Genomic DNA, 72,089 nt, shown 5'->3' with positions numbered 1-72,089 from the left:
TTTCTTCCAGGTGTCACCTAAAAACATCTGGGACACCAGGTGGCATTACTCCCCCTCCTAAAAAAACGAAAGCACAGACTGGGCGCGAGCGATGGGCGATGCAAGTCAGTACAGAAAACGAATATAAAACAGAGGCGGTGCCCTACACAACTAAACGAGTGCATAGTACACCGCACATTACTGCGTGAAATACGGTTTCATGCGGACAACGTGCACCACCTCGGAGCGTGGTTGTCGACGCGAGGTCTGCACAGTACCCGCTGGGAGGACTTCGTATGTCACTTCTGTGACACGGCGCAGAACCTTGTAAGGTCCAAAGTATCGCGACATCAGTTTTTCAGACAAGCCGGGCCGGCGCACCGGTGTCCACACCCAAACTTGCTCTCCTGGTTGGTATGTGACGTGTCGATGACGGAGGTTGTAGCGACGCGTATCCTTTCCCTGCTGTTGCTGAATGTGGATGCGGGCAAGTTGACGTGCTTCCTCGGCGCGCTGAGCAAACTGCTCAGCGTCTGGGATGAGAGGGTTATCCGTGCAGCACGGAAGCATGGCATCTAACATCGTCTGAACGTCGCGTCCATAGAGCAGGCGAAATGGCGTAAAACGCGTAGTCTCTTGGATGGCAGTGTTGTAGGCATACGTGACGTACGGGAGAATCTCGTCCCAGGTCTTGTGCTGGGAGTCTATGTACATTGCAATCATGTCGGCGATCGTTTTATTGAGTCTCTCCGTGAGGCCATTCGTCTGTGGGTGATAAGCAGTGGTTTTGCGATGGCTCGTGTGACTCAGCTCAAATACGTCGTGCATAAGTTGTGCCGTAAACGCCGTGCCTCGATCGGTGATTACTTGGGACGGTGCGCCATGGCACAACACGATCTGCTGCATAAAAAACTGGGCGATCTCAGATGACGTGCCACGCTTTACCGCCTTGGTTTCCGCATACCGTGTGAGATAGTCGGTCGCAACTATAATCCATTTGTTACCGACCGATGTCAGCGGAAATGGGCCCAGAAGGTCGATGCCGATTTGGTCAAACGGTGTTCGGGGAGGCGCAATAGGTTGGAGCAAACCCGCTGGCTTGAGAGGTGGCGCCTTTCGACGTTGGCACTCACGACAGCCTCTGACGTAGCGATGAACGGCGTCAGCGAGTTTAGGCCAATAATAGGCTTGACGAACTCGGGCGAGTGTGCGTGTAAAGCCCAAGTGGCCGGAGGTGGGCTCATCATGGCAGGCAAAAAGGATATCGGCACGGAGGTCGGCTGGCACTACGAGGAGGAACGCTCGGTCAACAGTGCTGGAGTTCTGTTTGTATAGAACGCCATTCCGGACACAGAAAGCAGACAGGTTTCGAGCAAATTGCCGAGGGATATCAGCAGCGCGACCCTGCAGGTGGTCAATGACAGGTCGAAGGTCCGGGTCAGCTCGCTGTCGGGTCATTATGTCTGAAGCGCTCACCAGTCCAAGAAAACCGCTCTCATCGTCCGTGCTCTCATCGACTAAACCGACGGGTGCGCGCGACAGCGCGTCAGCATCTTCGTGCTTCTGGCCAGATTTATACACAATGGTGTACTCAAATTCTTGGAGGCGAAGACTCCATCGTGCTAGGCGCCCCGATGGGTCGCGGAGGTTAGCCAGCCAGCACAAGGAATGATGATCGGTGACAACTTTAAACTGGCGGCCGTAGAGGTAAGGCCTAAATTTCATGGTTGCCCACACAACCGCAAGGCATTCCTTTTCTGTAGTGGAGTAGTTTGTCTCGGCGCGGGAGAGCGTGCGGCTGGCATACGCTATTACCTTTTCGACGCCAGCTTGGTGTTGAACGAGTACAGCGCCAAGGCCGATATTGCTGGCGTCGGTGTGGACTTCAGTGTCAGCGTCTTCATGAAAGTGCGCAAGAACAGGGCTTGTTTGCAGTCGGCTGCGAGCTCCGCAAAAGCCTCTTGTTGCTCGGCGCCCCACACGAACTGTGTATCATCGCGCGTGAGGCGAGTCAGGGGGGCGGCAACTTTGGAAAAATCGGCGATGAAGCGGCGGTAGTACGTGCAGAGACCCAGGAAGCGTTTCAAACTTCTCTTGTTTGCAGGAACGGGAAATTTGGCGACAGCAGCAGTCTTGTCGGGGTCTGGCCTAACGCCTGCGGCACTCACAAGGTGACCAAGAAACTTCAACTCTTTGTAGCCAAAGTGGCACTTCTCGGGCTTGAGCGTCAAGTCAGCTGACCGGAGGGCATCTAATACTGCGCGCAGGCGTTCGAGGTGTTCTTCAAAGGTTTCAGAGAATACGACAACGTCGTCGAGATAGACTAAGCAGATTTGCCATTTGAGGCCGGCGAGGACGGTGTCCATCATGCGCTGAAAAGTTGCCGGCGCTGAACATAGGCCAAAAGGCAGCACTTTGAACTCGTACAGTCCATCTGGGGTGTCAAAAGCTGTTTTTTTCGCGGTCCCGCTCATCAACCTCAATCTGCCAGTACCCACTCTTCAAGTCAATGGAGGAGAAGTACTGGGCGCGACGAAGCTTGTCGAGCGAATCGTCGATACGGGGCAGCGGGTAGACGTCATTTTTTAGTGATGGCATTCAGCTTTCGATAATCGACACAGAAGCGAAGGGTCCCATCTTTTTTCTTTACCAGCACGACAGGGGATGACCACGGGCTGTTGGATGGTTGTACGACACCATCACAAAGCATCTCCTGAACTTGTGTCTGAATCGCTTCACGTTCCGTCGTTGAGATACGGTACGGCTGCTGGCGGATAGGGCGGGCGTCGTCAGGAGTAATGATGCGGTGCTTCACGAGAGGCGTTTGCCGTACTTTCGATGAGGACGCAAAGCAAGAGCTGAACTCTAGTAGGAGGGCACGTAGCTCACGATTCTGTGTGTCCGAGAGATCCGGACTAATATTAAGACGGTCAAGTGGGGGCTGCACAGTGCTAACAGCCCCAAACGTAAAACATTCAGAAACATCCGCTAAGGAGTCAGCAAACGCGATGGCAGTAGCACGAAAAAGATTCCGGGGTTCGTTGGTGAAGTTAGTCACCAGGAGATCAGACCGGCCGTCGCGGAGATGGATGAGGCTGCGCGCTGTACAGATGCCGTGGGTGAGCAAAAGTGACTGGTTGCCTTCCGCGACCGCATGCCCGTCACGCAGTTCGTCGCAAGTAACAGTCACAAAAACACTGGCGCGTGGCGGAATCGAAACGCTCTCGGCGGAAATTCGAAGGGCGGCGCGGCGTTGGCGATTCTTGACGTCAGTATCAGCAGCTTTCTCGGTTGAAAATGTCACTGTGCGCTTTCGGAGATCGATAATAGCTCCATACTCCCGGAGAAAATCAACCCCAAGGATAACGTCACGGGAGCAGTCAGGTATAACGAGGCAGCTTACAATAAACGTGGAGCTGCGAATTTGAACTCATGCCGTGCACAGGCCACTAGGAGTTACGACATGTCCGCCAGCGGTGCGAATCTGCGTGCCCGACCATGGTGTCATGACTTTTTTTAGAAGCGCTGCTAGCTTCCCGCTTATAATCGAAAAATCCGCGCCAGTGTCCACCAATGCGCTAACCTTATGGCCGTCGAGAAGCATGGGTATGTCCAGCGAGAGTCGATTTTCATGCGTAGGAACTGTCGTCGGTGCCGTAAAATCCAGATCGCTCACAGGTCTCTTTGTCAGGGGGTCTTCGTCACGTCGATTGCAAGCGGCCTCGCCCCCGGAGGTCGCTGTCTTTAGTTTTCCCGGTGGGGACTTGGCGAGCGTCGCTGCGCCGTCCAGGATGGCCCGCGCTGCGGCGATGGTCGTCGTGGGGACGTGGATCGTGACTGCCGCTGAGAAGTTGGCGCCATGCGCTGCTGCGCTAAGTAGTCTTCAATCTCCCGGGGTCTTTGGCCTATTGGAGGGCGACGCATGTCGATAGGAAATCCGTGAAGTCCAAGGTGTCGATAGGGGCACTGGCGATAGAGATGACCTGGCTCCCCGCAATGGAAGCACAGGCGCTGGCGATTTGGGGCGCGCCACAGGTCCGCCTTCCGCTGGGGTGGTCGTCGGTTGTCGACGAACGGCTCAGTGTGTGCGGAATACAGTGAGCCTTGATCGGGTGGCGGTAATGGCGCCGAAGCAGTGGCAGGGCGTCGCGCCATATCTGCATAAGTTGGACGCAGGTACTCCGTGGGGGAAGGTTGTGGATCAGCGGACGCTACCGAGGGCTTCAATGCTTGAAGCTCTTCGCGGACAATGCTAGCTACAGAGCCGACCGTCGGCTGTGGAGCACCGAAGAGCTTCTGGATCTCTTCGCGTACAACTGAACGGATGATGTCGCGCAGGTTCGGGGTAGCCCCGAAGGCCGAAAACGGCTCCACAACCGAAGCGGCGACCACCGGCCTGTCGTAAGTGGTAGACCGCTGCTGGAGCATCCTCTCTATTGTGACAGCTTCCGAAAGAAACTCGGCAACCGTCCTTGGTGGATTACGCACGAGGCCAGCGAACAGTTGCTCTTTAATACCGTGCATAAGGTGGCGCACCTTTTTGTCTTCGGTCATGGCCGGGTCAGAACGTCGGAAGAGCCGGGTCATGTCCTCCACATACTTGGTCACAGTCTCATTTGGCATCTGTATACGAGACTGTAGAGCCCTTTCTGCGCGTTCTCGCCGATCCGCGCTGGTGTAGGTCTCACGAATTCGTCGGCAGAACTCACGCCATGATGTTAGGGCGTCTTCTCGGTTCTCGTACCAAGTACGAGCGCCATCTTCCAGGCTGAAGAAGACATTTCGAAGCTTGGCGGCGTCGTCCCACTGATTAAACGAGGCGACCCGTTCAAATTGGATAAGCCAGTCTTCGACGTCTTCGCTCTGACTGCCGTGGAAGGGCTGAGGCAGTCGTGGATTTTGCAGGGTGTAGTAAGTTGGAGCTCCTTGCATAGCCGGTCGAGGGGCGCCTGCGGTGTTGAACTCCAACGGCCCGTGCTCAGGTGGTAGGCCTAGGTTCCTCCGGCTAGCGCGGTGAACAGGAGTGTCGATTGGTACAGGACCTGAATCCTGGGTATGCGGGGGAGTTCGGGCCATATACTGGGATCGATACCCAGCACCTCCACCAAAATATGTCACGGACAAGAGGGCTAGATGTGACTAAGACGACGGGACGAAGCTCAACCAGCAGGCAAAGTTCCGCGCACAGCACGCGAAACCACTTCGGCGTCCTTTTCTTCCAGGTGTCACCTAAAAACATCTGGGACACCAGGTGGCAATATGTTAGTTTTATGAAGTGTTTAGCCTTTGTGACTAGCCTCCTGACGCGGGCTAGGCGGTAGTCGTGGCGTGCAGCAGTTCTGCGGCACCCGGCCGGCCTTAGTTGTTGAGTGCAATGCCTCCGAGAAAAGACGTGCCAGATAGGGCCGCCGCTTCGGACGCCAGTGCGTCCGGAAGTGAGGTGAGGGACGCGGTAGAGTCTGCGCAGGTTACCGATGCGGCCGCCCTGATGAGGCAGATGAACGAAGTGTTGTCGGTGTTCACCCGTCAGCTCGGTTCGGTGGCTAGCGCCAACCAATCCACAGCTGCGGCGACAGTCTCGCGTCCGCGGATAAATGTAGAGGTTCCCTCCTTTTCCGGCTACACGGACGTGAAGTCAGTCCACGAGTTCTTGCAAGAACTCGAGGATTATCAGATGGCACTTGGTTCCCCAGACGACGTGGTGCTAGCGCAGGTAATCCCCGTGGCACTTGTTGAGAGCGCGGCGCGGTGGAGACGCTGCCAGCCGGCCTTCCAGTCGATGGCAGACTTCACAGATCGCTTCCGCGCCGAGTTCTTGCCGTCCGATTACGAACGCCAGATGCTTGAGGAGCTAGCGTTGCGCACACAGCACCCAGAGGAGAGTCTCCTCGAGTATGTACGCGCAATGCAGGAGGTCTACAAGAGGGCAGATCCCACGGCAACCGATCTAGAACAGGTCACGCGCGTGATGAGGCAATGCCATCCGCGCTTCAAGCCGTATTTGCGGGGACGTGGTTTTGCAAACCTCGAGGCCCTAGCACAGGAAGCGAAGGTAGTACAGGCGGATTTACTCGCTGAATTGCGCTACCAGCCACCCCACAGGCCAGCCGAATCGCTAGAGCCGCGATTCGCCTGGGCCGGAGGCCAAGACTCCGCGCCGCGCACCAGTGGCGCTGACGTAATGACGGTAGGGCAGGAAAGGCCAGCGGAAGGCTCCGCGATTCCTCGCACTCTTGACCCGTACGCGTTCGAGCAGTGGCGTCGAGCTGGGCTAGCCAGCGACGTCCGTATAGGCGCGGAGAGAGAGGAAAGACGTCCCCAACTGCTTCGTGGAACGTGGCATCCCCCGACCGCGCGGCAGGTGAACGATCGGCTTTGCTGGAATTGCAACCAGCCGGGCCACGTGGCACGAGAGTGTCAAGCAAGGCGTATGCAGGGAAACGCGGACCGCCGGCGGCCATAATTGGTAACACCAGCCTGTCGCCGTCGGCGGGAGAATTTCGTGGTAGCCACGGCGGAAAATGAGAAATGTACTCCCACGCCGCGTCACCGGGCGACAACCCCGGGGGCGCAGAGGCTTTTGTCCCCCTCGCCTGTAGAGCGCAAGGAATGTTGTCGCGCTCGAGCCCTTTCATGCTAGTGCGGTTAGCTGGTCAAAGCTACTCGGCACTCATTGACACGGGCTCAACTCTGTCACTGGTCGGTGATGATGTGTTCGAGGCCTGCCGTAGATGTAACATCCGTGTCAGGCCAGCAGAAACCCCTTTGAGCTTAGCAGCAGGGACGACAAAAGCGGAAGGAGCGGTGCGTCTGGTCCTGCGTTTTGACGGCAGGTAGCGGAGGCATCACTTCGTCTATCTGGCCGGCTTAGCCATACCAGTTATTCTGGGAAGAGATTTTCTTTCGAGCGAAGGCATTGTGCTTGACATGGGGGAGAACGGCTATCGCTACAGCCCCTTCACCCCCTCATTCCCTTTGTTAGCGCACCCAAACAGGAATGCGTCGCTCAGCGGGCGAGCGTTCACGCTTTTGTGGCAGACAGCTCCCCCGCGACACTGAAAGATAGCCCATTAGAAGCAATTATCGCGTCCTTCTCAAGAACCGGTAGTCAGCGCCGAAGGCTTGTGGAAACTTTACTCCCGTTTTCGGATTGCTTCACAGAGAAACCAGGCAGAACCGACTTGCTTCAGCACGAGGTCGAAACGGGTGATGCGCGTCCTTTCAGATGTAACCCGCGGCCGTTAAGCGCACATAAGGGACAGCTTCTCGACAGCGCCCTTGACGAGATGATAGATACTGGCGCGGTGAGACCCTCACAAAGTCCCTGGGCGTCCCCAGTGGTTCTAGCGCCAAAGAAAGATGGTTCGGTCAGGCTGTGTGTTGATTATCGAAAGCTCAACTCACTGACGCCTACGGTTGCGTACCCTTTCCAGTCGATCGAGGCTGTGATGTACGCGTTAGGGAACGCAAGGTTTTTCACAGTCCTGGATGCAAGCAGAGGGTACCTGCAGATTGAGGTGGCGGAAGGTGACATTCAGAAAACCGCATTCACCTGTCACCGCGGGCTCTTCGAATTTACTCGACTCCCGTTTGGTTTGTCTAATGCACCGAGCACGTTCATGCGATTGATGGACATCGTGCTGGGCGATGCAAGGTTCAACTACGCGATGGCGTACCTCGACGACGTCGTGATATTCTCACAGTCGTTCGAAGAGCATCTCATTCACCTGAATTCCATTCTTGAAAGAATGAGACGTGCGGGTATAACGATCAACCCAAAGAAAGTGCAGTTGGCATCAAAGAGAGTGAACCTCTTGGGATTTGTGGTTGATGATGACACTTTGAGACCGAACGATGACAAACTGCAGGCAATTCTGAACTACCCCTGCCCGACGGACGTGAAAAGCTTGCAGAGGTTTTTGGGAATGGTTGCCTCCTACAGACAATTCATCCCTAGTTGTTCAGAGCTCGCTAGGCCGTTGAACCAACTGTTGCGGAAAGGCTTGAAGTGGGTCTGGGGCAAGGAACAGAACAACGCTTTTGTTGCCTTGGCTCGCGCGATAGCGAACACCGCTAGTTTGCGCCTCCCCGACCTGAACAAGCCGTTTGTCTTGCAGACAGATGCTAGTGATGCCGGTGTAGGAACTGTTTTGTTGCAGGAACACGAGGGCAAGCTGCGGCCTGTCGCGTTCGCTAGCCGCACGCTCACATCGGTGGAGCGGAATTACTCCGTGACCGAAAAGGAATGCCTGGCGATAATGTTCGCATTGTCAAAGTTCGACATGTACCTAGACGGAGCGGTTTTCACCGTGCAGACAGATCACCAGGCACTTTCGTGGTTAAAGAGGCTGAAAAACCCCGCAGGCAGACTCACGAGATGGGCGCTGACGTTGCAACGTTACGCGTACGCCATTGAGTACCGCCGGGGCAGCATGAATAAGGTGGCCGATGCGTTATCGCGCGCACCGTTGAAGGCTGGCAGAAGCGCAGAAGAGGCGCAGACCAGCTTTGCTGAAAGCGGCGTCGCCGCTAGTGGAGAGGAGGAGAGGGCGGACGTGAGTGTCGCGCCCTGCGTAGTTAAAGAGAGAAAGGAGACGGGTAGAGTTGCCGCGCGGGGCTGCGAGAGAGAGAAGGCGCAGCAGCTGGTGGCGGCGACTACTCGCCTGCCAAGAAGCGAGGCAGAGAGAAATCTGTCATGGGGAGTAGCGGTCAGTAGGGAAGAGCTAATTGAGGCCCAGAAAGCAGACGGTCTATGCCAGCGAGTGCTGACAGAGCTTGCGAGTAGTGCAGCTTGCACCGGGAACGCTGACGGCAAGTACGACGCGTATCTGCTGGGCGATGACGGCTTACTGCTCCGCTACATCCCCCAACTTGATGAGGAAGAGGCGATTGCATCCCCCTTCCGAGTCGTGGTCCCGAGGAAGTTGATGAAACGATTCCTCCAGTACTTCCATGACTCAGCGCTGGCAGGCCATGGCAGCGGCAGTAAGACTTACGATAAGTTATGCCGTGTCGCGACCTGGCCAGGTGTGAGAAAGGATGTGCTGGGTTACGCCCGTACATGTCCTGTTTGCCAGGTAGCCAAGCCCCGGGCGGGGAAACCCGCTGGCATGATGAAGCCGGTAGTCAGCAACTATCCGTGGCAAGTGGTCGCGTGCGATATCATGGGACCCCTCCCTCGCTCCGCGCGCGGAATCCAATATATCCTGGTAATAACGGACCACTATTCCAAGTGGGTTGAGGTTTTCTCCCCTAGGAAGCTTGTGTCAGAACGGATTTGGGAGAAACTGTTGGAGACATTCACTCGTTTCGGTTTCCCTTCCGACCTGATTACAGACAATGCCTCGTATTTCACAAGCAAAGTCTTTGTTGATTCCTGTCGGGCGCTTCAAATCCGCCACAGGAAAACGAGTCCCTACCACGCTCAGAGCAACATAACCGAGAGAGTGAATCGGAATATTAAGAGTATGCTGGTCGCGACGACCGAGCAGCACAGAGATTGGGACGCACGGCTGTCCGAACTGGCTTTCGCCACTAGAAAAACCGTGAACAGGTCGGTGGGTATGACACCTGCTTACTTGAATTTTGGGAAAGAGATAGGTTTTCCGCTAGAGAACGCCCTACTTGACGCGGCGGGACCCGCGCCCCCTCCGCTTACACAGTACGCGGCAAAGCTCCGCGAGCGCCTTGAGGCAGCACAGCGCGCGGCTCGTGAAAACCTCGATGTCGCGCGCATGGAGCAAGCGGATCAGTACAACAAAGGTCGTCGTCACGTCGTTTTCAACACGGGCGACTTGGTACTGAAAAGAACGCACCCGCTTAGTAACGCAGCGCGTGGTTTCGCCGCGTCGCTAGCGCACAAGTGGGTTGGACCGTTCGAAGTTACGGCACGGACTACGCCACTCACCTACCAGCTGCGGTTGTTGGCGAGCGGTGAAACCGCTGGTCCGGTGCACGTCGCAGACTTGAAAGCTTACCACCTTCGCAAGGACGATAACTGCGAAGCGGGGGAAGCTCAAAGCGATGCAGCGATCTCTCCCAAAGTAAGGCGTACAGGTAGCAACCCGGTTCGCAACCGACGCTATAACCTAAGGCCAAGGTAGTGCACTACTTTGTCTAACGTCTTTGCTTCTTTCAGAATGCATTCTGATAAGATTTTGCAGCAGCCAGATGAACCACCGTCGCTGGGGCGGGAAACCGCACCCAGCGCATGGTTCCAGGAGGGGCCACATAAACAGGGGGTACCCCCCTAGTTCGTAGTGGTTTGTGGCCCGTCATTGTGACCAGCGCGGCCATGCTGGCCGTCTTCAACGAGTTGGATTGGAGCCCGCTGCCCAGGCCTGGAGTACGGGCCTCAGGAAGCCAGGTGTGCCCGCGGCGGAAATGCCTGCTGCAATGTGCATCCAGCACGGCGCCACGTGGAAAGGGGTCAACGATGTAGAGCAGCAGCTCAGGGCCGCTGCCAGTCGTATCCGTGGCTGAGCCCAGCTGCGCTGTGACCCCGTGGATGTGGCCGCTGCCGGAGAGGGACCAGCCGGAACAGTCCCGCCATGCCTGCTGCTTCTCCCGTCCCACGGACCAGCTGAGATGGCATCCTGCCAGAGCCAGGCGACAAGCCTTCATATTTTACGCCGACCCGGGCTCGAACATGGACATGGACCGGCTGTTGGCGGAGCCCGGGTCGGACGCTGAGGGGAGGGCGCGCCGCGTATTCGAAGGCCGCGCCACTTCCCAATGCTCCCTGCGCGGCGCCCGTTTCCCTCTCCCCGCTCGCTCGGAGATAACCGGTCCCGCGCGAGGGGGCTATAAAAGAAGGCACGCGCCGCCGTCTCGCCCTCTCTTGGTCCTTGGTCCCTGCCTCCTCCTTCCTGCTTCGCTCCTGGCGCTCTCCACGGAAACGACCCGCAGCCACCCGGACGACTACCTAGCACCGACTTCGACGATCCCTGTGAGATTAAAGATGTTTTTCATACGGCCCACTGTGTGTTTGTCGTGCGCATCCCTCGGGCAGAGAAATCGCCCACAATATAAAAAGACACCACGATTAAAAGTAATGCAAGCGATTTCTCTTTTCACATAAAATCAGGCTTTAACTGCACATCTTCAAATGTTATCTACCTTCTGAATGCTCCTTCTGTCATAAACAGTACATCGGAGAGATAGGGAAACCAATGAATATAAGGCTTAATGGACATCTGGCAGACACATGCAAAAACCTCCCGAAATCTGTTTCCCAGCATTTCAATCAGACCATAAGTTGGAAGAAATTAAATTATTCTCCAGTCAGGCTTTAAATCTGCAAAGGACAGAAATATAGAGAGGCATACCTAATTCATAAATTTAGAACATTGGAATCAGCAGGGATTAATATATACACGGGAACGTTAGAATCCCGTAAGTATATTACCTCTGCATCATAACTATTCGGGAAAACAATTCCACATAGCATTAATTGTGCAGTTTATTCACAACGCATATACACACTATTCCCTTCCGCAATAGCGTAAGCTGTACATGTTTCTCCAAACACATTTCATCCTTATTTGTTGCTTGGCCCCGCCGGGGTGGCGCAGGGGTTACGGCGCTCGACTACTGTTCCCAAGGATGCGGGTTCGAATCCCGGCCTCGGCGGCCGCTTTTCGATGGAGACTAAAAGCAAGGCGCCCGTGTGCTGTGCGATGTCAGTGCACGTTAAAGGACCCCAGATGGCCGAAATTTCCGGAGTCCTCCACTACGGCGTCTCTCATAGCCTGAGTCGCTTTGGGACGTTAAACCTCACAAACCAAACCAAGCCATTTGTTGCTTGGGTTTCTCCTCGAACTTTTTTTTTTCTTCTCAGTTATGGTTCACTGTGCGGTTATTGTCCTGTGACTTTGTTATTATCCTGTGACTGTGACGCAGCTACCATATATCTTTAACTGTCGTTACTCGCCGGTCCATGTGCAACAGCCATCAATGATCCGTTTCAAACAACCACGACTCTTCCTCGATTCTGTTCGTTTCAGCTTTTTTAGAGCACAGATCTTTGGAGACCGTTCCTACGTTTCGCCCGTTCTTGCGTTGCGTGGCGTCGCCGTCGTCCCTCGTAACCAACTCCGCAGACAAGAAAAGAAAAAAAAAATGGTACCATAGGATAGAGCGTCAAGGAAAGGTCTAAAAGTGGCAAAATTGTTGATGTGGTTTCATTAGGTAATTATTTGAACCAATAACAATAATTGGTTAACAAAAAAGGGAAGGCGCAACGTTTGTCCCACCTGTTCTATAGACACCTTAACCGCGCCGTAGAGGAACGAAGGAAGATGAGAGTGAAAGGGGTGCCGTAATGGAGGGCTCAATAGTAATTTCGCCCATCTGAGGCTCTTTAGCGTGCATTGACATCGCACAGCACACGGACGCTTCTTCGTTTCGCCTCCATCGAAACTTAATTAGAACCAGTTAAGTGGTTTACAGGAAAAGAAAGGCCCGGTATCTGTCACTCCCGGAAGAGGAACTAGTTGGTATGAAATATGTGTGAAAGATAAAAAAGTTGTCCGTAATTGTACGTACATGTCTTGCTCGAATTCTTTGTCTCAGCTGGTCTCAACCTATCTAAAAGCTGATAGAGCTCATGAGCTGCGCTCAAATTTCGCATTAGGAAGTAACGTAATCGTCGGTAATTTTTTTACAAGGTAGGTTAATAATGCACGTGAGTCAGAACTACAGTCCATAGAGCTAATCGTTCGTCCCCGCGGAAATAGATTGCCGTGGACAGAAATGTATATGGTCGTGCAGGAATGGACTGGCGGCGCTGGCACCGCACGGGGACTTTTTCGAAGAACGGCATACTTCCGGCATGTTTTCTATTCCAGGGTGGGACCCACCACGTCTTTGAAAGCACTGGATTTGCATCAGGATATTTAGAAAGGTAGGCTTGAAAATCTATATGCAGAAGACTAAGGTAATGTTCAACAGCCTCGGGAAAGAGCAACAGTTTACGTCAGGTAGCGAAGCGCTGGAAGTAGTAAGCGAATATGTCTACTTAGGACAGGTAGTAACCGCAGATCCGGACCATGAAAAGAAAATAACAAGAATAAAACTGGGATGGAGCGCATTTGGCAAGCACTCGCAGATTATGACTAGCAGCTTACCGGTATCGCTCAAGAGGAAAGTATAACAACTGTTTCATCTTACCTGTACTCACCTATGGGGCTGAAACGTGGAGGCTAACCAAGAGGGTTCTACTTAAGCTGAGGACAACTCAGAGGGCTATGGAACGAAAAATGGTAGTGGTAAAATTAAGAGATAGGAAGCGTGCAGAGTGGGTCAGAGAAATAACTCAAGTTACCGACATTCTAGTGGAAATTAAGAAGAAATGGACATGGGCAGGACATGTAGTGCGAAGAGAGGATAACCGATGGTCGCTTAGGGTAACAAACTGGATTCCAAGGGAAGGAAAGCGTAGCAGGGGGCGGCAAAAAGTTAGGTGGGTGGATGAGGTTAAGCAGTTCTCAGGAATCAAGTTGATGCCGCTAACACAGAACGGGGTTAATTGGAGAAATATGGGAGAGGCCTTCGCCCTGCAGTGGGTATAGTCAGGCTGATGATGATGATGATTTAGCGCATGCATTGATCGCGTAGTACATGCTAAGCATAAAGATGGACGTTTGCAACTCACCAAAAAGAGAAAAGGAAAGATTTCATGTCTCTGTGCTTACTCACTTTAGTAAGGAAGCACAGGAACACGTAATTACTTTTAGGAGGGCGTTCATTAGGATGGACATTTAGTTATTTAATCGTTTAGACAGATGATAACTTCGCAGAGAGTAAAAAGAGTAGCGGAACTGCACGGGACGCGGCGAGAAAGTAGAACATCGCACGTGACATGTAGAGGGGGGGGGGGGAGGGGGATTGGGGTCAAATCCCTTGAAGACATGGTTATCTATTTTTACTTGCTGTGATATTAGCTTGAATACAAGCGATTACGCATCTAATTTTTAACTCCATTCTAAAAAGAGGTAAAAAATAAAACCGAATGCCTTCTGTGTGCAGATCGTTGGGTTCTTCCGTATGTATAACGGCTTAAGTTATTCATGCCCAGTGCAGCGGTCAGAAGCCACGCGATATCCGAGAGATTTCGAAACTATCGAACCTTAGGATTACATGAGCATTTCTGTACTGGTGTGATTGCATGTTTTGACAATAATATCTTCTACATACCTAGTGGTAAGTTGTGTTTTTTTTTTTTCACCTTTTAAATCGCGCCACAAACTGAACCCTGCCTTTGTTCGAGCTAGAAGCTTGAAAAAAAAGGGGGGGGGGGGGCGGTAGGCCTACTTTCAGCATAGAATCGCTGAATGCGGTTTCAGTCTTTACGTCATTTTTACCACAAATATTGTAATTCAGGTCTGGCAAGGCAGGGACCACAAACGCCGAGGCCATTCTGAATAATCACCGCGTCATTATAGTCGAATCAAACGGAGGAGTAGCCACTCAGCAGACCTCAAGCAGGCAAATTTCTGCGCGCACAAGAACGGGCCGAAAAGAAACCAGAGCCGAAATGATTCGCGGCCAAAGGCTAGCGCAGACCAGAGGGGAAGGCAAATCGGCGTTGGCGATTAGAGGCGCGCATGAGAGTCCTTTGGGGCCACCATACTACCAGAAACTGGGGAGCTTAAAACGAATAAAAGAGAGAGAGAGAGAGAGAGAAGGCCCCCATTGGCCATGCATTACGAAGTTGGCCGAGAAGTGTGTATGTGTGTGTGAGAAGGGAAGGAGGGAGAGGTGAGCCTGTCTGATCGGCATCGATCACTAGCGCGCGCGCTCCTCGAAAATGAATTTCTCGGCACACAAGCACACAGAGAACGTGGTTCGGAGCCCACGGCCACCTGGACCTCTTACGCAAAGGGCGCGTCTAATTCCACCGGCACTGAGGGAATTTTGTCGGTCGTTACGCAGGTGGCCACTTTTTGTTTTCTCTCTCTCTTCTTTCCTTATCACCATTCCAGTGGATGATGGCGATTTGCGAGCTGCTGTCATTCTGCTCAGTTACGCTGAACGTGTGAGAATGCGAGGATAGTTATCGGTTCAGTGATACGGGCTCCGTGGCTAGATACTAATATATATATATATATATATATATATATATATATATATATATATATATATATATATATATATATATATATATATATATATATATAATTAAATGACACACTCAGTAATCACTTCATTATCGATCTCGACCATTTATTCGCACTTTTTCACTCTGACGTCGAAACACGTCGTCTACCGGTTGCAGAAGAACGGAAATCTGAGCTAGTTGGTGCATTGCAAGATCAAAAAACAGCGCGGCTACTTGGGACAAACAGAGAGGAGAATTATTCTCTCTGTTTGTCCCAAGTAGCCGCGCTGTTTTTTGATCTACCGGTTGCGTGACGTCACGTCACCAAAACCAAAACTATTATAGGTAACACTCATGCAGTCACATGCGTCATGATGCAGATTACACGCGTGCGCAAAAGTGCATCACCATTAATCGAATCAGTAATCATACCAATACACGTGGCTAAACTGCGGACAATGGGTTAGTCACAATACGTATACATTGAAAAATAAAGAAAGGGAGAGAGAGAGAGAACGGAGTAATAAGATACCAGTAATTTCGCGGCTGATCTTTCGAAGCTGCAGTAATAAGAAATAGTGTTACTTAGAAAACATAGCTTCCCTAGGCTTCCGTTAACACATGACGACACAGCCATTAACTTGTGAATTAAAAATGATTCTCTCACTTCACAATCGTAGTGTGTTCAAAATCCAGATTCCAATATAGTGATTTTTAATTGATCAAATGAATGACCTTGAATGCTTACATGCCTGGACAGTGGTAGGTTGGCTAGGCTTGTGCTGTGCGCCTTGTGATTGTTAAAACGCAATCTAAAAGACGTCGCAGTCTGACCTATATACAGGAGCAGGCAGACGAAACATTCATGCAGGCAAATTATATTGGCAGTGTCAAGGGTGAATATTTTAGTTGGAAGCCGTGCTAACAACTACAAACCACGTTGTCATTTGGGAACATATTTTGCAGCGAGATTTATTGCATGCTGCACAGGCAGTAAAAACGGGACCGGTGGTTCTCGAAGAAGTCAAAATATCACGCAAATTTTTAGCACGTCCAAATACAGCTCGGGACGGTTCCCGGAAGATGTCTTTTAGGCGGTCACTTTGCATCAGGACGTTGCGATGTCTCCTTAGAATACCTGTTACGTTAGAGAGAGGCTGAGTAGGTTAAAACCAAGTTAGTTTGCTGTTTCGAGACAGGATCGTTTATTGAATAAAGTTATGACTCGCGGTCAAGTGCTTCTGTGCGTTTAACGGCTACGTCAACTAACTCTGCGGAATAGTTTTGTTTAGTTAGAACGCGTCGAAGTTCTTCACAATTCCCGCATAAGCCAGATGGTTTGTAACATATCCTTTTATATATATATATATATATATATATATATATATATATATATATATATATATATATATATATATATATCCTTTTAACACATCCTTGTATGGAATACTGGTATTGCAATGCTTTACATGGCTGCTGTTAAATTGAAGATACTGTTGTAGTCAGTAGGCTTCCTATAAAGGCAAGTAGTTAGTTTTTCACCGTAAAACGACACTGTCAGATCAAGAAAACTAATAGTGTAAGCCGAGTACGAGTGCGTGAAAGAGATTGATGGATGAAAATTATTGAAATTTGCAATAAATGCAAAAAGTTGTTGCTCGCCGTGCTCCCAGATTATAAAAATATCACCAATAAAACATCTGAAAAGCACGGTTTTAACGGACGAATATCAAGGAACTCTGTTTCAAGGCACGCCATGGAGATATTGGCATAACTAGGACCTATTTTGGTACCCATTGAAGTACCACTAACCTGCACGTAGTGGGTGTCATTAAATTCGAAATTGTTAAGCTCAAGTATGAGCCCCAAGAAAGTACCTAATGTCGAACTATCAACAGGTGTATCAGGGCAGTTTCATCATAAGCGTTCATTACGGACTGAGTACTATCGCTATGCCGTATATTTGAACTCAGTAAAGTAACATGCGAGGAACAAAAAGCGAGCCAGGTAGGATATTAAGGTCACTGAGATCAGCTAGGAAATGAGTGGTATCCTTTATGAAAGAAGAGAACTTGACAGGAATTTTGTTAATGAGGGAGTCTACATAACACGAAAGGTTTTCGGTGACCTTTCCAACACCAGAAATTATAGGTCGCCCTGGGTTGTTCTTAGGAATTTTTGGTAATAAGTAAAATCTGCCGGCAATTCGATTGAGAGGAATCAGTTGGTTCACTATTTTATCTGTAATTTTGCCAGCCTTCAACAGTCCATCTAGGGTGTCGATGACTTCTGATTTGCATTGCGATGTCGGATCAGAATCAAAGCGTTTATAAAACGTGCCATCTAGTTGTCCCAGGCCCTCACTAATGTAATCTGACGTATTCATAATAAATATGGCACACCTCTTTTCTGCAGGCTTTATAACAATTTCCATGGATGTCGCTAGTTTTTTTCGTTGGTGCCGATTCGTCAAACGATAAATTGTACCGGAAAGACACTTTATCCTTATATATGCTCCTAATATGTCCTGCTGCACCGCTTTTATATACATGTCTAGTTATTTATTACGTTGTGCTGGATGAGTCCAGCGTTCAGACGAGGTCAATACATTTTCCCTGTCATTCGCAATGGGACGGTCATGGCTCTCGAAGTCTCAGGCTGCGTGAGAAGTTTCGTAGGTTTTTACAAGAGTAAACTCATATCTACCAGATGCGGGGCAAAAGTTCAGCCCACGGGATAGGAGATTTCATTCAGCCCTGGAGAAGATAGACACTGGATAGAAAGACAAAACTGGCTGAGGGCGGCGGCCGCGCTTCATTTATGGTATCAGTTTTAGATGTGGCAGCGGAACAGTAAAGCAACATGCCTATGGATGGAAATACATTATCACGGACAAATTCTTTTTAGTTTTGCAATTGTGATCCTTGCAGTCTCTTTTCGTATTCATCCAATAGTGCTAACACACTTGTTTGAAGTGTACAAGAGGAAACGAGTTGCTTTTCTTGATTTCGCGAAGATTTTGCGGTTGACCTGTGAGGTCAGTGACAATTCCCATTAGGTCAAGTGCTGCCTTATTTAGAACTGCTTGCCATCTATCTTTGTTACGGGCTGACATTTCAGAGTTTGCTGGCTGCATAACAATTCTAAGGCTTTTTGGCACAGTGGCAGCATCTGCGCACGCTTTTAGAGAGGTGGCATGCAACTCTGAACGGATGCATTTTTCAACTACTTTACTCCTTTTTTAACGAGGTTTCCAGATAATGTCGAATTCACATCACCTGGTAGTCAGTCCTCCAGCTGCGTTGATCCAGATGGTCCTTTGGCCTTGCTACGCTGAGGGTACCGTCGCTCCGTGGTGTCGGTGGCGTGGACGCCTCGTTGACTGTAGGGACCGGTCTTCGTCGGAAGAAACTAGACTACAGGCAGTGTCCTATATTTATACGTTAGGTCTCTCAGTATGAGCACTGATGACGCTGGTGATCTAATAATAAACTAAACTAAAATATAGGTAATACTCATGCAGGCACACATGCGTCATGATGCAGATTACAACTAGCTCATGATAAGTTCAAAATGAGCATGATAGCTACTTCTACCACCCCGTTTCAAAGGGGACGCTCCTATATTCCATCCATTCCATCCGTCCATCCATACCGTTGAGAGAACGGAATCACGCCGTTCCGTTGGGAATGACAGGGAAAATGCATTGACCTCGTCTGAACACTGCACTCCTGCAGTAAAACGTTATAAATATCTAGACATGTATATAAAAGCGGTGCAGCAAGACATATAAGGAACATATAAGGATACAGTGCCGTTCCAGCATAATTTATCATTTCATGAATCGGCAGCAATGAAAAAAAAAAATTTAGAGCACTGCAGAATTTACATTGGAGTAATGCGAAAGCATGGATTGTATTGTTGCTTGCTCCTGGTTGCTTAATTCACTTCTTGTTTACCCATTTTAGTCCTTGGTACTCTCAAATTGCGCGCCAATGCCTTCCTATGCCCTTTTTCGGCTCTACTTCCGGTTAGGTGATGTCACATCGTCTACGTCAGGTTAATTCACTTCTTGCCCATCCATTTAAGTCTTGGGTAGTTTCAAATTGCGCCCCAATCCCTTCCTATGCCCTTTTTCGGCTCTTATTCCGGTTGCGTGACGTCACATCCTTGACGTCACGTTAATTCACTTTTTGTTCACTCATTTTTCTCTTTGGTACTTTCAAATTGGGCGCCAATCCCTTCCTGTGCCCTTTTTTGGCTCGACTTCAGGTTGCGTGACGTCACATCCTTGACGTCACCTTAATTGACTGATTTAATTAACTATTTTAATATTTGATACATTCAAATGTGACGTCAAGTCATTGGCTAACGAGACCATTTCCGCCTTTACTTTTACATTTGTTGCCTCTAATTGATTACTTAATAACCTTATTGGCCTAATTATTTTTCGGACACAAGATTACGTCACCCTCAATCGATTGCACTACTCATTGACATTTATCACTTTTCAATTACTCACAACTGCTGCAGACACGATTTTGCCGACCCGGCTTGCGGACGCGGTCTGCGGACAGAAATCTGTGAACATAGCGAAGTAATGCTTTCGCAATAAAGCTAGCGATATCCACGGAAATTTTATAAAGCCGGCAGACAAAGGGGGTGCCATTGTTATTATGAATGCGTCAGATTACATTAGTGAGCGTCTGAGACAACTAGATGACGACACGTTTTATAAACGGCTAGATACTTATCCAACATCGCACTACAAAATCAGAAGTCATTGACACACTCGATGGACTGTTGAAGGCTGGCAAAATTACAGATCAAATAAGGAACTCACTGATTCCTCTCAATCCAATTGCCGGCAAATTTTACTTATTACCAAAAATTTATAAGAACAACCCAGGGCGACCTATACTTTCTGGTGTTGGAACGGTGACCAAAAACCTCTCGCGTTATGTCGACTCCCTCATTAACAAAATTCCTGCCAAGTTCTCTTCATAGGATACCACTTATTTTCTAGCTAATATCAGTGGCTTTTATATCCCACCTGGCTCGCTTCTTGCTACCTTAGATGTCACTTCGCTGTATGCAAATACACCGCATAGCGATGGTATTCAGTCCATAATAAACGCTTATGATGAACACTGCCCTCATAGACCTGTTGATAGTTCGACATCAGGTACTCTATGGAGGCTCATACGTGAGCTTAAAAATTTCGAATTTAATACCTTCCACTACGTTGAGGTTAGTGGTACTTCAATGGTTACCATAATAGGTCGTAATTATGCCAATATCTTCATGGGATGCCTTGAAACAGAGTTCCTTGATATTCGTCCGTTAAAACCGTTCTTTTCAGACGCTTTATTGATATTTTTATCTAGCAGCACGACGAGCAACAACTCCTTGTTTTATTTAAGATTTCAATATATTTCATCCGGTAATCTTTCACGCACTCGTACTCGGCTTCCACTATTAGTTTTCTTGATTTGACAGTGGCGTTTTACGATGAAAAAACTAACTACTTGCCTATATATGATACCTGCTGTCTGCCAATAGAATCTTCACTTTAACAGCAGCCATGTAAAGCATTGCAAAACCTGTATTCCAGACAGTAAGGCCGTTCGTTTAAAAAGGATATCTTCCAAACTATCTGGCTTCTGCGGGAATTGTGTGGAATTTCGACGCAAACTAAACAAAAATATCCCGCAAAGTTAATTGACGATGCCGTTAAACTCAAAGAGGCACTTGACAGCGAGTCATTACTTTATTCAACAAACGATCCTGTCTCGAAACAGCAAACTAACTTGGTTTTGACTTATTCAGCCTCTCTTCCTAACGTAACAGGTGTTCTAAGGAGACAACAGAATATCCTGATGCAAAGTGACCGCCTAAAAGCATCTTCCGGGAACCGCCCCGGGCTCTACTCAGACGTGCTAAAAATTTGCGTGATATTTTGACTTCTTTGAGAACCCCCCGTCCCGATTTTACTGGCTGTACAGCATGCAATAAATCTCGCTGTAACATATGTTCCCAAATGACATGTCAGTCGTTTTTAGCACGGCTTCCAACTACCGTATGGAAATTAAAGGCAAATTCACCTCTGACACTCCCAATGTAATTTACTTGCTTGTATGTTTCGCCTGCCAGCTCCAGTATATAGGGCAGACTGCGACGACTTTTAGATTGCGTTTTACCAATCGCAAGGTGCACAGTACAAGCCTAGCCAACCTATTACTGTCCAAGCATGTAAGCATTCAGGGTCATTCATTTGATCTATTAAAAATCACTATATTGGAATCTGGGTTTCGATCACACTACTACCGTGATGTCAGAGAATCATTTTTAATTCACATGTTTAAGGCTGTGTTGTCAGGTATTAACGAAAGCGTAGGAGAACTATTTCTGATTACTGTAACTTCGAAAGATCAGCTGTGAAATGACTGGTATCTTATTGCTCCGTTCTCTCTCTCTCTTTAAATGTGTACTTATTGTGACCACCTCATTGTCCGCAGTTTAGCCACGGGCCTTGGTATGATTACTAATTCGATGAGTGGTGATGCACCTTTGCGCATGCGTGGGCTCCGTAGGATGCTCGATAATGTCGTGCCGCCACGTGTTATCATTGTTTTGTTACTTTAAACCAGTTGCAATCTGCATCATGACGCATGTATGACTGCATGAGTGTTACGTATATTATTAGTTACACACACACACACACACACACACACACACACACACATATATATATATATATATATATATATATATATATATATATATATATATATATATATATATGAAGGAAATAAGCCAACAGTCAGCGAGGCCAAGGAAAGCGTTGGGGATGGTACTTTGTCTTTTTTCTTTTAATGTTTACTTGGATAATCACAGAAATTAATAATGTATTCTGTTTAGGGGAAAGATAATTAGACACAAAGAAGAAAAAACAACAAATATATATATATATATATATATATATATATATATATATATATATATATATATATATATATATATATATATATATATATATATATATATATATATGGATGGATGGATAGATGGATAGAAATGAAAAAATAAATCATAATCGTTAGAGACTGGGTTATATATACGGCGAAGACTAAGTAATTTTAAACAGTGGCAGACTCAAAACAGAAACAATATTTGCAGGAACACACTCTATAATCGAGCGCACATAACTTGCGGCAGAACGCCTTTTATGAGTGTGAGTAACAAAATTTTACTAATGAACTTTTTAATTATCGTAGTTTGGCGGTTAGTTCCAATGGGCAGTTTGAAGACGTGAATGAGACGATGCCAAATCAGTTTTTGAAACGAAGAAAATCTCTTCTAGATCCATGCAGTTCGATAAAATCCGAAGCTTTTTTTCCGCGCGAAACCTAAACTGAGCGCGCAAGGAGCGCTGTAAGAATGGCGGAAGCGCAACGTCAAATAGTGACGCGCGGTAAGTAATGCAGCGCGAAATTTGAAACGTGTGTGCTAATCTCCCTAGCTAGGGAGCCTCGGCGCTTTTTTTAGACCGCGGCCGGAGTTATCGTCTGCTTCATCGCCAGATGCAAGGAAAATGAGTCATCGTCAGCTATAACAACGTCGCTTTGGAAACACTGATACGCTCTGGCCTGGAACTCTGCCTGTGGGGTTCCCTTTGGAAGGAACTGTTTATATTTTTTAAATTCGTCGCTAGCATTGTGAAAGGAATAACGCCACACTTGTGTGGCAGCGTGTAGATGACTGTTTAACCCTAAACGGTGCCGGTATATTGACATGCATTGCATTATTTTGTCGAGCGTCTATTTCTTTTACGGAATATTTATTGGCTTGTCAGATGAAATAAAGGAAAATGTCTTCGTACGTTGAAAAGAATGCTGAAAACATTGCCATTTCGCTCACACTGCTTTGCACAAGTTCGCTGAATACGGTTTCTGTGTGCTGGATCACACACGTCTCATGTTTCACGAGCTGGTAGGCCTCGACGGCCGATGTTAAGCCTGCACTTTCTAGTTGCCTGCATAAAAATGACGAATAAACCGAACTGGTTAACTTTAATGACTCAGTTCGTTGCAGCTCCACTTGCATGCCCCACGAAAGCAATAATCCTTGGGATGGCAGGAAATGAGTTGCACATCACGTGTCTGAACTTATTGCCGTCCATTATGATACCCAGAAGAACGCAGTCTTTAAAGAACTTCAATGCAGAAATGAGCATCTCTCCGGGAATCTCCTCAGCTAATGTATTGACGTGCGACATCAGGTCTTCGAGGTTGGTTTACCGATGTCTTGAAAACTTCGTACTTAGCATATCGCCAAAGGGTAACTAGCAGTGACAAATCGGGCGACCTTGGAGGACACGAAACACCCCCATACCCCCTCTCCCCTATCCATTGGTTGAGAAATGCTGCACCACACAGCAGAGTAGACGACGACACACTGGAGAGGCACACAATAGACACACACATAACCAAGGACAAGGCTGCATTGTCCTTGTTTATCTGTGTGTCTATTGTGTGCCTCTCCTGTGTGTCGTCGCCTACTATGCTGCGTGGTGCATCATGTCGTCTAACCAACTAGCTCGACTTTCTACTGTATCGGGAAATGTGCCTGCCAGGAATGGCGAAAGATTCTCTACGGGGATCCTTCATGCTGAATTCATTTTTTGCTTTTTTGTTTTTCAAACGACCACTGATAGCTCCGAGGGAAATTCAGAGACTCCTTATAGAACGCAGTCTGTGTATTCTTTTTACAACTAAGGCTTCCTTCAATGAAGTAGGGACTGACAATACGCCTGTTACAGATACCACACCAAGCATTTGCCGTCCACCTTACATGATTCTTGTGCTGACGTCGCCAATGTGGTTTATTGTCGCACCAATAATGGGCATTGTGCAAAATGACATTCGAGTCCCTGCAAAATTGGACCTCGTCTGTCCGAAGCATTATGCTCAGAAATTCCGGGCGTTTATCACATTTAATTAGGAAAAATGTTTAAAAATCAAGCTGTTTCTGAGTCATTCGATGACAGTTCCTGGTTAAGACGCACATTATATGGTTGCACCGGTGTCTTTAAAGTGGCCTCGAAGCTTAAGCCACTATGGATCCGTACCCATTGAAAATTTACCTCACACTAGGCTTCCGGCCTGACAAGACATCGATGCCAAAATTATCGGTTCCACTTCCTGGCCTTTTCCTTTTCTGAACATGTACTGATCCAGTATATTCTTAAATCGATTAAATAACGATATGAACTTGGTACGAGTCGCCACACAGCGACCACGATGTTGGGCAGCATGCAGTCTGAATATGTCAGTTCCGCGTCCATTTCCGCGCTGAAATAAGCGCTCACAATGTGTAGCTTCTCAGCAGTGGAGTATCGGAGTTGCGCTGGGGTGGCCATTCCCACAATTAGCACGATGCGGCGTGACGCTTTAATCTCGGGCGGCACTTCCACACATTGAAGATGATTTGAAACACTGACACGTCAATGGCCTTGTGACACGCGCACCTAAAAAACAGGCACCTCAAATGCAGATGTCTGCATTTTTTAGAAACAGGGGCTAACACATGCTTACAACAACCGCAAGAACACCTTCCCAGCATACAGCCACTGTCGCGCAAGCCCCCCTTACCACGCGGACAAACCTTTGTTTTCCAGACACCGTTCACCACATACGCAGGGATTATAGGAAACTGGAAGCTCAACCCAATGAGTAATGGAATACATGATGAAGGCTGGAATCGAGCTCGCCGGGCAGCCATAACAGAAGTGGAGAATACAAAATAAAACTGCGGCTTAGCCCATCGGAGCTCTAAGAACCGATGTCCTCGCGGCTGACGATACTTTTCCTTACTTAGGGCGAAGAAGCAAACAATAATGCCGGATGCGATCTGAGCTCAAGCACCCAGGCTCCCTAGCCAGGGAAATCGGGACAGGCATTTAGAATTGGGCTCTGCATTCATTAGAACACGTCACCAGCGGACGTTGCGCTTGCGCCATACTTTTGGCGCTCCTCGTGCGCTCAGTTTCAGCTACGTGCGGAAAAAACGTCGGATTTCATCGAGCCGCGGAGCCAAAAAAAAAAAACACGTTTTTATTCGTTTCAAAAACGGATGGTGGCATTGTCTGGCCCGCGGCATCAAACTGCCCATTGGACCTAACCGCCTAACTACGATAATTAAAAAACTAATTAGTGAAATTTTGTTAATTACACTCATAATTATTATATCTGTGTATATATGTGTATATGTATGTCGCAATCTTTAGGGGCTAGGTTACATTTCTCATGGTTTTTCATAGCCGCGCCGTCACACGGTTTTTCAGGCGCATATTGCGTTCTATTCAACCGACAGCGTTACAAGCTCCTTTCTGCGGAAAATCCCACGCTTTCGGCGTCTTGAGCGACAAATTACGAGCATGCCGCCGGAAGGTGGTAGTTGGCTATGGCATATGGCCAGTGATTGGTCGGCGAGTTGCATGACGTCACGAGACCACATGACTTCACCGCGCTCGCATTAGCTTCCAACTAAAGAGCTTCTCCTGCACAATAAGAAGGCGAAATGTGATCCCATTCAGACACGCTACTCCTAAGGCTGTGTCGGATGACCTTTCCCATAATGTGGTTAGCATGCAACGGTATGCTAAGGAGCATGTGTGCGATAATAGATGCACAAATTAAGGAAGTAAGGATTAAGCTGGTAACAAACAAAGTACACCTGCGGGGACGAGGAACAGCAACGGGAGCCGGCCGGCACGCGGTAGCCGTTAATGCGGTCATACCCTTGAAGGACCAGAGCGGTCCGCACGCTTGGCCACAAAGCGCCTCATTCAGGCGGATAGCACGCGTTCCTACCATGCGTTTGAACACTCTTGCCCCGGCCGGAGCATGTAAGTGGCGCTCGCGAAGTGACGAGAGAAAAGCCCGTCATCCCTTGCGTTTGCCTAGCAGCGCTTTATGTACGTAGCGTATCGTCTGTTTTCAAACCTGTAACGGATCTACGTTGCTTTCGCTGCTTCTTGAGGTAGTGTTGACGTCAACAGTATGCGCGATTACTGTAGCGAAAGCTACACTACTGTACGACTTGTCTTCCATTCACTAGGAACTTTGTCGTCGCTCCATGACCTGTTGTATGTCTGCAAGAGAGCCTGTCGAGCCTCTTGGCCTAGATTGGCAAGCGCAGAGTACTTCACACCATCTGGCCCTGGCGAAGATGACCTTCGCCAGGGCCACTATCTTACTATCTTACAGGGTCTTACTATCTCAACAGAGAAGTGTTCTGTGGTGGCCTTCACACGAAAATCAATGTCACAATACGCAGTATACATAAATGGCAAAGCTATTCCTTATGAAAAGAGTCATCGCTTCCTTGGAATCGTCATTGATAGGAACCTCTCGTGGAGTCCACATATCAGTGGTATGAAGAAAAGACTGACGGCGATTGCCCATGTTCTCTCCTTTCTAGGAGACAAGTCCTGGGGCGCGTCAGTGCACTCTATGCTGCAACTATACCGTTCACTTTTCCTGGGTTACATGCGGTACAGCTTTCCAATATTCAATAATATTAGGAAGACGAACATCGAGATCCTCCAAAGCGTGCAAGCTCAAGCTCTCCGCATCTGCCTTGGACTGCCAAAGTGCACCTCAACGGCAGCAACGGTTCTTCTCTCCCGCGAGCATCCCATAGCTACATATATTGCTGTTGAAACCATGAGGACACATATACGACACCTCACCCGGGTTTCCCGTCACCACCTGGCAACTATCCCAACAATTAGACCACATACTGCATTTGCCAAAACCATAGCAGCTCATCGCACCTACCTTCCATCACAGTTCACTCCAGCTTCAAGACCGAGTTTACCCATATGGAGCCTACATAAACCGAAAGTTTACCTATCTATTCCGGGAGTAAAAAAAGAAAACGGGTGTACCATTGCCTGCCTTGAAGCAAATGACGTTGGGTCACCTGTATTCTATGCACAGTAATCGTGAACACGTCTACACCGATGGCTCAGTTGCTTCAACAAGCTCCGCGGGGTCCGTAGTGATACCTTCGAGGTCCATCGTGCTGAGGATCAAGACGACGTACCCCACCTCTTCAACTGGTGCGGAACTTACTGCCTTACGTGCAGCTATTGAGTACATCGGCCAGGAACTTCCAGGTGGCTGGTCCATTTTTACGGACTCGAAAGCAGCGCTTCAAGGCGTTCAAGCTGCGCTACGTCGTGGATCACATGAGCAATTAACTGCAGAGATCCGCGTGCTATACCACGACGCTACATCAAAAGGTCATGATATAATCTTCCAGTGGCTACCTGAACATTGCGGTATTGAGGGAAACCACCAGGCAGACCAAGTTGCCCGTTCTGCACACAACGACGGAACTACAGTGAACATTCCTATATCTAGAGTTGACGCAGCTTATCGACTTCGTTCCTTAGCGGCGGAGCTAACGCTTTCAACCTGGAACAAAGGAGAATTTTCCAATCGACGCCTCAGAGAACTAGACCCTGGGCTGCGCCTTCGTGTTCCCCCTAACAAAGGGCGGCGCGAAACAACACTGATGTGCCGTATATGGCTCGGTGTTGCATTCACCAAAAAATACACTTATGTGATGAGAATGGCGGATAGCCCTAACTGTGAAAGATGCGGCTGCGAAGAGACCACACAGCATCTCCTTTGCGAGTGCCCTGCTTTTTCAAGCGAAAGATATGCGTTGCGTTCGGCTCTGGACCATCTTGACAGCCGTCCTTTCACAGAGGAGAAAATCCTCGGCCCATGGCCACAGAAAGCGTCTAACGGCAAAGCCTTCAAAGCACTTATGTGTTTTATGAGAGACACAAGCTTGATTGAGAAACTGTGACTGTGATCCTCGCCGCCTTACCTTTCCTATCATTCTCTTCTATCTTTCTCCTTTAAGCTCCTCATTCCCCTTCCCCAGTGCAGGGTAGCAAACCGGAAGCTTTCTTGGTTAACCTCTCTGCCATCTCTCTCTTTTTCTCTCTCTCTCTACACTACTGTAGGTTTTCAAGCCGTTGGCGTGGCACCGTGGCAGGAGCTGCCAACATGGGTCTCTCGTTTCACATGGGACAGTTATGTCAGAACTAGCCTGCCAGGACCCATGGTATTCACGTTACCTCTAGAGGCCACTAAGGTACGTTCACGGCTTGGCTAAAGCGGGGCTTTATGGGTTCATTCATTCATTCATTCATTCATTTCGAGACCAGTTAGTGGCGCCGCAGCAGCGTGGTGTCGATTTCGTAGAAAAATCTGCAAAACTGGGACGAATAGAAATAGCGTAAAAAAATGCCAGAATAAATTTACGATGAGCTGTCCTTCGTTGATGCGTTGCCTCAGAATACGGCAAACTCTCCGGATAGGAACAAAAAAAAAAAAAACGAAAGAAAAGGAACGGGAGGGGGGTTGATAACAAGATCGGCGATTAGCAACTATTGTTCTAGCGCACACAGCAAACGGTGCACGTTTCAGACGTAACCGCTCGGCCGCGACTTCGCTGAGTCCATGAAACACGGGGATAGTAAATGCGACGCGGAATTGCCGCAGTCTTCACTAGGTGGCGACGACGGAGTGAAAAAAAGAGAAGCGGGTTATCTACTGGGCTCATTTGGCACCCACGAGGAATGTATACAACTCAGCGCCGGTGTAGTAAAGTGTTCTCGGCGGTCGCCGCAGAACGGAATACCTGCCGCATTCGGTTGTGCTGAATTTAAAGCTAGCTTTCAAAATTCAAGATAAGGGACGTGGTTGAACGACAATCATCGCGAACAACTCGGACACAGCAGTGCGTGACTGTGACTTCCGAGATGGTTTTGGTGTCCTCTTGCCTATTTATATGATGGACCCATGAGCCGCCGGTGATAAGCTAAGCGCCAAAATTAAAATGAGAGATGAAATCAAATTTACGCTTTGTGCCAATGTTTCTTCTTTCTGAATGGCTGCGTTAAGGTTAAAATCACTGTTATTTCCTGTCTCTAGCTTTAATGTTCGACCTCCCGCAGCTTGCTTCAGTAGGAAGCGAGGAGCTCTGCACCTTTCACGCCTGACAGAACGAAAGGATATTCCTCTCTTTCCGATTTTTTCTATAACAGATAAACCGAGGCGCTTATTGACAACATCGATTTCTGAGCCAGGCTCTGAATTTGTCGAGTTCGCGAACTCCTAATCACCAATTTTTCTCGTTTATTTCTCTTGCACAGCAAGCCTCATGCACAGCGTTATGCGGCTGGCACTGCTGTTTTGTTTTTCATCAAAGGCCGCTGCATGGTACTCCTTCCGTAAACTGCGTTTAAATTGCAAGCTTCGACTATTAGTGGGGAAAGTAGGTCCTTGAAGTTCCAGATGGATGCCGGCAAAGAGCTAAGCAGGCGCTGGAGGAAAGGTGCCGCGCTTCGCAAGTACTCGGCGGATGCGCGCCATGAAGGAATAATGATTGGCGCGGGGGGCAGTTGAGAGGGCCCCCCCGAGAAGTGGTTCCCTCGCAGGAAAGGTCGTCAAGAGGCTCATTGAGTCTTGGCACGCCACTGCGGCCGAAGGGCACGCGCGTCGCCACAACTCGCCGAGAAGGGCCGTCGCGCGCTCCGCTCCATGCGAGGAAATTCGCGAGGAAAATCATTCGTAAGCACTGCACTCACTCTGCCTTTCTGCGTTACGAGGGACCTTTGTATTTCGCCTTCGCTTCCGTTCCTTTCCGTAATTCACTTTGAATTCCCGCTCGACGATAGGAAATGCGTGCCGATGAACACGCCGCGTTTTTCCTCGGAATGAGTGCGCTGTGCAGGCGTGTGACAGAACCGCGCGTAAAAAGCAGTCGTTAGCACTTTCTCTGACTCCAGAGGAAAATGTTATCGACATCTTTGTGCGCGTTGTGAGATAAGACCCGGCGGCCAAGCAAGGGGCTCTAATAGCGAGCTCATCAATTTGCAAAGTGTTGGCACTCAGTGCTCGCTCAGCACTGCCGGTTCCATTCGCAGGCACGAAGACCCGATGGGGTGCAACAACGCACTGCTACGGCTGTGAGTGTGCCTTTGAAGGAGCCAATGAGGTTACTTTTTAGAACATCCATGGAAAGAGCCAAGTCGTATAAAAAAAAAAAAAAAAGCTCAAATGCAATGGTAAGCCGCCCCACACCTATGTACGACCGATTCCAACAATCACTAGAGAAATAAATTTCACTACGCAGTGGGAAAAATATATTTGCAATGTTGTGGAGCACCACCAAAATTCCCCTCACGCGTTGGCTCGCGGTCAGAGAATTAGGCGGGTGAGCCCAAGGACCCTGCTTCGACACCGGCCTCGGCGCCTGCATCTCGATCAAGGCAAAATGCAAGGCACCTGTTTGTTGAGATGTGAAACCCCAAGAGGTTGAGTTTCCCGAAGCCCTTCAGCACGGCATCCATCATAGCCTATCTCGCTTTGGCACGTTAAAACTCTTCACACACGCGCGCGCACAGGCACACGCACGCAAAAAAAATCCAGCAAAAGAACTGCCAAGCAGATGGGGCTGGATAAGCGTGGATAGGCAAATGTGAATAATTTGTGCTTGCGCTGCGGTTCTCAATTCCGTTTAGGTTTCGGTCCGTAGAAACTCATCAGTATAGAGTCAAATCTACCACATCAAGAGAGAAGCCAGCCGACATAGATATGGCGATGATAAAAACATTTAGTGCACGAGATTGGCGATAAAAAGCCCCTCTTTAACCAAAAGCAAAAACCCCGAGAATACCTTGACCGCCTATAGGCCACCGCGCGAGACAGACAGGGGCAATTTGTGGGATTCTCTTTCGGATACCGTCCAAGGACTTCGAATCCAGAGCGTAACGGCCAAGCTCTATCGATGCACTGTGCAGTTCGTGCAATGAAATGCCATAGTCTGCTAGTCTGCTAGTCTTACTTAGTCTGCTATATATTCATTCAAGGAGGCATGAAGTAAGTCAGAAGAAATTATATTTATTTCGTTTATATTACCTTCCATTTGTTTTGACACAATCCTGATTTGCAAGGACGCTTAAAAAAAAGGTGGTACCATTCGAATAAGCCCGCTGTGCGCTAAGAGCCCTATGTGCCATTAAGCCCTTAGAAGCCTCTAACGTTGAGAGTTAAAAAAAAAAAAAGAAGAGAAAAGTGTTGCTGCGTGCACTAAAGCATGTTGACTGCGACTGCTAGTGAGGGAAAAGAAAACCTGTACCGACAGTCCCTTGGTCCTCGCTGCAGCGTTGGCCCGCCTCACCAGCTGATGCTGACGATCAGGATCATCATGACTCAAATATATCAACTTAGCAGAGGAACAATAGGGTTGCCGAGTCCAACGATAACAGATGCTTCGAAAACTTAGCCATGTGTGCCTGAGTTTTTCAGTGTACTGGATAAAGTGCCCAATTTGGACTTTTTGTAATGAGATGTGTTGCCTCTAAAATGGCTCACTTTTGAAAATTCGACCGGCTGCATTTTTAGTATTAAAGCAATAAAGGCAAAAAAAAAAAAAAAAAAAAAGAACGAGATGGCGCAGTGTCTAATGCTTTGGCCAGCGAATCTAATCTATTTTCCTCGACTAAGGTCCAAAACCCCCTGTCGGCTAGTTAATCAGAACGGCTGTCTCAAGACCGATGAATACAACAGAAATGCATACTGACGCTGTACCAAGAAATGAGAAGATCAGAAGTGGCGTGGGTCTGTGCACCAGCGCCCCAACACAAAAGACAGCACACATATGCCACCTACGTGGCATATGTGTGCTATGTATATGTATATATGTATATTCTACTCGCCGAGCTGCTTACCACATAGGGAACCATGAATACTATTACAACAGCTAGAGCAACAGAATATATTGGGAATGATTATCGAATTCTACCGATTCGTACGCAATGATTGCAGAGATGATGGCCCCAACGACAGAAGTCTCGGTGGCCAACGACAGAAGTCTCGGTGGCCAACGACATCAGGAGGAGGTTGGGGCGAATGCAGGCAGTTAGAAGAAAGTTTAAAATTATATGGACACTTGGACATACTGGTATGGACGGGGTAAATGCAGCCGAGCAAACTGCTGGCCTTACTGAGTGGTACAACTCCCCACACACCCAACTCCCTATCTAACCCATGATAGACTCAAATACCTGCCAAAAATTCTCCCTGGAAGCTCCCCTGGTTTAACAACGGTACACCACGTTCGTACAGAAATAAAACACGACAGCAAGGTTTGAAGTGACAGCAACCTTGGTGTTCGATACGAAAGGACCCACTCGACCGCAAGAGACCTTTCTAAACAAAGTAATAGCAAACGCAGACTACACACCTCAGGTACTTTACAAGCGGTTTCTCGGCAGGCACGAATAGCACCCACTGGCAGGAACAGCCGGCCTACAAAACTGCACATCTCTCTCACGAGGAAGACCCAAAATTCAGCATATTCCACATGGCATGTCCACATGGCACAGCAGACATCATCAAGCGCAGAAACACGGGCTGCAATTGCGCCACGTAGAAGGGCACCCTCAACCATGCGCAATACTGCAGCTTCACCGTTTGCGTAAATCTGTTAAAGTAGTGCCTCTTTTGGCAGCAAACGTGGCGTTCTATAAGGTGCAACGCTTCATGCGAGCTGAAATTTGAACGGAGTGACTAATTGCGAGCAGTTTGTCATTAAAATGAAAAATAATGACATTCATCGTTAACAGTACAACACAAAAAATGCAATCGAATCGATGACAGATATGTGAGGAAATCTAATTTATTACCGTAATCCGTTATTGTAATACGTTGTGTAAATGAATGTGCCAAATGCCTCATAAGTTGCCACATGGAGTCAGGCGGCCGCCACAGTTCCGCCACTGCGTGATGTCGGCGATGGGCAGAACAAATGACTCTAGATCAGTGCCGGTCATAACAAGGCTTTAGGTGCACCCGCATTTATTTTCGAGAAATACCAGATAAATCGTCTTGGTTTTCGCCTTCTTTTTGTAGATAACTCTGAATACCGGGGCAGGGCTCTCCATAAAATGATTACAACATGCATCAGTTTAAACGTGTTACCTTATTTAAAACAAAATCTCAAGCTCAGTGGCATGGCCTCCGAGATCCCCTCCCCCGCGATCGTTTTTAATGCGGGGGGAGGTGATCTCGGAGGCCATGTCAGTGGTAATATCAAAAGCGACCTCTTCTTACCTTGTCGCTATGTTGCAGGAAAGGTGTAAAGCTAGCCCTGAAAAAGTGAGGCGAGATGCTAATTTAAATAACTAGGGACTAATACATTGATATACGACTTGGTTCTATAGCCTTTGTTCATGGAAGTCCGTTTTCCGCGCTCAAAAACTGAAGTATAAAAAAGCGATCATAAGCAGCTTTACCAGTTGTACTTCGCAAAGCAGCACTACTTCATGGCGTACGAATTTGTCAATGCAGCAAGAGAGTTTCTTCGCTGGCGCATTCTAGAGCCTTCCCTTAAGCTTCCCGTATTGGACACAAATGGTTTCAAAATACACGCACCATATACCTCATGCCTGATTGAGATACGCGAACCAAACAAGTTTAACAGCTATGCGCTTTTTGTTCTTGTCCTTGACAAAGGCTGTTCGCAACGCGAATACTTGAAGAGAGAGCGATAGAGGGAGGGAGGTAGCATAGCTCTTCAAAAGCAAAAAGGCCCAGAAATTGGCAAAATATCAGCACCTGCCGATGTTCAAGCGTCGTTCGGTTTACGCTGGAAAACTATCAGTCTAATTACATAGTGTGCTCTGCAACCTTATAAGACGAAAAGAGGGGAAAAATTGGTCCCACTACTCAGTTCCATAACTGTCAGGTCCTGTGTGCCTTCTCTGCGTCATACTAGTTCCAGCGCCTAACCGTACATCTCCTAACGGACGTCTCCCTAAGAGAGAACAAAGCACATGTAACGGCGAAGCCAAGGCATAAATTTCTCTGCCTGCGATTGAGATTCGTGATGAAAGCGTCACCCCAACGTACAAAGACGCCGAAGGCCAAGAGGCTACAAGGTTACCAAAAGAGATAACAGGGCTAACTACGCCTCACGGTAACACGAATGGCACTCCTCGTCACTTCATGGAAACCTCGCACGTCCGTAATTGTCGAAGAGGGGAAAACGGAATACCAAGAAGTGGGGCAGCTGCGCAGGCGAGCAACCGGCACCGCGGGTCAAGCTGTTCTCGGACGATCTCGCCTTTTCCCAGCAGCCACCTGGCTTCTCTTTCATCCTATCTTTAATTGTATTTTGCGTCGTCTTCGATACTCTATACGCAAGAAATAACTGTATTTTTCGTTTTTTTGTTTTTGTAATTGTCAACTTTAGACTTTTATATCTGCACAACCTTTGTCTTCTGCGTACGGTACCGAGCGTATAAATATCAGTTCCACAGGGAGACATTTCTCCGTTGTTCAAAGATGTACTAAGAAAGTTTTTCTTTATGACTTCTCGCGTTCCGGCCTCCGTATTCGCACCTGCACTAGAGGTATTTCCGGCGCCTGTTTCGCGACGAAAACATGGGCCAGGAAAAACTCGGAGTTTCGCTTATGATTTTTGTTTTGACTGGAAACAGTAGCTTCAATTATATGCAAACAAATAATGCCGGTTGTATGCATTGGGCTCATACACAGTGTGACTTAGGCAAAAAATAAATAAATAAAATACGCAGACAAAGCTAGCCTATAAAATACAGCTTGACTATATGATGACTAACACCGTGTTTAGACAGGTTTCTGGCTCAAGGACAGCAATAGCAACATTGCTCAGACGTCCAGCGTAGTTTCATTTCCCTCGTCGAGGTATCTCTGGCTCGCCTCTCGCTGATTGCGCGACGCCAGATGCATATCATAGAAATTCTTAGTGCTTGCAGTGGTGCCCTTGATGTTGTATCCTGGACTAAACTCTTTCCCAAGCTTCCTCGCCCCCGCTTAAACATGGTTTCCTCTAAAAAGGGCGCCGCGCCGCCACTATGACAGATTTGGTTAGAATTTCTGAGGACGTCTGCCTATTGGAGCGACTTTTTCTTCTCCTTTTTCTGCAAGAAGGCATGCATGGTGGCGTCGACCATATTGAACGCAGGTGATGTCAGCATGTGTATACGTAATTGGTGGCCCGTGAAAAGGGAAAACAAAACCATTTGCCGCTGAAATGCGCGCCATTCAGTTTTTATTTGGAAAAGTCGTTAAAGAAAATCGTTAAAGAAAATCCCAATGAGAAGCTTATTGAAAAGTCTTTTCCCTGCACTTCGCAGATATACTTTGCTGTGCGCGTGAATGGATGACAAAAAAAAAAAAAAAGAATAAAGAGGCCACATTTTTTGGCGTTTTTTTTTTTCTTTTTCGATCTATTATTCTGATTCTCTGCGTCTGGTAGCTGCAGACATCTTCGATATCAAATACCACGCTCACTACCGACAATGAGGGAAAACAATGAATACAATAGTTACAAAATAGCTGTGTGAAAGCATGCGTAAAATATGCTCATAGCGTTGAGAAAGTATGGCCTTGTCTAACGAGAGCTTACTGGAAGTTATAAAAACTCTGCCCCTTCGTTTAATCTCTCTCCACCGTTAAATATCCATTAAAATAGTTTGTACCTTCTCATTAGTGAAATATGTATAGGTGGCGTCGAGAAATAGGCCGAAATGAGCAGGAAGAAGCGATGTTCGACGAGTGTTGGCCGAGGATGGCTCCGTCTTCCCTGTTGCAGATGAGACGTAAAATTGAGAAACATAATGAACGAGAAGGGCGCACATGCGGAACTGGTGCTGATAGCAGAAGCGATCAATCGCCAACTATGAATCGGCGACGGCAGCGATCTTTCTTTCTTTCTTTCTTTCTTTCTTTCTTTCTTTCTTTCTTTCTTTCTTTCTTTCTTTCTTTCTTTCTTTCTTTCTTTCTTTCTTTCTTTCTTTCTTTCTTTCTTTCTTTCTTTCTTTCTTTCTTTCTTTCTTTCCCTCGCCCCTCTGGCTATAAATACCCCTTGATCCGAAAATAAACCGGCATTCTTTGGCCTGGCTACGCTGTCTGAGGCATCAGCCGGTAGCGGCGTGTCGACCGACCACGCCTTCAGTACAGAAACAAAGGCGTGACGTCAAACCGCATTCGCAAAATATTTCGCCAACCAGCCGAAGTCACGGCGAAAATAAGTGGCAAACAAAATTTTACGTCACTGTGGAAGCTCGTCGGATAAAACTTTTTCTTTGTTTTTACTCTACTGGGCCAGTAGATTAAAAGCGCCAAATGTAACACATTGATATCTGATGCTTCAAAGGTTTGATATCTGAAATGTTTGCCAGTACCGAGGGCGAAACGCCGACTGTGCAATACGTCCCATCACTTCTCTTTGAAGCGGAGTGGAGAATGAGCGTATCGTTAGCCATTAAGGTCTCTATACTGCATTATCGATTGCGGGCAGCAGTGCTTTATAGTTACTGCGCTGTTTCTACGCACCGTTATTTGCATTGTGCCAACTGAAAGGGCTGCTGGTGTACATTTCACACACCCCTCCAGAACCTACAGAAACTGGAAGCCTAGCAGCCCCAGTCGCCTGGCTCGAGAAAACGTACTATTCGTATGCAGAGAAAAAGTACTGCATCAAAGCCTTGTTTTTCTGCGCCCCGCTCCCTACCACCCCAATTCTCTCCATATATGTATTTTTTCTTTATACATGGGTGCGGGCCTGCGGCAAGTTATAGACATGCCTCTCAACCCGTCTGCTGGCAGAGTTGCACAACGCTTTCTGGAATTCCAGCTTCGTCTTCGTTTCCCCTTTCGCCTACATTTTGCTCGTCTCAGGTGCTGCCCGGTCCGCCCCTCTTTTATTTTTAGCCCCTTCTTCTTCGTTCGAGGCATTGCAGTTTTCTCGAGTACATGTCTGCGAGCTCTCTCGCTCGCACCCGACGACGTCATTCCAGCCTGGTTCTTGTCACATGACAATACGCGTCCCTTCCCCCATCGAAACCCTTGGGGCCATTCAGCGCGCCCAGAGCTGAGCCTGTCAGCACGAGCGGGGCCCTGCGGCACGAACGGAGCAAGAAGAAACGCGCCGCCGTCGGCGCACCTGCGCCTCATTGTGGAATCGAGCGCGTAAGAGTGAGCGAGCACCTGCCCGCACAGCTTCCTCCCTGCTGCTTCCGCTCCCTCTTCCCCTCTCCTCCTCCTCGGGAAGGAAACTTCCTGTTCCCGGTCTTAGGGTTAGCCCAAAAAAGGCGGCATCTGTCTCCTTGCTATAGCGCTATACCTCTCCATACTTCCTTCCCGGCGTCTTTTTTTTTTTTTTTTTTTTTTTTCATTTTTTAAAATTCTGGCCGTCCCGTGATTCCACGCCACTGTGACGCAGCTTCGCTCGGCAAAGAGCCGCCGCAATGAGGCATGCCGACCGAGAGGTAATGCGCTTCTCTGTAAGATAGGCGCGGGCGGAAGTTACGCTGTGGGAATTCCTTGTCTATCTACGGAGGGAGAGGAGGGAGGGAGGCAACCGACTCGTAGGTTGAGCATCCGTTCGTCGTCTGCTGCTGACTACTTGTTCATCAAGGGAAGCCGAAATTAGAGGACGTCGGAGGTTAAAACAGAGCGCGTACGTTCTCTCTCACCGTGGTGAGTCTCTCTCTCTATCGGCAGATGCGATGGGGTGATAGGCGCAGGGTTGGATTAAATATTCGAACAGCAGTTAAAGTGAATATCAAACTTGATGGCCAATGCAAAAAGAAAAACGTGGATGCGCCCGCGAAACGCTTGGCGCGAATGTTACCATTGTGCATTCCACCTACGACTGGCGACGCAGTACCGCGCCCTTGCTCTGCTCTTCTTACGGGTGCTTATATTTTGCCGAGACCAAATACATCGTCTATTATGCTTCTTTATCTTCTTCCGAACTCAGATGCGGTAAACTTCAATGTCATATGGTCATACCTGGGCAACCATGTACTTGTATTAAGACGGGGGTAAATGGCTCTAGTAATCCGAGATATATGCAGTGTGGACATCAAGTTAGTCCACGAAAAATCTGGCGTACATGACCTATTCTGGACTCTAATATCAAAGAAAAAACAAGATAGAAACACGAACCCGGCGGTACCTATGTACGCACCTTGCCGGTGTTCTCCTGCGGTCGTGCGCTGGCCTGAAAATGCAGCGGAATTCATTGAGCAATGAAATCGTGTTAAATAAAAAATAAATAACGAGTGCTTGCCTGCCCGCCACGAAGAATACCGTTAGCAGTTTAAATCACATCTGTATTTATGTTTCTCTTCAAGCTTCCTGTCATCGTCAGTCTTGCAACTTGTCAATGTCACGTTTCTGTTTAACTCGGATTTGTACAACGCGATAAAACACATACGCGACTCACAGTATCGCGACTCGGGCTCGCACGTGGTCGTTGTTGTAGCTGTTTTGACAATATTGTTACGTTAGGCGATGCATGCACTGATATGCGCATAAGAAAGAAAATAAGAATCTCGGGAGTTTTGGCGAAGACGACGACGACATTCGAGCAGTGTCGGCTGGTGCCTGCAGGAAAGGCCTGTTGTGTGAAAGCTTTGTCTCCCGTCTCCGCTCTCTGCAACCTCAAGCTGAACTACCCCCGTAACATCTTGGTGGAGGTGCTGGCACGGGGCTAAAAAGCCGAGAACCGGACATCTCCCCATATAAGTAGACACCGAAGAACAAAGTAACAAACTGCTCTTTTTGCAAAATCTCGGCGAAATGAGCGTCCAAGTAACTCCACACCGTACCCTGAACCAAACAAAGGGGGTCATCTCTGAATACGAGCTGTTGCAAAGTACTGATGGGGAAATCGAAGAACTAGCTGAACACACAAATTGAATAGCCCGCCGAATAACCATCCGAAGGAATACTGCAGAAATGAAGACCAAACACATAGTCCTAACCTTCAATGGTACGATCCTGCCTGAGTCCATCCATGCAGCCTGCCTAAATTGTAAAGTCCGCCCATACATTCCGAACCCCAGGCGGTGTTTCAAATGCCAGCGCTTTGGACACAGCTCCTTGGCTTGCCGGGGCAAACCGACTTTTGTCACATGCGGAGAAAACAAGCACACTGACGACAGATGTGAGCGCACACCGAAATATATAAACTGCAATGGTGCACACGGCGCGTACTCCAGGTCGCGCCCGATCTGCAAGGCTGAAAAAGAAATCATCACCCTGAAAACAGCAAACACCTGACATACCCCAAGGCAAGAAAGCGACTCCTTTCAACAGAAGGGCACATACTCTGATGCGGTGACACGGGGACCACCCCCGCCTTCAGTTTCAGTCGGCACACAGGTCGATACAATGGACCTGGTGTCGACATCCAGGTCCTCCCCCTGTTCACAGAAGCCAATGGCACAGGCCACAGGGCAAAAATTCTCGCGCGATGATCACTCGATCAGCACCGGAAATCCTCAGTCGTTGCCTTCGGCAGCGGTCACCTTAGCGACAGACACCCAGAACAGCTCTGCTGAGCTGGACCTCTCGCCCCACCCTATCAAGAAGGCAGCTGTTGTTCCAAAAGACTCTGCTACAGGAGCAGAGCCTGGTTCAACGCTGCCAACAAAAGACACACGCGAAGACTTCGGGCCATCGCGACCGAGAAGCGTCCTCCGCGTCCACCGTATGGAACATCCAAAAGTCACATATCCGAGGCGTCTCCGAGGAAATCCAGCGACACGAGAGTGGCAATGGATTCAACTCCTGGTTCGTCACCACTTCAACGGCGGCGGGACTCCCTAGAGAGAAAAGGGAAACTGCGAGTTACCCCACCCGAGAAGAACTTCTCCACTCCCTAGTCTATTACAATGGTGTATATAATACAGTGGAACTGCATAGGTTCACACAGAAACTACAGACATAACAGTATACTCGCAACAATGGCACCAACAGCTGTGTGCGTACAGAAGCAAATCTCAGGCCACAGCACACAAGCATCTTAAAAAATATAACATTTTCCGGAAAGACCGAGTGCAGGCTAGCCGACTTTAAGGCAGCGTCGCTATCATAACTCAAGGGGGTGTCCTTGCAAGATATGTACCATTAAAGACAGACATAGAAGCAGTCGCAGTAAATATTATAGGCCATATAATAATAAAAATATGCTCTGTGTACATACCACCACACTATACAGTTACCATACACGGCTTACAAAAACTTGTTAAACGACTGCCTGAGCCATATGTAATAACTTGGGATTTTGACGCACATTCTTCATTCTGGGGAAGTGAGCACACTGATTCCAGGGGACAATTCATATCAGATTTTATTATTTTTAAATGGCATAGTTTTAATGAACACTGAAAAAGCCACTTATTGCTGCTCCAGCTCTGGAAGAATGAGCTGCCTTGATTTAGCCTTTGCATCTCCATCAGTTTTTAGTTATTTTATTTGGGATGTTTAGACGATCTTCGAGGAAGTGATCACCTACCTACGATTTTAAAGCTAACGTACGTCTACATCTATCATCAACACCAGGTCACGGCGCTTGAAACTCCACATCGCCGACTGGTCAGTTTTTAAAGTCAATGCAACATTAGATAAAGAATACTCAGATAATTTGTCTATAGAAGAAATAAATGAAAGGTTCACTAGATGTATAATATCTGCAGCCTTGTTAGCCATACCACAAACATAGGAACATGCGAGGAAAAAACATAAGGAAAAAACAATGTAAGTCGGCAAAAAAGCAACAGCATAAAGCATGGGGAATCCTCCGTAGATATCCGACATCTGAGAACTTAATTTTAAAAAGGCCAGGGAAAGAGCGCGGTACGTTCGTAGGAACGCTGAAAAAACGCTATGGCAGCAATATGTGTCCTCAATTAACAGTTCACTAACATCAAACAAAATGTGGGAACAGGTGCGGAAATTCACAGGAAATTTTACTCCTTTCACATTTCCAATGCTGACAGCACCTGGCATACAAACATTAGAAGAACAGGCAAACATTTTGGGCGAGAATTTTTCTTAAGTGTCGAGCTCGTCAAATTACTCACATACTTTCCTAAAGCACAGTTTCAGCAGAAAAACAGACTTCCTTTCAGATCAGGCATGCGCGAAGAATACAATCAACTGATTACATTACAAGAACTGAATAGAGTATTATCCTCTGGAAAAAAAAAACGGCACTAGGACCAGACAATATACACTATGCTATGCTTGCCCATCTTTCTGAAGCAGCCATCGAAGCACTGCTGAAATTCTTTAATAAAATATGGATAACCGGAAAGATACCCAAAGCATGGAAGGAAACCATTTTAGTACCTCTCCTCAAACACGGAAAACCCTCAAACATTCCCAATAGTTACCGGCCAATAGGACTTACTAGTCGCATAGCAAAATCACTCGAATGTGTTATAAATATACCTTCATACTTGAATCCCGGCGACTTATAGACATACATCAGTGTGGATATAAAAAAGCTTGTTCAACTACCGATCACCTCGTACGTCTCGAGAACACTCTTCGGGGATCGTTCATCCACAACCAACACTGTATCGGAGTCTTCTTCGATTTGGAGAGAGCTTACAATACTACGTGGAAGTTCGGTATCCTCCGTGACCTAGCTGACCTAGGCATCTGCGGCAGAGTGCTGACCTGTTCGAGCGACTACTTGGCCGCTCGCACTTTCAGAGTCCGCCTAGGCGCAACTTTCTCCAATACTTTCAGCCAAGAGAATGGTGTACCCCAGGGGTGCATCTTGAGCACAACCCTCTTTATATAGTCAAAATGAATTGAATAGCAAAAGTCATCCCGAAATCCATAATGTACTCTGTTTATGTATATGACCTGCAAAAGCGTCACCTCTTCCAGCATATCTACTTGTGAGCGACAGATTCAAATCAAAATAGCAATAAATAAACTAGCTACCTGGGCAGATAAAAACAGATTCAGATTTTCTCCTCAGAAAACAGTAGCTCATAACCTCAACGTCCTGGAACTATTATATCGTAAACGTCGGGGATCAGACAGGGCATGCCTATTGCATATCTATCATTCGATCGTTCGCTCAAAGCTAGACTGGGTGCATAGTATACGACTCAGCAAGGCCGTCCTATCTGAAGCGACTGAATCCTGCTCATAATATCGGTCTACGGCTGTCGTGCGGTGCTTGCAGGACATCCCCAATAGTCAGTCTTCATGTAGAAATGAATGAGCCTGCCTTAGAAAATCGATGAGCAGCTCTAACATGAACATACGTCCTTAAAGTCCGTTCACAACCAAAACACCTTTGTTATTCCATAGTCGCAAAGTGAACATCCAGGACAATCTTCAATAACAAGCCCCGGGCAATAAAACCACTATACTCTTGCGTTTTGAGAAAATATGCCAGGACTTATATATAACGAATAAAATTCCCCGTATTGCCCGTATTGCCACAAAGCACGAACCACTCCCTCCATGGTACACTCTCCCCGCAGTGTTTGACCTGACGCTAACAAAATGTCAAAAAATGCGCACTCCACATGAACACATACTGCAAGAACCCCTGTAACTGAAAGAAAATATAGAATTACATTGCATTCTACACAGACGGTTAAAAACCAATGAATACGTTGGAAGTTCATAGCCTGAGTCGCTTTGGGACGTTAAACCCCACAACCCAACCCCCGAATACGTTGGAAGTGCTATAGTCCAAGATAAAACCTCATTGTGCATCAGTTTTCACTGCAGAGTGTTACGCTGTTTTTGCTGCTGTGGAAAAGGTAAAGAATAACATTACAAATAGCATCATCTACACAGATTCTTTAAACGTTCTGAGTGTATTAAACTATAAAAAAGCCGTCGAACCACTGATTGGAAACATAATACACAACATAGTGCAGATAACGTCCCGAAAACATAATATAAAATTCTGCTGGGTTCCCAGTCATGTAGGGATTAGGGGTAATGACAGAGCAGACGTATGCGCTGCACAAGCCAAATCCATGAATATAAAGTATGAGAGCATACCCCACAGGGATTGCATAAAGTTGGTACACAGCAAACTAAGAGCTAGGCGGCAAACTGCTTGGGCAAGTGAAACAAACAAGCTGTATTCTGTAAAGTCCTTTTTAGGGGGAATGGAAATCGTTCCGACACCAAGAACGTTTCATCGAAATTATTTTATGTCGTCTACGCGTAGGACACACACACACACATCACGCATAATCTCCTTTTAACAAAAAAAAGACAAACCAGTGTGGGAAATGTGCGGTGATGAGCTCACTATCAATCACATTTTAATCTCATGCCTGCAACTTGAAGATCTTAGGAAAGTATATTTTACAGTATTTTATAATGAACATATTCCATTTCACCCCACATTGCTTTTAGACTAACAAGTGTCGAGTTTTCTCTTGTTTGTGCATTCCTTAAGAAGGTCGAGGTTTTAAATCAAATGAGAGTATCTAAGCACCTCATGTAACAACTCATCTAAAATTGTGTTTGGCGCATCATAGCCGCAGCTGCTTTTGCGCTATTAAACCCCATATAACTAACTAGTCTTGACAAAATGCCCGACATTCTCGCAGTAGGCCCCCTCGCCTTCCCCTCGAATGCCGGAAGAGGTCGACGTGGCACCCACGATGTTAATGCCCAGGTTCTTCTGCTGGGGTAGCTCACGCACCAGCTCAACCTCCCGCTGGGGACCCCACTGTTGGTGGAAGGGAGAGGCCGTCTGCTATGGCTGGCCGGGGCAAGATGGCGACAGCAGAGGGGATGGCGCCCGAGCCGGCCATGAGGGTAGCGGAGAAGTGCTCGGGCTGGCGTCGAGGTCAGGTTCCGGCTGGGCCCCAGCAGCTCTTCGCATGACGACATGAATGTCCTGAGTGAAAGCACGTAAGAGGGGGCAATGCTGTGCACTGCCGTGACCTTGGTATCCATGTCAGGAGCTGTCAAATGCCACCGTGGAAGCGCCAGGTTCAGCGGTCCGGTCGATGGAATGAGCAGGGAGGTTCGGTGCGGCCCTGTCTCCGCTGGCTTTGGGCCCATTTTGACAACCTCCTACTACATCCCGTTCAACTGATGGGCTTGGTGGCAGACTACATCTTCCTCCACTTCCCTGAGGTAGTTGATGAAGATAATGCTGCGATCCTGTTTCAGAGCAAGGATGAAGGCCTCTTCGCCCTGGGTCTTCGCTGAGAGGATGTGTTCGATGCTGGACAGCGCAATGTCGCCCACACAGAGCTCCCCGTGTCGCGCTACTGCCGAACTGGACTCTACATCTGAGATGGTCCAGATACCGAGCTGCCAGTGAAGCTTCAGACCTAGGGAGCCACCGCTGTTGTGGAGAACTACAGTCCCCGACGATGCTTTCCACAGCTCGTCCGGAGGCTGGATGGCACTGATTTCGTTCAGGTCGGCGGATACGTAAGTCTCGGGTCACTCAGGCTGGGACTTGACAGCAGTGGCAGCCCATTGGCACACAACTTACCGAACTGTATTCCTGCAGGCTGACTAAAGCGCCTACAAAATCCATGGCAGCGTGGTGCGCACACACCTGCGCCACTGTTGTCATCGGTGCGCACTGCCCTGAACAGAACATATAAGAAGAGGAGCCAAGCAGCCCCGGATCACTTGGGAGCAGTGGCAGCCCATCGGCAGACGACTTATGTAACTGCATTCCTGCAGGCTAGATACCAGTCCTTGTACTTCTGTTTCACCCTTGAGCGCTGCTACTGCTGCCTTCTAACTAGCCCTCAGTGTGATGTTTTTGCCTGTGTAGCGCCGATGTTACCATAAGTGCTTGTTTAAATTGTGATAATGACTGCATTGAAGGGAAAATTATGCAATGAATGCGACGGTGAATATCACCTAGGCGGATGTTCCGGCATGTCAGAATCAACATTTAAGTCAAATGGAGATGCTTGGAAGAAGACGTGGCGCTCTTCTACTTGTAGGAACAGTAAATCCAAAGGAAGCCAAAGCAGCAATTCGAAATAGGAATGCTTTCTTGTCATGCTGGCAGCGATTCACGAGAAACTAAGTGGTTTAACAAGACTAAAGAGCACTTTTGTAAAGATCGAGTTATCAGTGGTAACAATGTCTGAGAAATACGACGCAATCCTGAAACACTTGCGCGACCATGACAAACAAATCTCCACCTTGAAAAAGAAAATTTGTGCAAAAAAAAAGCCGAGAGCAAGAACTCGCTGCTGAGCAAGTTAAGCGGAAAATTAACGACCTCGAGTGATAAAGCCGCAGGTTAAATCTTGAATTCCACGGCGTAGCACAATCAAACGGTGAAGATCTTTTGATGAAACTGAACGAAGTGGTGTAGCAAAGATGAAGGCCACACAGCTTACAGCTGCTGATATCGTTGCTATACATCGGCTGCCGGCAGCAAAATGGAAGGTACCTGGTATTATCGCCCCCTTTTCAAGGCAGGCAATCATAGATGACTTCATGAGCAAAAGGTGTGAACTGCTCAGTTTGAATGATTGACCCTACATCCTTGAAAACTTGACCAAGTAAACGGGCGACCTCCTGTCAACTACCAAAGAATGGGCGAAAAGCCATGATTGTGAGTATGCCTGGCATTGGAACAAGATTATTACCAGGAATACTGATAGAGCATTTGCAAGTGTTGCGCGGTGTGCACAAGAGTTGGAAAACTTAGATTAATCCTGATGATGCCAGTTTTACGCTTGCCCCATTCTTTATCATAACAGGTAATATACTTCAGTAAAAAGGCAAGTTGAGCTAGTTGGTACATAATTAAGTAAAAAACAGCGCAACAACGGAGACAAAAAGTAGAAGGAAGACGATACCAGCCCTGACTAGCCACTGAAGATTTTATAGAAAAGAACCCAAATATATACTCCATTCACAACCAAGGGCACGCATGGGCAGAACTAACAGCACTGATACCCGAAAACGTGAAACTTAACAATCAAGATACCGCAGTTCACAGTCATGAATGAGAACAGGTGGGGTGCTAACACACGTGTCGTGGTTTTTGTGAATGTGAAATGCCTCGCTGATTTCCTTGGTTAATTTATCGCGGTGCTTGTACAGAATCCGGACTCTGCGTTAGAACTATGAGGGTTACGGCGGCATTCCCTGTAGCGAAAGGCCAAGTTGAAGGAAAGGGCCCCATCTAAAGAAGCGTTGTGGTGGTTTGTGGAGTTTAGCGTCCCAAACCGACACAGGCTGTGAGAGACACCGTAGTGGAGGACTCCGGAAATTTCTCATATATTTCTCATATCACATGCTAATGAATGTGATATGCATAACCTCTCCACCTACAGCAGTTTTTTTCTTCTTTCATAAATCGGGCTAATAGCTGTGGTGGATGTGTGCTGATGATGGTGAAGAAGTGTCGGGGGTGTGAATTGTTGCATGACCTGCATTGAATTTTCCTGCATGACGCCGGAGTATGAGATGTTGTGGCTATGTGTTAGTCGTATGGTTGTAGCTGTTGTTTATCGACCAACAAATGGAGACGTTAATAAATTATTCTCATTCCTCGAAACACTTAAGTTTTGGGCGGAGACTTCAATATAAATATGCTTGTAGAATCAGTAAAAAAAAGAGAACTAGAAGAACTGATTAACTTGTACGGTTGTAAAAACGTCATTACTCCTCCTACTCGAATCGCTTCATCCGCAGTGAGATTGCTTGATTTGTTCATGACCGATGTACACACCTCAGAAATAAAGGGTGGTGTTACAGCTACAGACATCAGTGATCATCATGGCACATACCATGATCCTTCACAAAAATTCCTCCTTTAGAAATGGAACTAAAGCACCAATATTTTCCCAAGACATTTCAATGCTAAACCTTCAGAAATTTAAAGAAAAAGTATCCAAGGCAAACTAGCACAATGTACTGCAAAATAATGATGTCGAGGTGGCATACGCTTATTCATAAACCAGTTCTTGATGATGCGTAAATAATGCTTTCCATTAAGAGCACTAAGACGCTCAGGCAAAATGAGAAAACCTTGAATTACTCCAGAAATACTTGGAAAGGTAAGGGTAAAAGAAAAACTATACCAAAGGTTTTTCAAACCACGTGAATTTGATGTACTCAAAACCTTTAAATTTTATCGGAGCAAACTAACAGCTAAAATTAGACAAGCGAAAGCAAACTACCTGAGGGATTATTTTTCCTCATGTTTTAATAAGAACAAAGATATCGTGAAAAAAAAAAAATACAGCGCTAAATAGATCTTTTTCAGACTTGTCCTGTATTGACTATCACTGCAAATAATGAAGAGCTGTCAGGGTGCCGCCTGTCCAATGAATTCAACAAACATTTTGTGGAAATCCCATGCGCAGTGCGGATACCATCGCTTTAAAGTCTGTGACTTGCACTAATGATAAATCACTTTCTTCTGCAGCCTGTTATCCATGATGAGGTCAGATCCGCATTACTAGAATTAAATAACAGTGGGCGTTCAGACGCAGATACCATAACGGTTAAACCGGTAAAATATGTCTTATATCTGCTTCTGCCCTGCCTCACACACACATTTAATCCGTCTCTCCCAAGGTGTTTTTCCAAAGTGCATGCAAAAAGCAAGTCATAGTAATATATAAGAAAGGCAACAAGAATGACGTGGGAAATTACAGGCTTGTGTCTATTTTGCTTGTTTTTCTAAAAGTCTTGAGAAAGTCATTTTAAGAAGACTGAACAGCTTTTGCGATGAACATGACTGCACTAAATACTGCACAATTTGGCTTCCGAAAAAAATTGTTAACGGAGCTGTAGAACAAATAGAATTTATTTTGAAAGCATTTGAAAATATAAAGTTAGCTCTTGAGATATACGTGTATTTTAAATAGGCATTTGACGGCTGCTTGAGAAGCTAGAAAAATACGGTTTCCATGGAGTAGCGTTAGATCTAATGAAACCTTATCTAAATAGCGTCAACAGTTCACTTACATTATTGATCACTCATCAGACATCAACCGGTTCTATCAGGGGTGCCCAAGCGAGTATTTTAGGGTAGTTCTAACTTAACAAACCTGCATATATCCATGACATCACCTCCGATAGCATCCCAAAATTTCTGATCTATGCCGATGACACAACACTGCTCTTTTCAGGTGCTACAACGGAGGATCTTGCAACTCAAGACACTACTGCACTTCGAAACTCTAGCATTATGGTCAAAGTATAACGGGCTAGATATTACCATCACTAAAACAAAGGCAATTTTTTTGCCACTCAAAAAACAAAGATTATATCCACTGATTACAACATCATGCTTAAAAATAAGAAAATAGATATAGTTAATAACTTCGAAATCCTCGGGGTGACGTTTTCAGAACGGCTGACGTGGAACGACCACATAAATTACGCAGTGTCCAATCTTTCAAGTGTAGTAGGAGTAATCCACAGAAACAAACACTTTCAGCCACCAAAGGTGAAACGTCTTATTTATTCCTCTCTATTTTGGTCCCATTTGAACTGCTGCTGTTTGTTGTGGGTACCACAACCTACACAAACTTAGAAAGAACTACATATTTTACAGCAAAAAATTGCGAGAAGCATAGCAAACTCTTCAAACTATGAACCCTCTGCCACACTTTACCGCCAATACAGCATTGTTAACATTATACTTTTAATGTTAACAATTTTAAAACTTTTAAACTTTTAAAAGAGAAACAAGAAAAAATGTCAATTTCCTTTCTCGGCTAGCCTTTTTAACTGAAAAAGTGTCGGTATATAAAACACGCCCAATATAAAATTGGAAAGTGTTTCCTTGTGGGCCCCCTTACAAAAATGAGGTAACACAACACAAAAAATATGAGGTAAGCTCACATAATAGGAATCATAAGGTGTTCGACATAAAGAGTAAAAAACAAAGCAGCACAACAGTTTGCATAAATTTGGTGCAATGATGCAGCACAACACCGGATGATAGACTCCGGTTAACAAAACAAAAATCATGCACCACAGATCATGCAATAGTTTAACACTTCAGGAAGATTCCGTTATATGGTCTGTTCCTCATTAGGAAGAGTCAAGCTGGCCTTCCAGCTTTTTGTCCCAACCTTCCTTCATCACTACTGGGAGGCTTAGCGCGGAACAAACAAGGACAAGAGAGGCACACAGGACGAGCGCTCTTGTCCTCTTGTCTGTTCCGCGCTAAGCCTCCCAGTAATCATGTCTTACCAACTAGCCCAGAACGCTACTTTGCTCAAGTCCACTTCCCTCATCAGTCTGAAAGAAAAATAAAGGCAATATTATTATTAAGCGGAGGAGACGTCCATGGTGGACGAGGAGTCCGGCGGTGGTGGCAGGGACAGCAGTTTGGCAACACCGATACGCACTATGCCGCGTGGCACACCTTTGAGGGCTTGCACAGCGGCGTCGAGACGAGCATGCTGCAGGGGCACGTCGTTGACGAAGAGGAGCCGGTCGCCCGGTATGAGCCGGCCGTCCTGCTGCGCAACACCACCCGGCATGAGACTGTGGATGACAATCACAGTCTCCCTTGGGTTCACTGGGTCCTGGTAGTCGAGGATGCTGAATCCAAAGCCCCTCTCGCCTTTGAACAGCTCGATGACATGTGGCTCACTGCTCCACATCGCCAGGCCCGTGAGAGGTTCCAGCGAGCGTGACCGCAGCTTGATCAGAGGGCCCGGTACTCCCTCCTCCCAATCTGACTGGGCCAGTGACCCGTCCGACTTGGCTTTGACCAGGGCCGGCAGCGACCCTCCCAGGCCGTCACCCCAACCCGACAGCAGAAGTGGCGGCGGAGATGTCGACGAGGACGACGAGGGCCGAGCCAAGAATGTGTGGCTCTGTGCCAGGCCTATGTAGCTGCTGCTGTAGTCAGCGAAGAGGTCGGGCTCATCAGCCGTCCGAGAGGGGGACCGCCGGGTGATGCTGCCCAGGATTGGCGGTCTGTGCAGGGGCAATGGAGAAGAGGGCCGGGCGCACACTAGCCGCAAGTGCAGCGGCAACTGCTTCAGGGCCTCCACCACCTCCCGGAGGTGCAGCCCAAGCAGTTGACGCCCATTCACCTGCAGCAGCTCATCCCCCGGCCGCAGGCGACCGTTCAGCCCCACTGGGCCGTCAGGCAGCACAAGCCGGATGTAGGGACGCGGACGCATTTCCCGGTCATCCTCCACGCCTACTGTGCCTTCGAGCGCGATGCCCAGGACCCCGCCCGGCTCAAACTTGCTCAATTGTGCCACCACAATCTCAAATTCTGCTCCAACTACTTTGCTCCAGTGAGCCACGATTGAAGCCTCTGTTTTCGGATCCAACACACCAGCGTATGTTCCATCCTCTCCTTCAAGTGTGGCATATGGACTGATGTCATCCACTGCAGCACTGGTGACAATGCTGTCTTTTACGGCAGCCCGCAGTGGTGACAATGGCTGCTCAGGCATCGCAGGGGAGCTGCCCAACAGCGAAACTGGCCTAACGGCTCCCGGTGTCAGCGTAGGTGTGGTGTGCAGAGGCGGCAGCCATCCACTGGCATCGGAGAGCGCGATGACATGCTGTAGCTGAAGGTGGCGGGCACCGCGATGGTGGCGTGCCAGGCGCAGCTTGACGCAATTGTCCGTCGAGCGTAGCATCTCGATGGCCTGGTGGTTGGTGTAGCCCTGGAGGGACCGGCCGTCCACCTCGACGATCTGGTCGTTGACCCGAATGCAGCCGTTGGCATCGGCAGCGCTCCCTTTGGCCACGCTCTTCACAAAAATGCCCGAGTTCTCATCTTGTGTTCCTTTCGCGTAGACGTACCCAGCGATAGCGATGCCCAAGCCATGGTGGTCCTTCATCAGCTCCACCTCAAAGGTCTCTGTCTCAGGAAGGTTATCCAGTATTTCGGTCAGGCGTGGAGATGCTGGTGTCTCCCCTGCCGTGACCATGGCACTGTGGATCTGCAGCCGCCTTTCCAGCTCGTCGGCGTCGGCCAGCAGTCGGGTGGGCAGTACCAGCGGTGGTGGTAGTGACGACGGCCAAGGCCGTGCCACCACAAGCCGCACCCGGGCGCCTGCCTGCCGCAGCACCGAGGCCACCTGCTCCGATCCGAGGCCCCGGAGGTTGACACCGCCAATCTGCAGGATGCGGTCGCCACTCTGGAGCCGGCCATCTCGATCAGCAACACCACCGGGCAGAACGGTCTTCACGACAACACCCGTACTGCGGCCACTAATGACGCCAAAGCCCAAACCCGAACCATTGTTGAGCAGCTCCACGGCTTCCACTTCGGCCCACTCTGTGTCCAACACCATGACTTCCTCACGCTCGGCAGCTGACATCGTCACAGTGGTCATGGATCCAGCAAGGGAACCCGATGGCAATGCAGGCACAGGGGTACCCTGAGTGGTGGTGTGGTGGGTGGCGATCCCCTGAAAAGGACCAGCTGCACTGTTCCTCTGGCTTGCTGAAGGATGCCAGTCACCTGCTGATGTGAGCTCTGGTTAGTACTGCAGTACCCCGCCGGCAGAGAAAACCGCGTGCGAGAGGCTCTGGTCAGCCTCCGAGCTTCTTCTTCTCCTTCAGTGCATATGGCACATACCCGCAGTGGGGGATTGGCCAGAGTTTATTGCAGGTATAAGAATAGAATTCATGATGTCAATTTAAACTGTATGATAGATAACTTAATAATTAGAAATTAGTGTTGCTAAAATAATTAGGAATTTTTTTTAGGTGATAGGAATAGAAATCTATGAATGTTGTTCTTCTTCTGCCTCGGTTTATATGGCACATACACACAGTGTGGCATTGACCAGAGTTCATTGCAGGTGTAAGAATAAAATTCATGACGTTGATTTAGACTGTATGATAGATGACTTATTAATTAGAAATTAGTGTTGCTAAAATAATTTGTAAACATTTTGAGGTGACAGGAATAGTAATCAACGAAAGAAGGATTTTGTTGTTATTGTTGTTTTCTTCTTCCTCCTCATTCCTGGCCTCATGGTCGGTCTCATTCTCACCCAGTTGCACAGTGCCCGCTCCGAAGGTGTCTGAAGTACTCGGGTCGTCAGTCCGAGCCGCTGCCTGTCATTTACAGTCGGGTCCTGAAGCACTCGGGTTCTCAGTCGGGGTAGTTCTGTTATTATTGGAGAGGATTAACCGGACAGAAATAATTTGAACCATTTCCAGTAAGTGCGCTAAGTAAGTTGCAGTATATTTTCAAGACGTCCGTTGGTGCACACCAAAAATCCGAAAATCTGTCGCCTGCATCCTCCATCCGGCACTTCGCTCTAAAATCGGACACATACGGCGACGGACGGGACGGAGTGCGTCACCTCGTGCTTCGCCACATTACGTCACGCCGATGGCTGGCGGCGCACCGCACACACCTGTCCGAAAGCGAACGGCGCCCGTCTCCCCCATTCTTCAGCTGCGGCCTGCTACGCGCCACCTTTAGCCCTGTTTGCTTTTGCAGCACCAAACCTTCGGCTACAGTATCAGCTCGTGGCGGCGGCCAGGCGCGGGACAGATGTGGCCGCAGCTGGCCGCCGTCGCGCCGCGCGCACAGCTGCGGGGGCTGCCGTTTATTTCTCTTGAGGCGACCGCTTGTTTTCGCTGACCGCGCTAGAGTTGTGTCCGCGAGGACTTTGTGGCAGTAGACCCCTCTGGCTCGCTGCTTTACAGCTGTTCGCTCGCCCAACGGTAGCCACCACCCAGCGCACAGCCGCACTCGAAGAAACGGATAAAGAAAGGAAGCTAATTATAGCCCACACGGTCCCATGGAGAATATGCGTGCCAATGAGCCTCGTTACTAATATGTTTACTCTATAAGCGCATGCTCAGGACATGCGGTGATGCTTTCCTGCTGTCATCTCTCATGCGTCGCAAAGCTCTATAGGAGAAGAGATGACTGCAGGACTGATGGATGGAAAATAGGAGCGTCCCCTTTGAAACGGGGTGGTAGCAGTAGCTGCCATGCTCATTTTTCTCCCTATATCCTAATTATTGTTTTAGATCGGTTAACTCTACCATAATTCTATTTATTAAATTTTTGTTCCTACATTACTAACATTACGTCATCCATGAAGTAACATTTTGTTACTTTTCTGCTTTTAAGCCACCAATCTTCCAGTCGTTTTTTGCTAGTTTCCACCGCCGATTTATTCACCCGGCCACTGGTATCTCTAAACCCCAGAGCTTCAGGAAGAGTGACTGCGCCTGCATCGACTTCCGGATGGATACCATTACATTCGAGTATAATATGGTCAATTGTTTCACTGGAGTTACCACATACAACCCATGCGTCATCTTCATTGTTAAATTTCTTTTTGTAGCTGCGTATTCTAAGGCACCCTGATCTAGCTTCAAAAAGTCGGGCACTGCCTCTTGAGTTATCAAAGAAATCTTCCTTCCTGATCTGCCTTTTCCACATTCGGTATAATTCCACACTCTGTTTCTTTTCCATCGAATTTATCCAATTTTTACCTTCTTTGTTTTTCACCTGTTGCTTAACGCTCTTTATTTCTTCGTCCTTGTGACCAGCATACTTACTGGTTAGTTTCCTAGTTCTTTTCCTCCATTCTGAGCCAATAGGTATTTAAATCCTTTAGCTGCCCATCTGTTACTGTCCAATTTCCTCAGGCGTTCCTCATATAATATTCTACTCTGAGAAGCTGTTTCGCGCAAGCTATTTCAGGCGTTCCTCATATAATATTTTACCCTGAATAGCTGTTTCGAAGAGGCTGTTTCGCGCACGCCCTCTAACTAGTGCTCATAGAAGCAAAATGTTTGTGAGAGTTATCTAGCTTGTGCTTGGTGCACGCCTAGTCGGAAATATGCTGATCACATCGCGACGGCCCCGAGAAGTTGCCAGGCCGTGCTTTGCGACGTCTGTGACAGTGCCAGTACTCCGCAAGTCTATAGGCATTAACACTGAGGTGAGGTCACTTTCTGCGTTCATGGAGAGGGAACAGCCGCAAGGGCCTTTGAAACAGGGGAATGTAAATACCTGGGGCCAAACGCGAAGCATGCTGCATATTTTATGAAAGAAAGCGCACATATTTTCCCATTAAACTTGATAGCTATCACGCGCCATGCGTCCTGGAAACATCAACAGGTACGTCGCGGCGATAGGTTAAATGCTGGTTAAATGTTTAGGCAAGCTTCCTAGTAGATTATTTCTAGTGGTGCAGACGTAAGAATGGATAAAAATTCGCAGGCATTGCAAAGCGAGCATCCGCCGATCCATGTATTCCCACTGGGCGCGGGGAGATTAGAATGTAGGCTTGATAAGGTGAATTTAAGTGCGTTTAATGAAGCCATCTGGTTGTTACGAGTGGTGCTGGCTCAGGTTGCCTTCTTCGCTAATGGTGCTGCGTTGGCACGCGCTGGCATCGGCTCAATGGAGAGCTGGTTATCTGCTTCGGCCAGGCTGGGGGCTTTTTTGTGGCTATGCTGACCTCGCTCGTCGGCTCGTCGTTTTCGCTGGGCTGCCAGGCGTAAGGCCGCACTGGCGGAGGTCAACTTCGAGTTCCGACTACACCCGGACGTTCAAGTCGTAGCGCAGTCGTGATCTTCTGACTTGCTCCACGACCATCCTGCATGCTGTCCACGACCTCCTTCGCCGTTCTCCCTGTCGGCATACCCCTTTTAAATCCTTAGTTTCAGCGTTCTGCCCGCCCGCTGCCTCTTCTTCGACGCAGGCCTCTGTCTTTGTTGTAACGGGTGAGCTGTTATTTATGCAATTACAGCAATCGGCTTTAAAGATATACCCTCAGCTCCAGGAACACTGTTATCTTGAAGAGGATTAATAATGTCGATCACTTCTTTTTCGCTGGCAAAGTATGAAAGCATTGATCTCGTGCAGCAATTGCTCCGATAACTTACAAGGTCTGCGTGGGCGTTACTGGTGTGCATCGGATAACCGACGGTTGAAAATGGGTCATTTTTTTTCGCTAGGGCAGCGTCACCTACGTAATTTTCATCAGTGATTGGAAGCGAAGCCGTGTTCAGACTACTGTCGCATCCGCCGTAAGTGTCGTATTTATCGCATTTTGCATAGCTGCTGGAACTCCCGTTTACATAGCTTGCAACCGCCGATGTTCACACGGCCGTTCGGTGAGATACGTCGTTTACGACCGGCCAATCTCCACTCTTGGCCAACAGGGTCTTGCATTTCTCAACATGGTGCCGGTTAACAAGTGGCTGCTGTAGTGGATGTCGAGGCTCTTCAAGCTAAAAAAGAAGCTTATCATATTCTGTGCGCTCATCCTACGCAGACGGACGCGTAGTAAAAGAATGTGGGTTCGTCAAATCTTATTCGTTAATGCATGTCTGTCCGCCGCATGCGGTGGGACAGTAGTCTTGCACGCCAGATCTTTCTTTTCGACAAGCCCCTCTCGCACGTAGTTTCGGCGTGCGATCCGTCTGCATCTCTGCTTGCGATATCCACTTTACCAGTGCCACGGTGTGATCCTGGAGACTGTTCGGGGCGGTAGTTGAAAGGTCGTGTTATTGACAGCAAAAACAAGCCGGGGCGCGCTATAGACACGGAAACACCCGCGGAACGCGTCCCATTAACCCCTTCCCCACTTTCGTAAGAGGTTGTTTTTTTTTTTTCTCTTTCACGGTGGGCCTTCTTTCAAACATCGGTAGGTCTGCGCCAGCTCCGTTCTGCGGCCTGACCGCAACCTCGCCACGCATCGGCCTTTCGCTGCAGGCCGACTGTTCCCTCATTTATTGTCAACGAAGCCGATAGGCTGCGAGAATGAACAAGGACGAAACGGCAGAGCACCTCTGTCAACATTGTCAACGCTCGCCCGGCGCCATAAGCTCGCTTCTCTAAACGAGGAGAAGCATTTGATTGTTGAGTTGGTCCGTACATGAAAAAAAAAAAAAAAAAAAAAAAAGAAAACACGCTGCTTTCACTCGACGTACCGGCAATTCGCAGTCAGGCATCGTTTTGCACTTGTTTCGGGGCGATTTCCGCCGCTAGAGGTAGAGAACGGGCTAGCGGGGTTTGTCTAAAAGTAAGATGTCGCCTTGCTCCTTTTCATCAAGCGGCGGGCAGACACAATCACCCACACAATACAAATAACACCAGCTAGCCGAGGCACTGCAGTAGTGTAGGAGCGTCGGATGACGTCTCCTATTAGCCGGTTTGGGCGCGAAATATGGGAGGACCGCAAACGCCGTGACCGGAATGGGAAAACCGAATTGGCTGTGCGCATTGGTCGGACAGTAAAAACCGTATCTGTGCTAGTATTAACAGTCGCGGGTACATCGACATCGCCCGCGCTGACAGTTCAACTTCAATAACAGCGCAGGTAGAAAGAAGGGATGGGATAGAGCAAGAGAAAAGCGCGCTCTTTTCTCTTGTGCTCTATCCCGTCGCTTTTTCCTATCTGTACTGAAGACATGTTTAACCAACAAGGGACAGACGGAGGGAGGGAGGGACGGACGGACTAACAGACGGACGAGAAGTGACGGATGGACGAGGAGAGACGGTCGGATGGACGGAGGGAGGGACGGAGGGACGGACGGATGGACGAGGAGGGACGGACGGATGGATGAGGAGGGATGGAGGGATGGATGAGGAGGAATGGATGGTTGGACGAGGTTGGATCAGGAGGGATCAGGATGCATAAGAATAGATGAGGGATGGATTAGGAGGGATGGAGGAATGAGGAGGGATAGATGAGGAGAGATAGATGAATGGGTGGATGGATGAGGCTGGATGAAAAAGGATCAGGATGCTGATGGATGGATGGATGGATGGATGGATGATGTGAAGTTCGGTGAACTTTCGCTCCATTCGGTTTCTCGCACAGAGCGTACGAACCGAGGTAGATGCCTTGAAATGTGTACCTGTCCCCGGTCGAAGGGTTACCAAATTGGTTGAACCACGGACGCACAACAGAGGCGTGGTGGCAGCTCTATTGTTGCCAGCGCAGAGCGCTCCTTCCCTTTGTGCAGTTTTCAGTGTTGAATTTCATATCGGGGACCAGTGGAGGTTTTCTTTCAGCATGCATTCTCGTATTGCTACGTGCGCATCTTTCCCTCTGCTCATGAGCACACAGCCTTTGTGGGGTAGCAGGTGCGCGGTGGCTGACTGGTTGGTGCGCGATGAGCCACAATGGGTCATTGAGCTGCAGGTGCTTAATTAAGAGAAGGGCTTGGTCAAGTTGGAATTTAAACATAGCGTTTGAGCCCTCACTGACAGCTTTCTGGATTTTTTTATAAAGAACTTCAGCTGTTGTTCACGCGACATACCCGCATGCACGTGTGCGAAAGAAAACAAGGGAAAGCAGAGGTTCGGAATGTGGTGACCTCAGTGCCGTTCATATGTTTGCATAGGATCTCTCCTTCCCCAAGTATTGTTAGTTAATATCCTCTCCCCAGTCTTTGATTGATGAGAAAAGTTGCCTTATTGGTTATTGGTTGCTGTCCCCGCCAAGGGCGGAGACAGATGGCTTAAAAGTAAGCGCTCTGGATTAAACCGGGGCTGATTTTGTCCGACCAACGGGTCAGTCATGTAAATAGTTTTCTCCTTGCTTGTGTCTTCTTGTTTTATTTGTGTGTAAATATATAGTTAATCTTTCTGTCGTGCCATCAAGTAATGTGATTGTTGCGAGTCTGAATCTTCAATTTATTAACAACTTCAATATTATCAAGTGTTTCCTCACCTGGCCCCCTAAAGGGAAAACTCAACTTGCGCAGTCGCGACAGGATCGCAACATCTTTCTACTCGAGGCATTCGACGGAAGGTGAGAAGAACAAGTCGGTGGACAAGCTACAGGGTAGTTCGTCCTAAAGGAGAAAACGTGAAGCTGCGTCAAGAAACTGACGTCGAGAGCTTCGTGATCACTGGTCGAGTTCGAGAGGACGTCGGAGGCTCAAGTCAGCGAGGAGCTGAAAGAGTTGGGCCATAAGCCATCGAGGGTTCGTGACAGCAAGCTGCTGAAAGGAACCAGTCGTCGACATCGAAAGGTTCAAAGCAATAACCAGGCGACCAAGAGAAGCAACGTCCAAGGCGGTTAGCTGCTGAGTGACCAAGAGCAACTCGTGGGCATCTACCGTCCCGGGAGCCCGCTGTCATCACGCCGAGTGCGACAGCAGTGCGGTCGACGGAGCACCGAAAGAGGTAGGACACCTTTTTGCCTCCTCCGAATTTGCCACGTCTGCGTAGTGGTTGTACGCTATAGGTAGATGCAATGACTAATACAGAGATGGATGCCGCAGGGAATGGTCTAGAGCTTATCGTGCAACCTTCGTCAGCAGAGCCAGTGTCAGCGACAGAGCAGGCACTAGGAAATATGACGCGAGCGTTGTTGGCAGAAAAGAGGCATAAGGCTCAACTATTTGAAATTGAGAAGCTAAAGCTCCAAACTGAGCTAGAGGTCAAACTTGCGCAAATGCAAATTTGCGCATTCGAAGGTTCAGAACCATCTCAGCAAGGAGGAGAGGAACCAGAAAAGCACATTTTAATCCAAAGTCCTAACGTCGGAAGCAAAAACAGACTTGCAGGGGTGAAGTGCTTTCTTTGCCAGAAGTATGGGCACATATCCATTCACTGCACAAATGCACAGCAAAGACAAGAGACCGCAGACTCTAAGCAGAACGCGAGCAAACTTGTAGCCCAAACTGAAATGCTCGTTCCTGATAAGCTAGACCCCGGAGCTCAGAGTGAGGGTAAGCCCGATCAGTTGCTTAAGCCTGACCCCCTTACCTTGGTAAGGCTGGGAACCGGGAATAACCTGGCATACGCTTGTGCAGACTCGGGGGCTGAGATTAAAGTGCTGAGGGCAGCACAGTATCTGCATCTTGTCGAGGTGAATGCCCAGATAAAGTAAAACTGAGATGTGCATTTGGACAGGTTGCGGATGCACATGGGTTAGGTGAAGTTAAAGCAGAGCCTGCACTTGAGTTTTAGGGAAATGAGAATGCGGAGCCAGTAGGGGTCCCAGCTCTTGCTGAAAAAATAGTCTCAGAAACTACGTTAAGGTCATTGGATTTTAAGGTTGAGCAGCGAGGCGATATCTCGTTACAAAGGGGGAAACAGGCGAATGAAGGTAGTTGTGGAAGTATCGCAGATGACGAGCTACATTTTCATGAAGGAAATATTAATGGCAGGTAGTACGAACAGCTAGTGCTGCCACAATTGCTAAGTTGTGAAGTGCACGCGAACAGGATACAACCCCATCTTCTTGAGACCTATAAAACCCCATTACGCGGAATGCAGCGCCAACCTTTAAAGCTTCAGAGCTCTGATGAAGCCTTAACACAGCAACAAAAGCTTGAGATTTTTGAGGACATGAGTGATACATCCGAGGCTTTCTCCGAGTACTGCGAAGTAAGCTGCCAGAAAATCACGCTGCTTCCCAACACAAAGCAAGAACAGCCTGACCATGCCAAGGCTGAGGAAGCATTCTGTAAGGAGAGAAGTGTACAGACGTTGCCGGAGATGGGCGCGTCTGGTAAAGAGGTGCTTCCTCTCACAACAAAAGCCTCGAGGGTAGCGGTAGGAGCATGCTCGTCTCAGTCAGGTAAACAACTGAATCCGATCGCATTGTCCAGCAGGGAATTCATGCCAGCTCAAACCGAAGTGTCTCCAAACTCAGAGGGAGTTTTTGCAGTCATGGGGGCACCTGGGAAATTTGATACGGGACTGTTCGAGGCTAAAGTGAAGGTCGCGACAGACCACCAGCCGTTCAGTTACCTGACCCGTTCAGCGCCCATTAGTGTGCAGTTGATGCATTGGTTGCTTGTATGGCAGATTGAGCTAAAGGTTGTGCATCTGCACCGTCTGGAATGCGACGAACTGCCACCCTAGGAGATGTTTTTGTTTGTTTGCGCGTTTTCTCTGCTGGCAGCTGCAAACGAATGATGTGAGGTTTGATTTTTGTTTTCATCAGTATGTGTATTGGCTGTGATTGGCTGTGCTGTAGTGCCTGACTAGCTCCATGCGGCACTCACTGTGGAAGGTGAAGGTTAGGGGCTAGCCAGACAGTTGGCATACAGAGAATGGACATGGCAGGTTCTGGAATGTGCTGATTGGTGTCCTAACCTTGCGTGTGCGGAACGAACAAAGTCTGTGTGTGCGCGCAGTGATTCTTGAAACTTTGCGGCTGAACTGAAATCTCACACTGACAGCAAGTGTCCCTATGACATTCTTGGTTGGGAGGTGTGAAGTTCGGTGAACTTTCGCACCATTCGATTTCTCGCACAGAGCGTACGAACTGAGGTAGATACTTTGAAATGTACACCTGTCCCCGGTCGAAGGGTTACCAAATTGGTAGAACCACGGACGCACAACGGAGGCGCGATGGCAGCTCTAGCGTGTGTGCGCAGAGCGCTCCTTGCTTTGTGCAGTGTTCAGTGTTGAATTTCATATCAGGGACCAGTTGAGGTTTTTTTTCAGCATGCATTCTCGTATTGCTACGTGCGCGTCTTTCCCTCTGCTCATGTGCATACAGCCTTTGTGGGGTAGCAGGTGTGCGGTGGCTGACCGGTGCGCGATGAGGCGCAATGGGTCATTGAGCTGCAGGTGCTTAAGAGAAGGGCTTGGTCAAGTTGGAATTTCCACATAGCGTTTGAGCCCTCACTGACAGCTTTCTGTTTTTTTTATAAAGAACTTCAGCTGTTGTTCACGCGACGTACCCGCATGCACGTGTGCGAAAGAAAACAAGGGAAAGCAGAGGTTCGGAATGTAGTGACCTCAGTGCCGTTCATATGTTTGCGTAGGATCTCTCCTTTCCCAAGTGTTGTTAGTTAATATCCTTTCCCCAGTCTTTGATTGGTGAGAAAAGTTGCCTTATTGGTTACTGGTTGCTGTCCCCGCCAAGGGCGGAGACAGATGGCTTAAAAGTAAGCGCTCTGGAATAAACCGGGGCTGATTTCGTCCGACCAACGGGTCAGTAATGTAAATAGTTTTCTCCTTGCTTGTGTCTTCTTGTTTTATTTGTGTGTAAACAAATAGTTAAAGGTCAACTCCGGTGGTTTTTCCATCATTCTGTGTTTTTGGTTGAATTACATTCCTCGGCACGTCCTGACTCGAACACAAAAAACCGTTTTTCGAAATTCCAATCAGAAGTATTTTTAAAAAGAAAAAAACAGCAAATCGAAACCGAAACTGCTTTCACGGCCAGAAACGACGTCCCAGGTGACGAAATGGTGACGTCACACTCAGCATTAGAGAAACACTCGTACGTGCGTTAGATGGTGAAAATAAAGTATGGAAATCATGAAGCAGTGCATAAAATGTCTGAGGTAGATCAATATAAGCCTCACAATTTCATAATCATGCGGGAAGTGGACAGTAACGCCGGTATACTGTTTGTGACGTCAGAAACTCAGTGTTGCCGGCAGAAATAGTCTCAACTTAAGCCATGAAAACACCATATTTTAAAGTCGTGTTGCGCGCGAACGGATCATCGTACGGCGCCCAAATTTTGTAGAATGCGTCAGGACGGACAGGAGAATCTACCATAAAATTTTTATTAGAATATTCGAATGTCAAAAATCCCCCGGAGTTGCCCTTTAATCTTTCTGTCGTGCCATCAAGTCATGTGATTGTTGCGAGTCTGAATCTTCAATTCATTAACAACTTCGATATAATCAAGTGTTTCCTCACCTGGCCACCTGATGGGGAAACTCAACTGATGAGGAGGGATATATGAGGATGGATGAGGAGGGATGGATGGATGGGAATGGATGGATATATGGATGGGGATAGATGGGTGGGGATTGATGGATGAGGACGGATGGATGAGGATGGATGAATTAATGAATGAGAATGGACTGATGGAGGATTGATGGATGGATGAGGATGGATGGATGATTAAGGGATTAATGGATGATTAAGGGATTAATGGATGATGGAGGGGCGTATGGATGGGAGGGATGGATGGATGGATGAGAATGGATGATGATGGATGGTTGAGGATGGATGGATGAGGATGGAAGGCAGGGATGTTAACCAGAAAGTTCTCCGGTTGGCTACCCTACACTGGGGAAAAGAGGTAGAGTATTAAAGAGCGGAAGAGAAAAGGGATTTGGAGCACAGTCAGAGTTTGTCACACAAGCCGGTGGCTGTTAGAAAACTAAACAGTGCCCTGTATGCCTTTAAGGCGGTCGACTGCCGTGGCCACGGACCAAGAATCTTATCTGCCTTTAAAGGGCGAGGATCGAGGCCATCCAGCGCAGAACGCAGCTTGTCTTTCACACACAAATTCAGGGCATTCGCATAAGAGATGCTCAATTGTTTCTTCACAGCCACAATTTTCACAGGCAGGGCTGTCGGCCGTTCCAACCTTGCAAGCATACATGTTGGTGAACGCAACATCGAGCCATAAACGGTACAGCAACGTTGCTTCTCGACGAGCAATCGGTTGACTCCTGAACCTCGGCGTTAGGAAAGGAATGAAGGCGGGAGAGAAAGAAAGGAGAATAAGGTGCGGTAGTGGAGGGACATAGAACGATTTCGACAACCGGGGAATATTCAACGTGCTTTTATCAGGTTTTAAAATCCACGACTACATTTCCTGTCACAACTCTTTTGTGCAACTGGGTTCACTTCAATATCTACATTTGGTTTTGTTTGGGTTGGTTTATGGTTTTTATCGTCCCAAAGCTATTCAGGCTACGAGAGACGTCGTAGGGAGGGCTCCGGAAATACGTACCACCTGGGGTCTTTAACGGGCACTGACATCGCACAGCACACAGGCGCCTTGCTTTCCGCCTCCATTGAAAAGCTGCATCCACGACCGCTATTCGATCCCGTATCCTTGCGGGCACAGTAGTAGAGCATCCTAACCACTGCATCGCGGCGGAACTCAATATCTACTTTTATTATAGATATTATAATGGCGTAAAAGTTTACACATCTATATGTGTACTCATGTAGTATTTTCCCGGTTAATACATATTGTTACGGGGATGTACTTAATGTGACAGCACTTCGATGGGCTGAACTCGACGCTAAGACTTCAGTAGCCGTGCAGAATCCACTCTCTCAGCGTCGTCCTCTTTCTCAACTCTTAGTCGTGCCCGCGTTCCTCGATCGTAGTCTTTGTCAGTAAGCACATCACTTTGGTCCCGCGCGTTTCCCGGTAACACTACCCCCCTCGGCAAAAGGCAACATCCCCGTATTAGGCGTGCGGTGTGGAGGGGGAGTAATATGGCTTGAGGCGGGCGACATGTACGATTTCGGAAGTGGGTGTAGCAGTCGGTGACTTTGGGTGGAGCGGTGCAATCTCATAGGTCACGTCGGTCACTGGGCGTAGTACACGGTAAGGACCTGTGTAGTGGGGCAGAAGTTTTTGACACAACCCCACACGACGGCACGGAAGCCAGAGCAACAACAGAGATCCGGGAGGATAGTGCACATCGCGGTGGTGAGCGTCGTAGCGGCGTTTTTGAGCTTCTTGAGAGACGGTAACAATATTATTACCAGCCACTCTGATGGGAACCGCTGTTCGAAGCAGCTGTATAATTCATTTATTGAGCCCGATGACGACCTGTATACTGCATCAAAAATATTCACCGAATATAGCTAAAGTCTGCATCCTCTATTGATAACACTTAACTCTGGCATTGTGTAATAAGTATTTCCTCTTTTAATGAATAAAAGAGCCCACCCTCCCTCCTCGTGTATGACTACTTGTCAACGACAGGTTTCTATGGTTATCAAGCAAACTCATGTGCTTCAATCTAGTCTGGGTACCAAGTTTCTGCAAAGGCTGAAATACCGAACTGCAACTATATAGCTCTTTAAAATAAGAAGGCAGCTCACCGCTTTTGTTACGAATGTTTTGCGCGTTCAGGTGGAAAACAATAACAAAAAATAAATATATTCTTTGTGCATTGCTTCTCGATGGCAACGCAGCTAGTAAGACTGCTATTTAGATTTTTTTACTCTGCTTATGAATAGATAAACTGAGGCTGCATTTTTCTTTCTGACGAATACCCTTCCGCCCATAGCAGCAACCGTTTTATTTTGCTCATTTCTTGGTCGACCATAGGAGCTCTTTCGCACCGTGTGCTAAATTTCGTCAAGGAAGCCCACCCACTCAGGGGGCGCGCTTTGGACTTGATACATTTTTCTATTAAAAGAAACACTTTCAATGAAGTTATCACGCTCCGAAGCACGTACATTGCCATCTGCATGACGAACAGCCATTTCCGTCTTCCAGTGAGTCGTCCGCGGGAAGAAGATTCTTTTCTGCTCAAGCCACGTCTTAACTTAAAGTGTGTTAGAATGGAGCTGAACAAAACAACTGTCTAGCAGTAGCTCTCGGAGGCATCCTTCCGACTCACTGAAGCCGAATGCCTTGCTGAGATGCTTTTACTGATTTCCGCAAATTGGCCAATAAATGAACCAACATTTTTATTCATAACAAAAATACGTTGGAAGTGCAATACAAAAGCGATCTTAGTTATGGCTCGATTGACACTACTCGCACGGAGCGCCCTATTCGCGTCACAGGTTTCGTGAATGCAAACCAAATATAAATGGAGCACAACCATTTACTAAGAACCGAAATAAAGCACGATTGTAGTACAAGCTTGGATTTCACCTTCCTTCGGAGCCAGCGAGCCGGTTATGTCGAGTGCAGCGCGTGGAGCCCGCATGTGCTTTTGAGACTGCTAGTGTTCGTGCCTTGAAGAAACACCTCCTTCGGACTATAATTTATTCTTCTACTGCAAGATTTGCTTTAGTGACGTCATAATAATAAAAACAAAACCGTATATAGATCTCATGATACAGGCCAAAACAATGATCAATGAGCGAGCCGCTTTATTTCAGAGTACTGATAATACTTTCGCAGTTTTTAAACATTTAAACATATTATATACGACAATATAATTACATAGCAGACTTACCTCGAGACGCACTCCTACGTTTTCGCTAACGTGGGAAAAGCATTCACAATCAATATTTACTCTTCGCCGTCTGTCGTCTGCTCTACAGTGCAGACGTGAATAAAAAATTTTCTCGCCTATAATTACGTTTCCTCCATGGAAATACGCGGCGGTTGTCTAATCATCAAGACGGAATTCAGGCGGCATGTCACGATGCGCCACCCAGCGGTGCTTTGGGAGCCTATAGCCTCGAGCCGAGAGTGAAGTGAAACGTACATTCTAGCGAACTTAAGCCGCAGTTGGCCTAACCACACTGAATCGTCCGTCATACGCTGTGGCAAATCACAGTACGTGGCGCGGCGCACACATCTGGCCAACAGAGACAGCACACACGTGGTTTAAAAACAGAAGGAACGCCCCTTCTTTCTTTTTTCCTTCTTTCATCTCCGCATTCTCCTCGGTTTGCACGAGGCAGCGGTGGTGGTTCAGTTAGAGCCAGTTGGCAGGCCCATTTCTTTTTCTCCTTCCTACATTCACAGCACCCCCCCCCCCTCCACACACACACACACACTCCGAACCGACGTCGATGGATGCCACGCGAATGATCCGGCCAATTAAAATGGTTTGGTTTGTGTAGTTTAAAGGGCAGCTGCATCACTTTTTAAAAAGAAAGAGTTCGGAATACAGATATACAGTTTACGACCCCCTGAACACGAATACGACGTTAAATTAAGTCATAAGTGACCGCAAACTACTTTTTGATCAGAAAAACGTGCACCAACGCCGTGGGGCGTTTTGAAAGTGGCGCTCTTGCCTGTGATTGGTCAAGCGCGCCGTGATGTCAATGACGGCGTGCCTTTCAGTGGTAGCGGCGGTCCAAGCGATTGTACATGCACGCACGTGCTTTTCTATGGATGTATGCTGCTGAACATGCAACGATCACCCTGCTCAGGAGAATATGATATTGAGCCGTACTTGTTCGAACCAGCGGCGGCTTCGGAACAAGGTGACACTGGCGGCAGCGGCGACATAACGAGCGAGGAGACAGCGCTAACCTTTTCCCGCATGGGAAATTCACACTGGTACGTACCGCTGCGCTGCACTGCTGTATGCGCCTGTGATCCGCTCTCAATTGAACATATCTGCATTACTCGTGCCCTAAATCTCCTGCCAGTCTCGAACGAAGCAGTGTCACGTCAATGCGCTTGATGTGACGATTGTAAACAAATGAACTCATCCAGACGAGCCGTCGCCCCAGTTTTGTTGCGTGAATTTAGTCATCTATATGTCAGCAAGAGCAGCAAAAGTCATGCTCTCAGCTCCCGCAACCTCGAGTGCGTATAAGTTTTATTCTGGCGGGATTTAGCAAATTAACGCGGGAGCGCGGTATCGACGAGAAGCCAGGCCGCTACCTTGCTGCGCGCGCGTAATCCCATTTAGAACACCGGTAAAAATACCGAAACGCTAGGACAGCTATCGGCAGTCAAGCGCTGCCATGTCGCGAGTTTAGCACACTTCATTCAGCTGCGCTTAAAATCGCGACTTCGACCACAGACATCATGCTGCCCCGATTTCTTTTCTTAATTGGGATAGTTGAATTTCCCAGGAGCTCTCCAAGAACCTGAAAATAAGAAAATGGCCATAAGATATAAACATGACATAAGAAACTTAATTTATCAAAGCAGAGGCGAGTTTAGGATGTGCGTTCTCCTTTATGACATAGGTTTCTGACTTCCATTTTAAAAAGTTCATACTTGGCATGTGCAAGCAGAATCGGATCGCCAAGTGCAAAACGTATAGAGGTCCAAAACTGCTCGTTTTCCTGAACAAAACTTTTCATGAGCAAATAAGGGCTGCCTTTCCATTCGTCGATTCAGCAGTGTGATGACTCTTTCCGCATCGCACCGATAGCCCAATCATGAAAAAAAAAATGTTCCTTGTTGTCCAATGTTCCTTGTTATTTCTTTGTTTTTGTTTTTTTTTGTCTTCTAGGATATATTGTACACTGTCTGTGAAATTGTGACTTTTTTTTTTGCCCACTCCTGTATGAGCCTGTCAAAAGGCTTACAGTATAAATAAATAAATAATGTCCTACTCTCTCACAGTTTTCCAGCCGCGTCAGCGGGCGCCAATGCTGAATAGTTTTACTTTCACCTGTGCATTCATCTGCCCGGCCACCCATCTGCTCCACAGAACAAAAACGTAAACAGTACAGAAGAGCAATATGATGTATTGGACCTCTTACCTCGAGTTTTCTTCTTTTTGCGAAAGCATCTCTTGGCGGCGGAGAGGTGCTCTTGTGTGCGAAGACAGAAGGCACAGCACCGGTTTTCAATCGCGCAGATTTGATCGGTATCCCAAAAGATCGCATCAACGACAAGCTTTGGTGATAGTCACTGTCGCGAAAATGATTTGAGCAGATCACCGACGATTTTGTAGGCTTGAAATCCGTCCTCTTGGCCGCGGCAACCCAAAGCGCCGATAGCTTGCGCTCCTTTGGGAATCTGTGAAACGCGACGTCCTCTCGGCTGCCAGTGTTCGTGCAGCCATAGGCTGCGCAGATCCACGGCATGGTCGTTCTTTTCGTGAAGAACGGTGCAAAATGCACTGAAAAAGCTTGCGGTAACGTTCGCAAGAAGAAAACAAGCGCGAGACAAGAAAAAGGTTGCACTGCGTAGCCTGCAAGCGACAGGTGATGCACGGCCTGCTCGGGCAATAGAAGTGGAAGAGAGGTAGACGCCGTCCTTGACGTCACTACCGCCTGTCGTACTCCTGTCGTCTGCTACTGACATCCCCCCTCCAGCGCTGTGCACTGCGGAGAAGCCTGAACGGGGTAGCAACTTTAATCGATGATTACGTCACTATTTCAAAAGCTAAAGCCAAAATATTTCGTATACTTAACATACAAACCCTGCAGATTCGACCCTCTGAAGCGCATCAAATTCTAAAACCGGTGCAGTTTCCCTTTAACGTCCCAAAGCGATTCAGGCTATGAGAAGCACCGTAGTGGAGGGTCTGAACAATCAGCCGCGCGTTTGGAAGCACAAACTTCACAATAAGAGTGCCTCGTGATAGCGCACATGCTTCGCCCTTGGTCAAATAAATCAAACCTGCGGTAATATTTCTTTCTATCTCAAGTTCTTGAACGCGGTCTTAGAATTCGTGAGCATTTGTTGCCTATACGATATCAATTCCCACGTTCACGGCAATTACGGCATTGCCTCCCAGATCTAATGTGTTTCATGTATGCGAACCACTCACTATCTCTCACCCGCCACGATGGCTCAGTGCTCGGAGTTCGACTACAAATATCAAGGACGCGGGATCGAATCTGGGCCGCGGCGGCCGGTTTTTGATGGAGGCTGTTAAGGATGGTGACAGGTTGGCGCGGGAGCTGCCGCTTTCGGCCATCAAGGCAAGAAGTCCCGACCGAAACAGGTGAACGGTCAGGAACGGCGACGGCGAGACGCGGCTTGGAGTGGCCACTACAAAAGAAAGCCGGAAATAAACGCGGGGTTGTTCCGCCGGTCAGCGACACCGGTCAACTATCTGGAACAAAAAGGTTCGAGTGCTCCCGGTGCCTCCCGCATGGGTCGGTACCCTCAAAGCGGCCGCGAGGACATCCACTTCTGAGAAGTCGAACGGAGTGACACGGGGTCGTCGCTGGCTACGCTTCTCCAATTCCTCTTGCTGACGACGCGCGGCGGCCTGTCCGGCGAAGGTGTGCCCCAGACCATGAGACGCTGGCAGACACCGAGCTCCTCGTGTGCTGCCCTTACACCGCCACTACGGCTTCCTCCTCCCCACCAAATCTAAACTTTCGAGGGGGCATGTCTGCGAAAGAGAAGGTGTGTTAATGTGAGTGGCATTGAAGGGATAAGGACACTCCCTCAACGACGAGCCCGCGCCCTTCACATAGGGAACCTGGGGAACACAAACCCTTTGAAACTGTATGTGTTCGGGCATCGTTAGTTCTTCTCTAATCCCCCTAAAAACGTCTTCGTCCTTCGACTTCTAACTCCTTCGCTCAGCGGCACTTCTTCCTGGATAGAGCGGGAGTTTACGCGGCCGAGGATCCGTCCAGCGGCAGTCGAGCCCCACCTCTAGGGGCTCCCGTGTGCTTTGAGATGTCAGTGCACACTAAAGAACCTCAGGTGGTTCAAGCTTCCTAAGCCCTCCACTGCGGAGTCTCTCTTAGCCCGAGTAGCTTTAGGACGTTAAACCAAATCAAACCAGTCACTATCTTTCATTTCAAGCACAGAAGGTTGGAGTCCGGCGAAGCAAAAATGGCCTTCATAGCAGGTGGCTACTAGTATAGATGGTTCACCTAGATGAGAGGAAAAACAGCGTTCACTATAAGCTCGCGAGTCCCGCCAGATTGCAGTTGCTGACGAGCAAGCATTCGTTTTTAAATCGCATGGAACCGTAAAAGAACAGGTGATTTCTAGGGCCTTAGAAGAATGTTGTTTTATAAATGCAGTATTTAAATATGCCCCGTGTAATATACATTACACTGTAGGTATAGCTATATAAATGCTCTTTCATACGCGTTAATATTATACCATCTTAAGCTTTATACATAACATTAAAAAAAGGAAACAACTTCCATTGTGAACTTTCGTGAAGCAAATTTACGAAACCCTTAAAAAGCAGTGCTATAAAAATAGGAAGGGATAGTAACAAAATAATAACAAAATAACAGACTAGTAATGCGGTAGAATGTCCTTTTCTTATTCTATGTTCCTTTTCTTATTCTTATTCTAAAATACGGCTTGCGTATGGTTCTTTCACTTTGGGGTATTAACTATTTCACGACTATGGTTAAAAAAGAAAGAGACGAAGCGAAAACAAATATTGCCACGATTTTGCTATATCATACACTAAAACGCAGATATTTAGATGGTCATTCTAATGCATACATCGTTTGTTTAACTTGATACGTGACACGAAGCAAAATATCGCTCTGCGTAATTCCTGAATAAAAATAAACACCCAAAAATAAAAAAAAGCATGAATATGAGATTAAAATACCACAATAATAATAATTCAGACTATATAAAACATGACCCAGTGTGTGTTTTCTTCGGTGTAAAAATTTGGCATGCTCATCTGCGTATTTCCTTTTTTAATGGTGTTCTGAACTAGTGGTTACCATACTGTTACCTTGACCGCTATTGTGAGTCTTACGTACCCGTTCTCTGAACTGCACTAATAAAGCCAAGCCAAACTGCCAAGAAACTAATATGCTTCGGCCTGAAAGCCCATTTTGGAGGTGTGCTGTTCTTGTAACGAAAGTGCTGAATTGCTTAAAACGTTCACTTCCTCTGCTCATAACGCACATTTAGAGTTTTCACGCATCTAAACTTTTTATTTTTAATTGCTTGTACGTTTCGAGGCACTTTTTGCAGTGTGGCGGGCGGAGTGCGACCTATTGTTCTCACGAATCTTACTTTAGGAGGCTCTCGGGCTTCATGCAGCCGCCTCTCTCCCCTCCTTGTCAACAGGTCGAAAACTTTCCCTGCAGGAGAGTTACTCCAGGCTATAGTACCCACCAACAGATTGAAAGTGACCTCATTTACCATTATTGAACAAGCCGGTGTGACTCTCCAAGTACACCCACTATGGCATAGACATTCCTCCGCTTTCTCCCAACAAGCTCGGCTGCGGAGGACTCCACACGCTTCTTTTTCTTCTTTCCTTTTTGCCTCATTATTGCGTTGGTTATTCCCTGTGTTGGTCGATGCGCTGCTAATTCGCTATGCCAAAATCCCATTTTAGTCGCAGTGCCGAACCCTTTTCTAGCATAACGACACATCATCTGCTTTCCACGGTTCCGGTAATCTCCCCGATTATTCAACCATACATCCGCAAAGGGCGTCTCTATAATCGCCCCTAGTCGGCCGGATCGCTAACGCTTGCCTCGCCACTTCCACTGAGGCTTAGAAGCCGCACTTTTTCTCCACTGCAGACAACTCAATACTGTGAGCGCAACGCATGAACTTTCACCTCTTTCATCTGTATAAATCTATCATCATCATCGCTGACTGCTGCTCGGAGCGTCGCGCGCTGTGTGCCAGCTGGTTCTGGAATAGAACAGACATTTTGTGCAAGTGCTGTCCCACAAGTGGTGGAGGTGCGATTCGTGTTCCCCACCTCTCGCTTTAGACCCACCTACCGTTCTCCCTGGAGCTCCGTTCAGGCCTTCGCTTGCGTCAACGGCCCTGTGCTATGGATGAGGGCAACAGTGCTCGCTCACCCCCGGCGTCTCCTGCTCCTACTGCGGCTGCCCCTGCCTGGACTGTCACCAGCAGCCAGCGCGATCCCCAAATCTTTGCTGGCCTTCGCGGTGAAGATGTCGACGACTGGCTCGACAACTACAACAGGGTCAGTACATTTAACCGCTGGGATGACGCTCATAAACTGCTCAACGTCGTCTTCTACTTGGCTGACATCGCCAAAACCTGGTTCCTCAATCACTAGGATGACATCGCTGACTGGCCTACATTCACGGACCAGCTAAAGAAAATTTTCGGCACTCCGGCTGGTCGCTCAGAGCAGGCAAAGAAAAAACTTGAAGCTCGTCTCCAGCAGCCCGGCGAGTCCTATACATCGTATATCGAGGACGTTCTGGCCCTTTGTCGCCGTGTCGACGCTGCTATGCCTGAATCTGAGCGCGTTCGCCACTTAATTAAGGGCATCAACACTGCTGTTTTCAATGCCTTCGTGGTTAAAAATCCGTCGTCCGTGTCTGACATCACATCCACATGCCAACGTCTGGACCAGCTACAGTAGTGCCGCCTCGTGCAAGACCCCAGTGATAGTGGCTCCCTCATAGATGGAAATTTGCGGTCCCTAATACGCACCATGATCCGAGATGAGCTCTACGGTCTCACCAACCCCTCTGCAGTATCTCCAACTCTTCCGCCAGCAACGGTGAATTTGCGCAGCATCATCAAAGATGAACTGACGAATTTCAACTGCACTGTGGCACCTGCCCCACCTCCCATTGCCTCCCAACCTCCCTCGCCGCCTCCCATCGCCTCCCAACATCCCTTGCCAACCTATGCCGAGATTACTTCACGTCAACCCACCCCGCCTTCCCCGACTTGTGCTGCACCCGTGTGCGGTCACGTCGCTGCCATGGCCCCATATCCTACAGTGCACCGTCCTGTTACAGCCTGGCGCCCCTCCCGCCCTGTTTGCTACTATTGTGGGATACGTGGCCACATTGCCCGTGTCTGTCGCCGCCGCCAGCAAGACGA

General features: G+C 48.0%; 1 pseudogene; it reads right to left on the bottom strand.

Moving 5' to 3' along the window:
• Positions 1-39,314: 39,314 nt before the first annotated feature.
• Positions 39,315-51,454, bottom strand: LOC146201791 (patj homolog; annotated as a pseudogene).
• Positions 51,455-72,089: the final 20,635 nt, after the last annotated feature.

Source organism: Amblyomma maculatum, chromosome 1 (assembly GCF_055883805.1).
Source record: "Amblyomma maculatum isolate TAMU_Amacu chromosome 1, ASM5588380v1, whole genome shotgun sequence".
Taxonomy (NCBI): domain Eukaryota; kingdom Metazoa; phylum Arthropoda; class Arachnida; order Ixodida; family Ixodidae; genus Amblyomma; species Amblyomma maculatum.
Note: the sequence above shows the minus strand (reverse complement) of the source record. Positions and strands in the feature narration are given on the sequence as shown.